Raw genomic sequence first — 72,089 nt, forward strand, 5'->3', positions numbered from 1 at the left:
AATAAACATTTTTATTTATAGTTTGGAGTTACAGTTTTTATCCTTCCTTCCCTCTCTCCTCTACCCCTCTCTGAGGCAGTAAGCAATCAGATATAGGTTATACATGTAAAATTATGTAAAACATTACCATATTAGTCATTTTGTACAAGAAAAACTTGAATAAAAGAAAAAATGAAAGTGAAAAATAGCATGCCTCAGTCTGTGTTCCATCAATATCAGTTCTTTCTTTGGAGGTGGATAGTATACATTAGTCCTTTGGAATTGTCTTGGATCATTGTATTGTTGAAAATAGTTGAGTCATTTACAATTCTTAAAACAATATTGCTGTCTCTGTACACAACATTCTCTTGGTTCTGCTCACTTCATTATACATCATTTCATACAAATCTTTCTGGGCCTTTCTGAAATCATCCTGCTTATCATTTCTTATAACACAATAATATTCCATGACCATCATATACCACAGTTTGTTTAGCCATTCCCCAATTGATGGGCATTCCTTTGATTTTCAATTCTTAGCCACCACAAAAAATAGCTGCTGTAAATATTTTTGTACAAATAGGTCTTTCTCTCTTTTGGGGGATGTCTTTGGGATATAAACCTAGCAGTGTTATTGCTGGATCAAAGGGTATAGAATTGAAAATCAAAGGAAAGATCCCTTTGGGCATAGTTCCTTGTTCTCCAGAATGGTTGGATCTTTTCACAACTCCATCAACAGTGGATCAGTGTCCCAGCTCTCCCACATCCCTTCCAACATCCAATATTTTCCATTTTTGTTATATTTGCCACTCTGATGGGTGTGAGGTGATACCTCAGAGTTGTTTTAATTTGCATTTCTCTGATCAAAAGTGATTTATAGCATTTTTTCATATTACTATAGATAGCTTTGATTTCTTTGTCTGAAAACTGCCTGTTCATATCCTTTGACCAATTATCAATTGGGGAATGACTTGTATTTTCACAATTCATGTATGTAATTAAATATTTCCCAATTACATTTTAATCTTGTTCAGATTGCATGAAGCCTATGGGTTGCTGGTTTGACACCAAGCTGTTCAAAATAGATGCTTATTAAATATTCGTTGAATGAATGAATGAACCAAAATAGGGAAGCTTACTCTTCCACAGAAACCACTATATTGGCCTAATTATAGGAATTTAGAACTCTCCCTTCACAGATGATGAATTAGTGAGAGAAAAAAAAGATAGCATACAGGTGTCTACCATCAAATCATTAGGGAGAAAAGAGAAAAGAAAAAAAATGAAAGGATGAGAGGAGAGGAGAAGAGAAGAGAAGAAAGGAGAGGGAATAATTGTTCAACTGGGATGTATACATAAATGGTGACACTCAGGAATCTTCTAAGACTAAATCTCTAATAAGGAATGGGAGGACACTTTGACTAAAGCATTTAGCCAGAAGACTGCTTGGGTTTTGTTTTTGTTTTTCTGTATACCCCTAGCTTCTAGCACAGTGCCTGGCATTTCATCAATAGTTACTTAATAAATATATGTTGCTTGCCTACTATGTATATCTAGGTGGCATGGTGGATAAAGTGCTGGGCATGGAGTCAGGAAGACCAGAATTAAAATCTAACTCAGACACTATTTGACCCTGATTAAATAATTCTGCTCTTGTTTGCCTTAGTTTCCTCTTCTATAAAATGGGAATAATAATAGCACATACCTTCCAGGGTTTTTGTGAGGATCAAGTAAGAAAATAATTATAAAGTGCTTAATATAGTGCCTGTCATATAATAAGCATTATATAAATGTTAGCTATTATTATCATAGAGTAGGACTTAGTAAATACTTTCTCATTGATAGATTCATTAATTGAATTCCATGGGAATCACTGTCATGCATTTTTTTTTTTAGTGAGGCAATTGGGGTTAAGTGACTTGCCCAGGGTCACACAGTTAGTAAGTGTTAAGTGTCTGAGGCTGGATTTGAACTCAGGTAGTCCTGAATCCAGGGCCGGTGCTCTATCCACTGCGCCACCTAGCTGCCCCACTGTCATGCATTATTAAGGCAGCTATGAGGAACAGTAGAAAAAGTACCAAGCATGGTATCACAAAGATGTGAGTTCAGATCCAGTTTCGGACACTTAATAGCTGTGTGACCCTGGGTGAGTCACTTAACCTCTTTTTGCCTCATAGAGAATATCACCTACCTTGCTGAGTTACTTTGAGGATCAAATGACATAACATTTTTTAAAAGTGCTTAGCACAGTGGCAGGCACATAGTAGGCATTATATAAATGTGTATTCCCTTTCCTATTCTTCTCTCCTCAGATACTACATTCTTATACATTTCTTACTTCAATTAAGTAAGGATTTACTAAATGTTGTGGATATATTATATTGACCTCTGGGAATGCAAGCATAAAAAATGGGGGAAATTGTCTGCATTCAAAGAATCTACATGTTGCTCTTTGAAGTTTCTTTCTTGTTACATTGACCCATTGTCAACAATTGTTTTACATTGTCACCACTACATCTTCACACTCATACTTTCTTTATAATCCTATGATCTCTATAATCAATCTGATGCATTGTCATTCACTCTCCTTCACTACCTTCCAAATTGTAATTACCATATATATATGCATAGAGCTTGGGCCAGATCTGTTGATGCATGCATTCCATACATGAATGGCCACAGCAGATGCAAAACAGGTGAGAAACACATCAAATTTCAATAAATTCCTAGTTCTCTCAAAGGCTGACTGTGCATCTTATTTTGAGTCCTGTTGCTGAATGTGATGATTTCAGATGGGTAGATGGCAACAGTAAAAGAAACCTGAAGCTTGGATTATAGTGTCTCCACCTTGGGAGCAGAACCTAACTTTCACTTAAAGAAAAAAGTCGAGAAATAGTTGGGGGAAAGAAGCAAACAACAACAAAAGAACCCAATCATAAAAAGCTACTATGATGAGAGAGAAGATCAAGACATGAACCAAAAGGAAGGCAATGTCCTCAAAACAGCCATAAGCATATCCTCAAAGAAAAAAAACACAAATTGAACACAATCCCAACAAGAATTCCTGAAAGATCTTTAAAAGTACTTAAATGTCAAATAAGGGAGGTAGAGGAAAAACTGAGGAAAGAAATTATAATAATGCAAGAAAATTATGAATAGAGAGTCAACATTTTGGTAAAAGAGGCACAAAGATAGTGAAGAAAAGGACACCTTAAAAATAGAATTGGCCAATTGTTAAAAGAGACACAAAATTCAATGAAGAAATGAATTCCTTAAAAAGCAAAATCGGTAAAATTGAAAAAGAGGCACATTCACTAAAGAAAATAATTCTTTAAAAAGCAGAATTGGGCAAGTGGAAGCTAATGACTCCATGAAACTTCATGACACAAAAAACAAAGTCAAAAGAATGAAAAATAGAAAAAATGTGAAATATCTCATAAGAAAATAACTGACTTGGAAAATAGATCCAGAAGGGATGATTTAAGAATTATTGGACTAGGGAACAGCTAGGTGATACAGTGGATAGAGCACCAGTCCTAGGGTCAGAAGGACCTGAGTTCAAATCCAGCCTCAGACACTTGACCCTTACTAGCTGTGTGACCCTGGGCAAGTCACTTAACCCCAATTGCATCACTAAAACACCAAAACAAAATTAATGCTGGTTGATTGATTGATGGATGGACAATTCTGTTTGGGGCAGCTAGGTGGCTCAGTGGATAAAGCACTAGCCCTGGATTCAGGAGGACCTGAGTTCAAATATGGCCTCAGACACTTGACATTTACTGGCTGTGTGACCCTGGGCAAGTCACTTAACCCTCATTGCCCCACCAAGAAAAAAAAATATTATTGGACTACAGGAAAACCATGATCAAAGAAAAAAAAACTATAAATCATATTTCAAGAAATTATCAAGGAAAACTGCCTTTACATTTTAGAACCAGAGGGTTAAATAGAAATTTAAAGAATATACTGACCACCTCCTGAAAGAAATCCCCAAATTAAAAGTCCCAGGAATGTTATAGTCAAATTCTAGAACTCTCTAAGTGTAAGCACTAAAATTAGACTCGGGCACCCCAAACAGGCTGTCCCTCCCGTAGCACTATGGGTCTCCCCAAAACTACCCCAGGCATGTAAGACTCGCATACGCCACACCTAGCCCAGAACCCACTCAACAGGGATGTTCATGAAAAACCTCAGGAATGCCCCAGTTTTCTCCACCCAGCCCCCAGCACCGGGCGCACATGCATGGGGCTCTGCCTGCTCTGGGAGTGCCAAAGAATTAGTTTGGTGTGTGTGTGTGTGTGGTCAGCCCAAGTTTGAGGAGGACAAAGAAGGGTTATATAGCCGGAGGGGCAGACAGTGAAGGAGGGGAGACATAGTGAAGCAGAGGAGGCGGCTGACAGTGAAAGTGAAGGAGCTAGCAGGGGTAGTGAGAGAGAGTAATGAAGAAGAGTGGGGCACGGCTGATGGTGAGGAGGAGATGAAAGTGCAAGCAGCGAGAGGAGGGCATCGGAGGCTGCGGCCAGCATACCCCCAGGCGAAAGATGCGCAGACAGCAGGAGAGAAAGTTAAAACACAGTCAGGTCATATATTTCTTGCTTTTATTTCTAAGTTTGTTCCTTATCAATAAACCCTGTATTTGCTTTAATTAAAAGAGTATTTTAATCTTTTTTTTCTTGTTAGGCTGGGAGAGGCAGTGGGGGAAGGGGAGCCTCCCAATTGGCTCTTCCCATATTAAATTAAAAGCAGTCAGATAGCCAGCTAATATAAGATAAAAGATTACAGATTAGCAACCCAATTAATAATATATTTTTTACACAGGTCAATTCAAATATTGTGCAGCCACCATCAGGATCACACTAGATTTAGTTGCTTCCACACTGAAGAAGTGGAGGTTTTGGAATATGAAACTCTGGAGGGCAAAGGAACCAAGATTACAACTAAGAATAATATAACCAGAAAAACTGAGTATAATCCATCTGGCAGGGGGGAAGAATATTTAATGAAATAGAGGGCTTTCAAGCATTTCTGATGAAAAGACCAGAGCTGAATAGAAAATTTGATGTTCAAATATAAGAATCAAGAGAAGTATAAAAAGGTAAACATGAATGAAAAATCATAAGGGACTTAATATGGTTTAACTGCTTATATCCCTATTTGGGAAGATGCTACTTGTAACTCCTAAGAACTTTATTATTTTTAGGGCAGTTAGAAGTATATCTAGACAGAAGCACACAAAATGATAAACTAAGAAAGAGGATCTTAAAAGGGAAAATGAGCAAAACCACAAAGCAAAACAAAAATACAATTGGCAAATACATACTCTATTTATATATAGTATATTTAGAATATATGCTATGTTTAGTGTACTATACTATAGACTAAAATAGCACTTTAAAAAAATTATTTATTTATTTATTTATTTATTTATTTGGGGGGGGGGGCAGGGTGAGGCATTTGGAGTTAAGTGACTTGCCCAGGGTCACACAGCTAGTAAGTGTCAAGTGTCTGAGGCTGGACCTGAACTCAGGTGCTCCTGAATCCAGGCCCAGCGCTCTATCCACTGCGCCACCCAGCTGCTCCAAAATAGCACTTTTTAAACATAAGCTCCTTTGCTTACCATATCACATGAATATCTACAACGTTGGTCCTTTGTTCTAGACTGAGAAATCTATGTAATAGATTAATCGATTAATTAGGATTCAGATATGTTCTTTTTAGTTTCTGAAATGTACTTTCCATATAGAAATATAAGATTTCCTGCTGTAATTATGTATATGTGTAATTTTAAACTACTTTAAACAGGATAAAAATGTCTGCCGGGGCTACTTGTATCCTGCTTAAACTAAAATAGCAAGTATCATAATATGAAAAAAACACACCAATAATTCCTAATGAAAGATAATCTTGTGGATTCCCCAGACATCATAGAACTACAAAAGAGCAACCTCTTAATGTCTCAAAAAGGAAATACATATCATAAAAGAAAAAATTCAGAATTAATTTGGATTAGAATTTAGAGCTCTCAATATGGAAAATCGAGCACCAACAAACAGAATTAAACACATGCCATGTTGTAGATTAGAAAAAAATTAATTTACGATGAAAAACTTCTCTTGAATTCCATATAAACCAAAGAAATTAAATTTGAAGGCACCCTGCTTTTAGATAATATAAGGAGTGCTAGATGAAAACAAGATAGGTAAAAGGTAAGATAGGGTAGCATTATATATTAAAAAGGTACACTCATGTGAGGAATCCATGACTCCAGAAGTGAGAGACATAATGGAGAATATTTGGGTGACAAATCAAAGATGAAAGAGAAGAGTTTGTCTTTGGAGTATACTATAGGGAAACAGGTCATAAATCTGACAGTCATGTTATAGTACTGATGAGAGAATTCAATTATCCAGGTATCTGCTGAAATTATTTCTCTGGCAAAAGCAGAGAAGCTGATTACTTTTTTGATTTGTCTTAATGATAATTTCATCCTTCAGCTAGTGTAGCAACTGACAAGAGGGAAATATATACTGGAATTTCAGTAACATGAAGGAACTGGTTGCTGGTAGGAAAATGAGAGTAACCATGGGGAGAAGAAAATGGTCCATCCAAGAAATTGTGATAGATGAGAAGAAATTTGGCTGTAGTCTGAAATGCATCCTAAATTTGGGGAAAGCAGATTTCAAGTGTTGCATTGTAAATATAGGTAGGATATTATTGGCTGAAATGCTCAAGGAAATCAGTCCAAAAAGGATATAAGATATTCAAGAATTAATTTCTGAAGACAAAGGAAAACTATTTCACTTGAGGTAAATGAAATTTGTGTGAGGAGACCAAGGTAGATAGATACACAGGGAATTTGCCAAATGGTTTAGATTTTTTTTTGGTGGGGCAATGAGGGTTAAGTGACTTGACCAGGGTCATACAGCTAGTAAGTGTCAAGCATCTGAGGATAGATTTGAACTCAGGTCCTCCTGAATCCAGGATTAGATTATTTTTTTAAGTTGCAATCAATTAATTAAAAAACAGATGATTGATTAGGCATCTGCAATGGTGACTTCAACTTCTACACCTGGTTCAATGCTGATAGAAGTGATCTGCTTCACAATTTCAGAAGGACTGCAAATCAATAAGACATTTGTGGATTCTCATCTGGAATTAACCCCAAGTCTTAGAACCTTCACCACAAAGAGTTTTTCTAGCTGTAATTCAAAGTGTCTTGGTGGGCATTCGAACAGGTCCCTTCACTTTCAAGTTCTTTTCTTTGGCTCCTCTAATCAGGTCAGCACACACCTTCTCGAGTGACTTCACATTGCGGCTGATGAGGGTGATCCGGATCCAGTGAATGGCCACTTTGGGCTCCACAAGCATCTTACCGGTGTCCTTGTATGCCATGGCAGTGGAGCGCCTTCCTGACCAACTTATTCCTTGGTGAGAGCGAACAGCGGTGAGTCAGGAGGAGAGGCAGGAACTGCTGACTCCAAGCGGCTTCGGCAATGTTACCTTCACCAAACAGGGGGACTTAGATTTTTAAAAATGGAAATTTACAGAAGATGGAAGTAAGGGCAGCTCAGAGAGAATGAATATAAGAATGAGGCCTGGTCCTTAAAAAAAATACTATGAATTCTAAATCTTAGAAGTAAATAAGACTAGTGAAAGAATCTAAAAACAACAAAATGTTTTGTTTCTTTGGGGGAATTTAGAAATATTAGGAGAAAAAAGAGGATTAGTGATAGAAAAGGCCTTTTCTTAGGGTGGATGGGATGTTGATAACTATAACAGTTCAAGGGAAGGTAGAGCAGTCCAATTCTTACTTCATTTCTATTTTCTCTAAAAAGGAAAAAGGACATTTACACTGGAATTGATAGAACTAAACTGACCAACATGAAGCTGATATTTCAAATTCATAAGAAGATTGTAAGAGAGCATCTAGCTATCTTTATTGAACTCATCCCTCAATTAAGATGCACATTATTAGGCATTGAAAGAACTGTTCTATTTGAATTCAGTTCCATTTGAAAGGTCTTAGAAAATATAAGAGGTACCACAAGATTGGAGAAGGGTAAATGGTGTCTCACTTTTTTAAAAAAAGAGTCTGAAAACCACAGGACAGTGAGATTGAATTTGATTCTTGGAAAAACTAGAATGGATAATTAAAAAGATGATTGCTAGACATAATAGTAATGGAAGCTAGGGTTACAAACAGCCAGCACAGCTTCATCAAGATTAGAACATTCCAGAGCAGCCTCATTACTTTTTTTGATGAGATTACTTAACTAATAGATAAGGGGGAAATTGTGAGAATAGTTTACATACATTTTAGCAAAGCTTTTATTGAAGTATCTCATACTATTGTTCTGGAGAAGATGGATTAGGTGTCAAACACTGACAGTGGGCCAGCATTGTGGCCTACAGCATTCCTCAGTGGGATGAACCAGGTTAAAATGAAATTGGGAAGATTTTTAAAAATAAACAAAAATGTGATAGAACATAGATAATGCTAATGTAAAATTTTATAAGTCAATATGGGACAGCTAGGTGGTGCAGTGGATAGAGCACCAGCCAGGGAATCAGGAGGACCTGAGTTCAAATCTGACCTCAGACACTTAACACTTAGGAGCTGTGTGACCCTGGGCAAGTCACTTAATCCCAATTGCCTCATCAAAAACAAAAAACAAACAAACAAAAAAACCAAAAGACAATATGTAGCCTGCAGGAATTCTCATGTACACTTTAATGACCAGTGTTTCTATTTGAGTTTCACACCAGTGAATCAGATGATAATACAATCAGAAGGATCCAGATCTAATCAGAGGGCCAGAATCAAAGACTAATTATTCACTGTCAATTAGATGGAAGGGTTCTATTGGTGTGCCCCATGAATTTGTGATCATTCCTTCCTTTCTTCTTCTCAATGTAGAATGCTCATTAAATTTGAAGGTGATACAAAGCTGAAAAAGATTATTAATACAGAGAATGATAGAATAAGGCTCCAAAAGGGCCTTGACAGGATAAAGCATCAAGCTAAATCTAATAAGATAAATTCATTTGGAATAAACGTAAAGTTGTACACTTGGATATGAAAATTAATTCCACACATATAAGATGGGGGAGACATGGAAAGATAATAACTGTTCTGAAAAAGACCTTTGAGTTCTGGTGGAGTCAATATTACTCAGCAGTGTGATATAGCAGCCAAAAATACCAATACAATCATCTTGGAATCCATTAAAAGTGTTATAGCTTTGATGAATTAGGAGGCAATAGTCCCACTGAGCTCTCCCTAGACAGACATCATCATGAAATAAAATGAAATAAGCTTTTATTAAGTAACTGCTATGTGTCAGGTATAGTGTTAAGTGCTTTACAAATATTACCTCATTTGATCTTCACAACCCTGGGAGGTAAGTACTATTATTTATCCTTATTTTAGAGTTGATAAAACTGAGGCAGACAGAGGTTAAGTGACTTGTTAAGTGAAATAGCTAGTAAGTGTCTGAGACTAGACTTGAAATCAGGTCTTCCTGATTTCAGGCCTAGTCCTTTATGACCTAGCTGCCATAGTTTAAGCAAGACATTGATAAGCTAGGGAATGTCCAGAGACAGGACAACTAGGATGGTGAGGGGCCTTAGCTCACATCATATGAAGATAAGGTAAAGGAATTGGACATTTGAAGTCTGAAGAAAGGAAGATATGGGGATGGCATGATAGCTGTCTTCAAGTATTAGAAGGGCTGTTACCTCAAGGAGTGATTAGGTTTATCCTATTTGGTACCAGAAGGTAAAAGTCAAAATTATACTTGATAAAAGAAATAAAATCTCCTAATTCTCCTGAGCCTTAAGGTGCCATGAGCCCCCATCAGCAACCATCATCTTGTATGAAGAAGACAAGAAAGAAAACACTGGTTTGAGTGATTAATTAGAGCCTCCCACTCCAGAAGAAAGCTTGGAGTCAAGGACCCTGGGACTCTCTAGGGCCAGTCTGGAGGTCATTTCCCTCAGGGTCTGTAGCTACAATTTAAAATCTCCCTCTTTAGGGATAACAACTGTGGGTCTCAAACAGAAAAAACAAAGAGCAATTGCTGTATCAAGCTGGTGAGTCTTTTCCTCTAATGGTCTCTATCCCTCTGTCCCTCCATCCCTGGAAAATACTGACATGTCAAGACACCTTGTTCTTTATTAATGTATTTTATCTAGATAAGCACATATGGCTGAAGGTGGAATTAGGGCATCGAAAAGGTGGATACAAGATGATGGAAATCAGAAAACTATTTAGCAAATAAAGGACACCAGATGAAAAATTTTCTCCTATGTCTAGGGAAAAAATGCAGTCCTTTGCTGTCAAGTTGAAGACCCTCTGTCTGGATTAGGCCTGGGTTGATATCTTATAAAGAGAAGAATGAAGGGGTTAGCTATGTGAAGATGCTTTTAGCTCTCCTTCATTTCTGCTATTGACTCCTAATTCCATTCTCTACTCTCTTTTTCTTAAGCCTTCTCTCTTTCCTATTATCTCTTCAATCCATGGACATTATGTGTCTTCAGTTGAAAAGTATTTGTCTTTATTCTAAAGCAGTGTCTTGCACATAGAAAGAACTTGATATATGTCTCTTTTTTTTTGAGGGGCAATGAGGGTTAAGTGACTTGCCCAGGGTCACACAGCTAGTAGGTGTCAAGTGTCTGAGTCTGGATTTGAACTCAGGTCCTCGTGAATCCAGGGCCAGTGCTTTATCTGCTGTGCCACCTAGCTGCCCCCTTCATATATGGCTCTTAAAGTGAATTAAATTGAATTGATGTAGCATACCATGCTCTTCTATCATGCCCTTCACTGTCCCTTTCTCTCCTTTATATTTTCTCCCTTTTCAACTTTTATTTCTTGCCTCTTCTCTTTCTTCATGAATTCTCTATTTTTATTTGTTCTCTTCTCTTTCTCTACCATTTTCTTTCCTTTCACTCTTTCTATTCTTCCTCTGCTGACCTATTCTCAACTCAACCAACCCTACCACTTCTCTTCCTATTTTCTCTTTCTTCCTCCCTCCCTCCTTCTCTCTTTCTCTCTCTCCTCTCCACTCCTCTCTCCCTTCTTCCTCTCCCTCTCTCCTTCTTGTTCATTCTTTGACTCTGATTCCACATATCTACATGCCTCTCCAATTCTTATCAATCTCTCCATCTCTATCTCATTTTTTTTTTACAGTTTTACTTTCTTTCTCAGAGACAATCTTCACAATTTAACATATTCTACACTTCTATCATCCTGTGTAGAGGACCAATACAAGGTCTTCAAGCATGTTAAACCTTCAGCCAGATTCCGCCTATAATGAAGAAGACAGAGATCCTTCACTCTATGTAATTTAGTTGGTCTGGTTATGTGGAAATGTCTGAAAATCAGCTATCTAGTTAAATTAATAGGTCAGAAGAATTGTAAGCCAGAGATAATGCAGAGAAGGATAAATGGCATGTAGAAGTATCTTGACTCCATGTGATATGAGAATTAGTTGAAGAAACTAGACATGTTTAGCCTAGAGAAGAGAAATCTCACAAGGGGCACAACAGATGTGTTCAAATATTTGAAAAGCTTTCATGTAGATGATAGCTTGAACTTGTTCTGTTGGGTCCTGATATGTCACAACAAGGAGGAATGGGCAGAAGTTTAATAGAGGCAAATTTAGGCTTCATATAAAAAAATCTCTAAGTTTAGTTATCCAAAAATGAAATAACTTGCCTCAAGGAGTGAACGTTTCATCTTCTTTGATGTCTTTAAGTAGAAGCTGCACAATCACTTGTCATATATATTACAGAGGTAATTCCTTCAGTATATGAGTTGGACTAGATGGCATACTGAAGTCTCTTCCAATTCTTAAATTCAGTAACTCTGAGACTTATAAGCTTACTGGTCCCACTTCTTTTTGGGTTGATGGGCACAACTTGGAGGAAAATCAGAGACATTTATAGAATGGCATACCAGGTCAATATGGTGTACTCATTCCAAAAGAATGTTTGGTCCCCGATAGTGGAAAGAACAAGTGATTTACAGGGTAAATTTCCCAATTGTTTTTGTCAAGTGTAATGGATTTTGGAGTCCATGGACTCAGGTTTGAATATTATTCTATTATTTTATCTCTGTGTGACTCTGTCCAAGTCATTTAATGTCTTTGGTCTTTAGTTTCCTCTTGGTGCCAAGCAGGACTTCTTTCTATTTGCCTCAAAACTCACTTTCAATCTCCAGAAAGTATGTGTGTGTGTGTGTGTGTGTGTGCGTGCATGTGTGTGTGTAGAGGGGCTGAAAGGACAGGGAATAAATCTAGTATTTAAAGTGAATTTGGCAAACAATCAATAATGTACATATATAACCTATATCAGATTACTTGCTGTCTTGGGGAAGGGGGAAGGAGGGGAGGGAGGGAGAAAAATGTGAAACTAGAAATCTTACAAAAACAAATGTTGAAAACTATCTCTACATGTAACTGGAAAATAATAAAATACTTTTATCATTTTAAAAAATCAATCAATAAACTGTTATTAACACCTACTATATGCTCTTTTCTAACTTAATAGACTGTGATCAAAATCCCTCTCAGCCAATATTTTTCTAGTGAAGAGCCATAGTTCATTTAGTCTGTTAACACTGAAGCTACTCGATCTCCATAAGCATTGTAGCTGCCCTCATATCTTAGCTTCTCCATAGATGCAATATATGTCCACTGGTAAAAAATTAAAGCCAAGTTCTTTGACCCTCAGTTTCCTTATGTATAAAATAAAAGCACTGAAAGAGATAATCTCTAAGGTTCCTCCCTCACTATAAATCCTATGACATCTAATTGTACAAAACATTTAAGTCAGGAAGGAAGGGCAATATTTGGGGATTATGACCATGGTTATACTGTAACTAGTTTCAGTATGAGTATTTACATCTTGGTAAATCAGCAGAATCAAAACCTAATTTATGGTTTTGTTGATTGTCTAGAATTAAGAAACTGATGGAGAAAACGTAATAATGCAGATTAAACTTAAAAGTTTGTCATGCATACTTTCTGCCCCTAAAGAGTGGATTGTTAAACACTTGCCAGTACACCCCGATTGGGATCTTGATAATAATAATGATGATAATGTTAAAGACAGTCTTAGGGATATATACATATAATGTCTGCAGAAAACACTTTAATTTATTTCCAGTTTGTAAAAAGGATTATTTTTGCAGCATGATGTTAAGAAAGAAAGACTTAGATTTGAATACATCTTCTGAAACTTATTAGGTTGGTTAAAGGCTCCCTCTCACTTACATTTCAAGCTTACTTATGCTTTATTCCTTCTTACATGTTGGATGTTACAGACAAACTGATCTTGATGTTCCTCACACACAATGATCCATCTCCTGTGTCCTGCTTCCTACCTCCCCTTAAGCTCTCTGGGTTTTATATAATTTGTAAAAATAGTAATAGCAAAACTTAAAATATCTCCCATCACAGGGATATAATGAGGTACTAATCAGATAATAAATGTAAACTATTTTGCAAACTTTAGAACAATATATAGATTTTGGTTGTTTTTCTGGTGGATGTAATCTAATCTTCATCTTACCCCCAAAAGATTTAATAAAGGATTTTTGTAGTACTTTGCAGCTATTAAAATATCATCTGGTTAATGATCTAACTTTCCTGGCATTATTTTGACAAGATCTTGTCATTCTTTTTTTTTCTTTTAAAGTATTTTATTATTTTCCAGTTACATATAAGGATAGTTTTCAACATTTGTTTTCACAGCATTTTTAGTTCCAAATTTTTCTCCCAGCCTCCCTTCCCTCACTCTTCCCCACAACAGAAAGCAGTCTGATATAGGGTGTGTATGTACAATCACATTAAATATATTTCTACTTTAGTCATCTTGTGAAAGAAGAATCAGAGCACAAGAGAAAAACCTCAAAAAAGAAAGGGAAAAAACAGTCCAAAAATAGAAACAGTATGGTTCATGTCAGACTATATTGGATATTACTACAGAACCACAGACTCACTGAAGTGGAGGAAGCCCCAGAGGTAATCAATTTATGCTTAAGTAGGAATCACTCCTTCACAAACACTCTCAAGGCAATCCAATCCACTTTTTAGCATTTTTAAATTGTTAGAAAGCTATTACATATATAGAGTCAAAATCTGTCTCTCTGATTCCATATATTGTCTACATTATTCATTATGAACTATACAATTAAATATTAATTTCCTCCATGGATTCATGTCATTAATACTTTGGCAACTGCTTTTATCCATATTGGAGAGAATCAGGTCCAGTTTCACTATTCTTCCAATTGTTTTTTCTTCCTTATGAAGATTCTTTATCATAGATGTCTAACAATGGATATTTGTGTAGATGAAATTCCATTGGAAATGAACTTAAATTTGACACACTTGGAATTGTAAAAAGTAGTTCTATACATTGCAAGAAATAGTACTCACAACTCTATTTCAAAATAACTTTAGGGGGCAACTAGATGGCACAGTGGATAGAGCACTGGCCCTGGATTCGGGAGAACCTGAGTTCAAATCCAGCCTCAGACACTTGACACTTACTAGCTGTGTGACCCTGGGCAAGTCACTTAACTCTCATTGCCCTGAAAAACAAAACAAAACCAAAACTTTAAAATTCTCAAGTTGGTGTCATCTGGTCCTAATAATGTATTTCTCTCCAGTCTGTCAACCTGACCTAAAACTGCTTGGGTATTCACCACTCTTGGTCTAATATCTCAGACATGTGTAGGTTCAGAAGAATGATTTGCTCAAGAATAGGAAGTATTAGCTGATGTGACAGAAGAAGGACAGGAGACCAAATAATTTAGATTATTATCATGAAGGTAGATAGCAGAATTAATAATTTCTTCTCTCATTTCTCCTAAGGACAAGCAGAGTTAATGCCATGATACTTTCCAATGGGTCTTCCTCCACTGAGGTCTCTGAGTTCCTCCTGAACTGTTTTGTCAAATCTCCAAGTTGGCAGCACTGGCTCTCCCTGCCCTTGAGTCTACTCTTCCTCCTGGCCATGGGTGCTAACGCCACCCTCCTAATCACCATTAGGCTGGAAGCAGCCTTACATGAACCCATGTACTACTTGCTCAGCCTCCTCTCCATACTGGACATGGTGCTCTGTCTCACTGTCATCCCCAAAGTCCTGCTTGTCTTTTGGTTTGACCTCAGACCCATCAGCTTCTCTGCCTGCTTCCTCCAAATGTTTATCATGAACAACTTTCTCCCCATGGAATCTTGCACCTTTTTGGTAATGGCATATGACCGCTATGTGGCCATATGCCATCCCTTGCGCTACCCATCCATCATCACTGATCAATTTGTTGTCAAAGCTAGTATCTTTATTGTGGCACGGAACACCCTGCTTACTGCTCCAATTCCCATCCTCTCTGCCAGGCTCCATTACTGTGGGAATAACATCATTGAGAATTGTATTTGTGCCAACCTGTCAGTCTCCAAACTCTCCTGTGACAATGTTACTCTCAACAAGATCTATCAGTTAATTGTAGCCTGGACACTGTTAGGCTCTGATCTTATACTTATTTTTCTCTCCTATTCCTTCATTCTGCGGGCTGTGATGAAGCTTAAGGCCAAAGGGGCTGCTGCGAAGGCCCTGAGCACATGTGGTTCCCACTTTATCCTGATTCTCTTCTTTAGCACCATCCTCCTGGTTTTCATCTTTACTCACATGGCCAAGAAAAAGGTTTCCCATGATGTCCCTGTCCTACTCAATGTCCTGCACCATGTAATCCCTGCTGCCCTTAACCCAATTGTATATGGGGTGAGGACAAAGGAAATTAAACAGGGAATCTGGAGGTTACTGAGGAAGGGGCAATGAAATGCATCTTACAGCAGGCTTCTACCACCCAATTGGGATTGTCTCAGTATTTGATAGTGAAGTGGGAGTTCTAGTCTCTGTTTTTCCTATGCCTTGTTAATGGCAGTATGAACTGACAGAACCTTCTCTCACTTATAAAAGGGTCATGTCAATTTCATAGGAAAAAATACCATATTTCTCCTTTCCCCAATGATTGTCAACAATGCAGATATTTCAAGGGCCAGCCTTAGATCTAATGTTCTTGTGTCTCCCAAATACTTAGCTTCGAAGATTTAGCTTTTGAGAATGGGGAAAGGATTGAGATGATGACAGAAAGTCCTGAATCCAGCTAAACAAGGCTATATGGCACAGCAATATCTCTGAAAAATCACAGCTCTTAGAGAGGAATTCATCTAGTGACAAATCGCCAAACCTTTCTAGTATTAAACAAATATCCCCAGAGAAAAAAGTTAACAATAGAATTGATTCAAAACTAGTTGTAAACTTTATGTTGCTGTTTGGAAACCATGGGAAGATTTATATTTCTATGTGCTGACTTAGGACATCCTTCTTAGAGACAGAACCTGAAAAATTCAGATAAAGTCAAGACTTTCTATTTTTTTTTATAGTGATCTATTTCATACTTTATTCTCCTACTAGACTGTAAGCTCTTTTTTCATGATTTTCTTGCGTGATTCTCATTTTTCTTTCTTTTTTCCTCTATCTCTCTTACTTTATTTTCAAAGTCTTATTTGAGCCTTCCTATGAACTGAGACCAATTCATATTTTCTTTTGTTGTTGTTGTTGTTTTTTGTGGGGAAATTATGGTTAAGTGACTTGCCCAGGGTCATACAGCTAGTAAGTGTCAAGTGTCTGAGGCTGGATTTAAACTTGGGTCCTCCTAAATCCAGGGCTGGTGCTTTATCCACTGCACCACCTAGCTGCCCCCACCAATTCATATTTTCTTGTAAGCTTTGGATGTAGGAGCTTAAACTTTGTTATCTTCTGAGGGTGTATTTTGACCTTCCTTGTCAACATAGAAACTTTCTAGGGCCAGCATTTTTTTTTCTTTTTGTTCATTTTCCCAGGCTATTTCTTGATTTTTAACTCTTTGTTAAAGTAGGGCACTGCTTCCAAGGTGGAGGCACACTGTCCCAAGCTTCAGGGGGTTTGTGCAGCTGTTTTCAGAGATACTTCTAGGTATTTGTAAGTTTTAGTTCTTCCAAGGTGGTATGATTTAAGGAGAGATGTGTTTACTACTCTCCTAGCCTGTGCTCTGGTCTGCAAGCAAACACAGGTCTGCTTTTCTGCCCTGAAACTATGAACAGAATCCTGCTCCACTGTGGCTGCAAGCTCTTGTGTGCTTGTGTTCTTCCCCAACCTGGCACTGCCACCCAAGACTGTGACTTGGCAAAACAACAGAGTCCTGCCTCAGTACTAGCAAAGAAATCCCTGTAATCTCATTTTGGCCAATTGTTTGACCCTCTTACTGTCTGTGGGCTGTGTTCCAGAAGCAGTTGCTGCCCCTGCTGATTCAGAATCTCCTAAGGTCTGCTCCTGGTTTGCTGTGGCTATGGCTGTGGCTGGGTCTGTGATGAGGCTGTACTGACAAGGCCTGCACTGGGTTGAGCTCCATTCTCATGCTTGTACAACAGACCTTTCCTGCTGACCTTCTAAGTTGTCTTTGACTGGAAAATTATTTCCCCCTGTCTTTTTGTGGGTTCTGCTGCTCCAGGAATTGTTTTATGACATTATTTGAAAGTATTTGAAGGGGTCTTGGGGAGAGCTCAGGCAAGTAAGAGCCTTTCTTCTGCCATATTGGCTCCAATAGACTGTAAGCTCAATGTGGGCAGGAACTTTGTATTATCTAAATTTTACTGTCGTTCCCAGGGGCCTAGCATAGTACTTTGTACATATACCTAACACCTATTATTGAATGAATGAATGAAAAGTGAATGCGTTCCACTGATCCCACCTACTCTTTTCCTATCAGTTGGGATATGGGAATCTCTGAGACATACTAAAACATTATGTCCTTACCCATAAGCCATTAGTTGTAGCATAGTTCTTTTGTCTATATCTGCCAGATATATAAAATCACAGCCGTGTGTCTCTGAGCTAATAACAATATCCTTGTAGTTATTTTTAAAGTATGCATTTTTAAACTACAGCAAAAATGCTCAGGGATTTTTTTAAATAGGAAGAAATATCATTAAAGGCTATATTGCCTTTGAGAAGCTGGTGACTTGTAATTATCAATCTTGCCTTAGAGTCTCAGTTTGAAGTTTGGTAACTATTCCTGACTACAGATATAGAAGAGAGATCATCATTGGATGGCTCCCAATTGAAATATGTTGATTATTTGTCAGGGATATCATACCTCCAACATCTCTTCAAGATCTCAGATTCTGTGAAGCATAACCCCCCAGAAAAATAAGCCTAGAAAGGCAAGAAAAAGAAGTTTCTTGCTCTCCTAGGGGCGAGTAGTTGCAGACTATGTACAAATAGGGAAGAGGTATTAAAAGAATATTTAAGACCCATTAATATAAAGAGAGATTCTCCTCCTTGAGGCCATGGATAGGTATAAGGACTACACTTCCTAGTGTTCAACAGACTTTGATCCTGCAAAGTTACTTTGAAGAATAATGTGGTAAAAATTATTTGTGGTAAAGATTAATATTGCAGTTTTAGCTGATTTATTTGGCAAAGGCCACACCTGGCCCACCCTGAAATTATGTATGCTACTTGAGGTCAGAAGGAGAACTCTCCATAGGCAGCTTTTGAAGGACCTCCCCTTTTGGGGAAGGAAAGATTGAATGCTCCCTGAAGGGAGGCAGAGGGTTCTTCTGGAACACTAGGCTTCTTCCAGAATGATAGCAGTCAGGTGGGCTCTCTCCCCTTCCAGTAACATGGGTGCTCAGTCTTCTGCCCTTGTGGTGGTGGCGCGAGTTCTCTCTCTCTGGTGGCTGCTATTCTGGTGGCACGAGGAACTGTAGACTTTCAGGTGTTGGTGAGTTAATTACAGAAAACCCTAAATTCCTTTGAACTACCTTAATTGGAAATGATCTGAGGATCACATAGGTTAAGTTTAGAGTTAAGAGTATTTATCTGTATTTCTATTTCCCTATTTCCTTATCTTTGATTTGTATTAGTTTCATCTTTGTTGTTTAATTAATTCCCAAGTAATAAGATCTGATCCTTCTGTGAATTAAAGCTGTAAGGCTCCTTTCTGATTGGCCTGGGAGAAATATCTAAGAAGGGCAGTTCAGAGGGGAGGGGGAACCTAAAAGGTCCCTCACATTTCCGGGACCCCAATATTCTGGCGTCACCCAAATAATGCTCCTTATATCAAATTTTGGCCCTCACAATAAGCAAAATGAAGATCGTAGTTTTAAATCATAGGAGAAAGATCCAGAAAGGGCCTTAAGGGTCATTTAATCTATTCTACTTATTTGACCAATGGAGAAGCTGAGATCCATAAATGTTAAGAAATATAGGTCTGGGAAGAAATGAGTAGCAGAGCTAAGGTCAGAACCTAGGTCCTTCATTTTGAGACCAGTCCTTTTTCCATTACATATGAATGGCTTAGATAAAGTATGTATCAAATGCCTCTCTCTATAAGCACATAAATATCACTTTCTTTGGCAAAATAAATGGATAGATGCACTTTGCATTGATTTATCTTTTACTTTCACTTTTTTCACCTTTTCCTCACTCTATTTCTTCCTTCTTGTGCTCTATTCTTTGTTCCCACAGAGGGCACTATGGAATAGGTATTCATCAGGAGACACAGAGGACCCAGAACATTCAAACTCCTCTGCTAGCATAATGACCATTACTCTCTGTGCCTCTCAATTTTTCACCAAGGTAATCAACCTACTAGATATGTTGTGTTCAACCTAGACACTACACTTTTAAGAAAGGCATTGACAAGAAGGGATAAGTCCTAAGCAAAGTGACCAGAAGGTTGAGGCCACTGAAATTGACGTTATAAGAAGATGATCAAAGGAACTTGCAATGTTTACCTTGAGGAAAAGTACACTTAAATGAGAAGGAAAGGAATGGTTATTGTCTTAAAAATATGAAGTGATATCTTCAGGAAAAAAGATTACCTTGCTTGGTCCTCAAGAACAAAACTAAGCCCAATGGGAAGAAGTTATAAGATAGCCAATTAAAGCCAAACATAAATAAAAATCTTCCTAGCAATTAGAGTAATCCAAAGAATATAATGGATTATGCCAGGAGGTAATGAGATTTACATCAAAGGGCTTAAGTGAAATGTTGGATGACTTGTCAGGAATGCTTCATCCTTCATAATTAATCAAATAAATCAACTGCTCAAAAACCTCCAGTGGCTCCCAAATACAAACTCCTTGTTCTGACTTTCTGGACTTTCTGAACATGACTCTATTCTGTTGCTTGACCCTTAATTCATGCATCCCCCTTATATGTTCTAACTACTGAAAAAGTTGACAGTGTTTATGCCATGTAAAAGGCAAAGTACATTATACTCAGAACTGCTCCCATTTTAATATCCATTTCATTATATTCTTCTTTCCCTAGGTCAAATTTCACCCATTTCCAGACACTTTTCCTGATTCTCAGAGACATTAAGAGATATTTTTCTCCTTGAATTTATTGGTCATTCTTTTTTTTTAATTTTTCCAACAAATTCAATCATTTTCTCACTTAAAAATATTGAGTGTCCTCTTCCAGGCTGTGAGTTTAAGGGCTACTCATGGAGTTTGATCACACCACTGACCATCACATATATAATGAATGGCATAGCATCTAAATAGCTAAAGGAATATTTAAACAAGTTATATGTAGAAAAGGACAATAAAACTAAAATAGTGGGAGGATTTAATACACTCTCAGAGAGACAAATCTAAACAAAAACAAAGAATTTAGGTACTTGAGTAGAATTTTAGGAAGGTTAGATATGATAAATCTCTAGCAATTATTGAATGGGCACAGAAAAGAATAGTTCTAAGATGTGCATGGCAACCTTATAAAACCACATATTAGGGCATAAAAGCAACCTATAAATACAGAAAACTAGTAATGTTAGATATTTTATTTACTAATTGCAGTACAATTACAATGATGTTTAATAAAAACATTAATAAAGGATGATATAATTTACTAGAGACTACATAATAATACTAAAGAGACTGTGGTCCAAGAATTATCATAGAAATAGCTGATAACTTCATTAAAGCTAATGAACAATGAGAGAACATACAAAAATTTGGGGGATGTAGGTAAAGCAGTACTTAAGAGAAAGTGTATGTCTCTAAATGCTTTCACTTACAAAAAAAGAGAAAGAACAGATCAACAAATTGGTTATCCAACTAAAAAAGCTCTAGAAAACCAATTGGAATCTTGGAAAATTGGAGATGTTTTATCCAATTAAAAACCATAATAGGAATCCTAAAAATTAAAGAAGGGATTTATAAAATTTAGAATAAAAATTGAATTAATATAACTGGTATCTTTTAAACATAGATAAATCATTAGTTAACATGATTTTTTAAAGGGGGGGGAATCACCAGTATAAAAATATATGAAAGAATTCACAGTTAATGAAGAACAAAGAATATTATTTTAAAATTTTGTCCATTTATATGTTAATAAAACAAAAAAATGGAAATGAAATTAATGTTTTTAAAATGCAAAATGCTCAGATTAATAGAGTAAGAAATAAATAATTTAAACAACCCAATATCATAAAATGTTGGACAAGTCATACATGAAATCCAAAGGGAAAGGGAAAGAATTAAATGGATTTACAAGCAAGTCTATGAAATATTCAAAGAAAAAAATCCAATATGAAAAGAAATTGTTTCTAAGACTAGGAAAAGAAAGGATCATTTCAAATTTCTTCTGTGATACAAATATGGCCTTGAAACCTAAACTAAGGAGAGTCAAAACAGAGAAAAAACCCTAAACTAATATCCATAATAAACATTGATGTAAAACTTTTAAGTAAAATATCAGCAAAGAGGCTACAGCAATACACAAAGATCATATGCTTTGACCAAATTGGATTAATAATGGACTATGGGGGTGTCTCAATATTAGGGAAAATGTCCATATAATAGATCATTTTCAAAAAACAGCCAAAATAAAATATTAGTATATATAAGAAATTTTTTTATTATAGCAGCCATTCTAGTCTAAAACATTAGAGATCATGAGAATAAAGAGATGTTTCCTTAACAGTAAGTAGTAGATAGATAAATCCAAGAACCAGCAGTAAATGTAATAGGAACAAACTAGAATTATTTCCAAAAACAACAGGGAATATCCACTGCCAAAGATTTTTTTTGATAAAGCCATAGAGATGCTTACCATAGAACCCAAAGTAAAAGAAATTAAAGAAATAAGTACAGGAAAAAGAAGGAACAGGATTATCACATTTGGGAGATGACATGTACTTTAAGAACTCTAGAGATTCAATTAAATTTTGATTAAAAATTTATTAACTTCGGGGGCGGCTAGGTGGCACAGTGGATAAAGCACCGGCCTTGGATTCAGGTGTACCTGAGTTCAAATCCAGCCTCAGACACTTGACACTTACTAGCTGTGTGACGCCCCGCCCCCCCAAATTTATTAACTTCAATAAATTTGTAGGATATATAATAGAACCATATAAATCATTCACATTTCTATATATTACCAATAAACCCAGTGAGAAGAGCTAAAAAAAATTTAGATCATTTAAAATAACTATAGAATGTATATAATATGTGGGAATCTACATACTATATATGCATAGGAATTCTATACATAGAACTATAAATCAGCACTTAGGAAAACAAAGACATACTTATTAGAGGAATATTAATTTACCCTGGGTAGGCCTAGCCAATATGATAAAAAATAATGACACTACCTAAGTTAGTTTACTTTTTAATTTTAGTGTCATATCAATGAAAACATGAAAGGATTATTTTATAGAACTATAAAAATAATAATTAAATTCATTTGAAAGAACAAAGGGTCAAGAATCTAAAAGAAATGTCTAATTGTTTCCTGTCTTAGGGAAGGGAGAAGTGACAGAGAGAGAGAGAAAATTTGGAACTCAATTTTTTTTAAATGAATGTGAATGATTACACATATGAAACCTTTATAAAATTGATTACTGTCTTAATGAAGGGGATGATATTTAAGGGAGGTAGAAAATTTGGAACTCAAAATTTTTTAATGAATGTTAAAATTTGTCTTTATATATAACTAGAAAAAATAAAATAATTAAAAATAAATAAAATATGTTACATATAAAATAAAATGAAAATTTAAAATTGTCTTTACATGTAATTGGGAGAAAATAAAATACTATTTTACAAAACAATTTCAATGAAAATAATGGAGGAAGGGGAGAGAAGAGTTCCTTAGCAGTACTACATCTCAAAATATACTAGAAAAAAGTCATCAAAGCAAAAAAAATCATTGAAATCATTTGATACTAATCAACATATAGAGAGGTTCAGTGGAACTAATTCTATACAAAATATGCAGTAGCAAAAGAATCTAATTGCCTAGCATTTGATAAACCCAGACCATAAATATTGGAGCAAGAATCTATTATTTGACCAAAGCACCTGAGAAAACTTGAAAGCAGTCTGGCAGAAATTAGGTTTAGATCAAGTCTCACATCATATACCAAGGTAATCCCCAAATGGATGCATGACCTAAACATAAAAGGTCATATCACAAATAAATTAGATGAAAAAGGAAAAAATTACCTTTCAGATCTATGGAGAGGGAAGAGTTCATGACCAAACATGATATATAATGGATTATAGATTTCAGGAAAAAAAATGGAAAGACTTAAGTGTACTGATGCTGAATGAAATGAACAGAACCAGGAGAACATTGTACACAGTAACAGCAACATTGTTCTATGATCAACTGTGATAGACTTAGTTCTTCTTAGCAATACAATGATACAAGACAATTCCAAAAGACTCACAATGGAAAATACTCTCCACATCCAGAAAAAAAGAACTGTGAAATCTGAATGCATATTCAATCATACTATTTCTACTTTTTTTTTTGAGGTTTTCCCCTTTTGTTCTGATTTTTCTTTCACAACATAACTAATATGGAAATATAGTTAATGTGATTGTACATATATAACCTATATCAGAGGGAGGGAGGGAGAAGAACTTGGAACTCAAAATGTTATAAAAAGAAATGTTGAAAACTATTTTTACATGTAACTGGCAAAAAATAAAATACTATTAAGATTGATGAAAAAATGTTCCAAATTACATAAGAGAAAAGCAAATCAAAAGAACCTTGAGTCTTCACATCAAACCCAGCTAATTGTTAACAATGACCAAAGATGACAATAGTCATTGTTGGAGAGGTCGAGGGGAAGATATATATACAATGTCATTGTTGGTGGAACTGTGGATAAGTACAACTCTTTTGGATAGCAATTTGGAATTTTGCAAATAAAATAGCATAAATGTTCATACAATTTGAACCAGAGAATCCTCTATTAGGCATATATCCCAGACCGTTATTGATAAGAAGGTCCCCATATACACCAAAATAATTATGAGCAGCAATTTTCATGGTAGCAAAGTAATCAAAACAAAGTAAGTGTCCATAGAATGATATACGAACATTATGGAATATTACTGAACTATAAGAAATGATTAATGTGATAAATACAGAAAACCATGATTCAGGATGAAGTAAAAAGAGCCAAAAGAATATCAATAATTTTATAAAAATAAAAACTCAGGTTACACAAGATACATACATAATTGCATAAATGGGCAATTAACAAATTTTCAAAGTATTTGAATCATTTAAAAAAGTTTTGCAAACCACAAATATACTCATGAAAACATGGTCAAAGTCACCATTAGTGATATTTGAAATATTCATTTGAAATATTTATTTGAACATCTCCAAAGTGTTACCTCACTCCATGTAAATTGTCAAAGATTTTTTAAAAGATAAGAACAATCTTAAAGGAGAGGAGGGAAGAAAGACTTACTAATATACTTTTGGTAGATCTATGAAATGATCCAACCATTCTGGACTTGAGTTTAAAATTATAAAGGAAGACTAGCTAAACTTCCGTAGTCTTTGACCTGGTAGTACTACTATAGGACACATACAACAGGGTAGTCAAAGCCAGAAGACAAAATAAAAGTCAAATACATACCTGTGCAGCAAACATTACAGGAGTCCAGGGTCAACCAATCTCAATTTAGGTTACTCCTTAGCCTTCTATTTGACTCATTTCCATATTTAAATGTAGTGGCCTAAACTCTAAGATAATCTAGTTATGTATTAAAGTATTCATTAGTAACATTTCAAAATATCACTGATTCAACTAACCTCAGAGCCTCCACTTCAGCTCATTAAATATTATTTGTTCAATGCACTACAAAAGCCTTTGTCACCAAAAGTCCACTAATATCCTTTCCTATAACAAATATCTTAATTGTATAGAATTAAATAATTATTATTACTACATATACAACATATTACCAATTAAATCAATGAAAAAATATATAGACAATTATTTTTAGTATTTTAGCTGTGAAAATGATTACCACCAGTTACCACATCACTCAGATTTCAAATTTGACTCTTCATTTCTGAGAACATAGTCCCACTTGGCCTGTTAGGTAATTGAAGATAACAAATAATATCTCTTCCTGAGAATCTCCATCTTTTTCTCAAGATAAAGGCTACAATTGATTCACACGTAAAGAAAATTCCTCTATCTTCTTTCACTGTCTTCTCAAATTTATCTCTGCTCATATATTTTATAAGCTTCTCTCAAGTTATCACTTTTGACAGTTTCTTATAAAACCATCTTTAAAAATTTTATTCATAAGCAGTGCTTAAGACATTTCTAACAAAATACTTTTTTTTCTCACCTTCCTCCATGACTTCTGCACAAATTCTTCATTCAGTCCCATAGATCAAAGGTAAACTCACCAATTCCCTGACTCCATAAGGAAAGCACTTCATAAAATAATGTTTAAAACTGCAATTCCTGACTTCTTTGCTCCTATGTAAATAGTAACAGTTTCTTTAGTATCCATAAGAGAGGCTTATGAAACAAAGGTTACATCTGAAAATTCATAGCAGCACTCAATGTGGAACTAAAGAATTAACAAAGAGGATGTCAATCAATTGAGAAATGGTAGGGGAAAAAATATTGTAGTGTTAAGGGCTAAAATTCTAGCTAGTCTGTCTAAAATATCTAATGAGTGGTTGCCAATAAATTATAAGCTTTAGCAAGAGTTAGACTTTTAAGCATTTATTAAGGAGAATAAGAATTTGGTAAAGAGAGAGAAAGGCCTATATTCCTATCTATTAAAGGGAGAGCACATTTCTAGCTCCCTTCTCCGCCAGCGTCCCCAGGAAAGAGAGCGAGACTGAGCGCCAGTCTCTTCCTTCCTCCTCCCACTAGCCCGCGTCACTTCCTGACTCCTGGTCTTGCCCTCAAAGACCTTCCCTTCATGGGCAGAACTCCTCTACAGTAAGTATCCAGCAGGTGGCGTTATTCCAATCGTTACAGTCCCCCCTGTTGTTCCTCAAGAAACAAAATGTTTCCTTGACGGAACAGTAAGCTAACTAATAATATGTGAACGACAATATAGAAAAGGAAGAGAGGAAAGTTTTGTCCAGAGGGGCGATTTTTTTTTTGTCCTCATGAACCGACGCTTTGACATTAGTCTTGCAAAGGGAGGGCCTCTGCAGAGAATACATGTTACAGATGGTGTATATTATAACAGAAAGAGAAAAAAAACAACAAAAACAACAAATCAAAACTGTTCATTTAAAGTCTCTGAAAGTCTTTTCTCAGATGTCCTCTAGGTGTAGTCGTAGAATGGAAGTCTCTTCAGGGGTTGATGTGTGGATGCTGGTAATCAGCCAGGAAAATTTCCTACAAAATTGAGCTTAACACAACTTTAAAATAGCTTTGTCAATAATCAAATCAAACAATGAAAGTTCTCAAAAACATGTCTAAGGGAATTCAGAATCTTAGTTGTTACACATGAAACATATAATAAAACAAAAATTGAACCATTCTTTAAAATTATAATATTACTATAGTCCCCCCCTTATGGAGGGTAATTGAGAAGACAATTGCTGTGATATTAATTATTAAAAATAATTTTTTATCTTTGTTTCATCACTTTTTGCATCATCTGCCTAATTATCCTCATGCCATTATGAGAAATTAAAAAATCTAATATAATTGGTAACAGGTGTCAAGGCCAAATTCAACACTGTATTTATCATGACACCTGAGATAATTATGGGGGTTACCATAAAAGAACAGAGAAATGATGGGATATGAGCATTCCCACACTTGAGCAATATGTACTGCCCATACAGTATGCCAGGCTTAAAATAGGTGGATGGAATATATGTCCATGCCACCGAACATATTGGAGGAAACTGAGTCAGACTTAATCAGATGCATGCGATTGAGATGTCCATGGCATCAGGCATATAGGAGGGAGCATAGAAGCCAGGTGTAGAAGTGAGATGGGTGGGATCTGTGGTAAAATATGAAAGTTTTTAACAGTCGGTTAGGATAACTGAAAGACGCCAGTTTTTCAAGGACCACCCTTTTGGGGAGGAGATGAACAGTCCGCCTGCTGCGCATGTCAGACTGCCTGCCGGGTACAGTCCGCCTGCTGCGCATGTCAGACTGCCTGCCAGGTACAGTGCGCCTGCTGCGCATGTCAGACTGCCTGCCGGTTTTTTTTTTGACTTCCGGGGTGGAGAAAAGGAGAGAGGCCTTTTTGCCTGCTTGGCGGGACTCCTGACGGCGCGGCACGGACTCTCTCTCCAAAGGTGGCCTTGTCGGTTGGTGGCCTTGTCGGTTGGTGGCCTTGTCGGTTTGGTGAGTTGTTATAAGGAATATAGACTAAGCTTAGACTTAAGACGATTTGTATTGTGTTTCTACTTTCCTATCCTTCTAACCAACATCACCTTGTGACTATCATAACTATAAATAAAAAGGTCTATCTAGAAAACCAAAACCTGCTTCCATTTACTAGTTTGGGAGATAAATTAAGGGAAAGGTTAAGTAGGGGAGATTTATGATCTAATATCCAATTTTAAATCTCACAGTTTTGGCGACCCCGAAGGGACCTTAAGGACCCTCCCACCCTCCCTAGTTTGGCCATAAGCCGGCCAATTCGGTGGATTTTCCAAATTACCCCCCCCCCACGGACTTTCCCTTTGTCTAATCTCCCTTAAAGACTTTAAGCCTCTAAGAGTCTTGCTTTAAACAGAAAAGCCAGCCCAGTTTAAAGGGCAAGATGCTCGAATATTCTACTATCCCTTTGATTTTTCTCATCGGAATGTATTGGGACAGCATAACATCCCGACTTAGAGGAATAGTTTACTCAATGGTCCTTCATAACATTATTGGTTTTTTCCTCATTCAGGCAGCAAAAAGTTTTTTGTATAATAGTATACGTGAGAATCTTTGGGAAAATACGTTTAATATAAGTAGAAATTTTATGCCTGCAATTGAAATACCTTTTAATACCACATCCATAGTTCATACGACTAAGGATTTTATTTTTTTTTGGTTTTTTTTTGTTTTTGTTATTATCATTGTTTTTGTTATTATCATTGTTATGATATGGGGGAAATTCTCACATATGGAGAGAGACCTCGAAATGAAATTCTCACATATGGAGAGAGACCTCAAAATGGCTGTTTCTACTAGAGATGATCCAAGTTCAGAATCAGATCAGCAGAAACTACTCCCTCTGCAGGAAGCTATAGAACATAGTAAGAAGGGAGTGCCAATTCAAGTCAGAAAATATAGCCCCTTTAGACCAAGTGACTTGAGCGCATGGAAATCAATCATCCCTAGTTTTGAGAAAAATCCTAACACTGTAATTTCACAGTTAAGGACTATATTTAATGCATATCAACCCAGTTGGGCTGATGTTACTTGCCTTTTGGAAACTTTACTGTCCCCAACTGAGATTACAGATGTTATCTCAGCAGGAAATGCCCTTGTTGCGAAAGGTAAGGCCGATGTGGAATGGCCTCTAAAGGATCCAGAGTGGAATTATAATGATGATAGGGATTTCCAAAGATTAAAAGATGCTAGAGAAACACTTCTGAAGGGAATGGAATCTTGCTCTAGAAAACCAGAAAACTGGCAGAAATTTTTAAGCCTACCTCAGGAGGCTAATGAAAGACCAAACAGATTTTATGATAGACTTTGTGAGGCCGCTAGACAGTACACCAGATTGGATCCAGTAGATTTAAGAGATTCCTGTATCATTCTCAACACATTTGTTTATAATTCACTGCCAGAAATACGCAGATACTTTCTGAAACAATGTCCAGACTGGAGAAATCTCTCAGTAGATAGAATTAAGGAACTTGCAAATTATGTCTTTGACTCACGTGAGGAAGATCCAGATCACCCTAAACAGAGCATTCTGGCACCAGCGATTACTAGTCAGCCATGTGGATACCGGAGCAAGGACACTAAGGTGTGTTGTTACTGTCGTAAGGAGGGGCATGAATTGAGAGAATGTAGGACTTGGAGAAGAAATTCTAATTCTAATTACAGGCGAAATCAAAATAGAAATAGATCTTTTTGGAGGAATACAGAAAGGCAGTACCAGAATAATGGTAACCAAGACCCCCCTCAGAAGAGGACACAGGAATGATGGTGTCTTGGGGAGGAATGGAACATAGATAATGAAAGCCATATATTCCCAGATCCGGATTTTTTGAATGCACTTGTGCCAGTCCATTCACCTCCCCAGAGTAATGAACCACATGTCACCTTAAAAGTGGGGGAGACTTATTATGATTGTCTGCTAGACACAGGAGCCTCTAAATCAGTATTAGTAAGCAAACCAGATGCTGGGTGTAGACCTGTAGGATATTTGAATGTAGTGGGAGTCTCAGGAAAGAGCCAGAGAGTGGCAAAATTGAATCCTCGCATGGTATCTATGGGGCCCTTAACAGTAGAACATTCATTTTTACTCATGCCTGATGCCCCTGTAAATTTATTAGGTCGTGATCTCCTTTGCAAGCTTAGAGCAACCATATCTTGTGCTCCAGATGGGGCTGTCTCCTTACAATTGCCAGAGGATACTGTTCATTTATTACCAATTTTACTTACAGAAGCTCAAGGAACAGCAGGGGAGGTATCCAAAATCCCCTCTGACATTCCTGAGTCTTTATGGGCCTCATCCCCTAATGAGGTGGGGCTCCTTAAGTCTGCCATGCCTGTTACCTTTAAAGTTAAGGGGGGACCACCCCCCTCCATTCCACAGTATCCATTGTCTAGGGAAGCAATAGAAGGGATCACCCCTATAATTGAGGCTTTGAAAAGCCAGGGTATTATTATTCCATGTCATCACTCTCCATGCAATACTCCCATTTTGCCAGTTAAAAAACCCAAGCCTGGGCCAGATGGTAAACCTGTTTATCGCTTTGTGCAAGATCTTAGAGCGATTAATAATTATGTTATTCCTAGACATTCTATAGTCGCAAATCCGGCTATGATAATTTCCTCAATTCCCTATGAATCTACATGTTTCACAGTGGTAGACCTTTGCTCTGCCTTTTTCTCCATACCAGTACATGAGGACTTCCAATATTTATTTGCTTTTACCTGGAAAAATAGACAGTGGACCTGGACTAGACTCCCACAGGGATTTGTAGACAGTCCCACATTATTTTCCCAAATTTTACAGCAGGATCTGGCCTCTATTACCTTTAAAGCCTCCACACTAGTACAATATGTTGATGACTTACTTTTGGCCTCTCCTAATGCTGAAATTTGTCAGGAAGATAGCCGTCACTTACTGCTGGAGCTGCACAAGAGAGGACACAAGGTTTCTAAGACAAAGGTACAATGGTGTTTGCCCCAGGTAGAATATTTAGGATTTATTTTGGCTGCTGGAACTCGCTCTGTCTCTTCTAAGCGAGTCCAGGCCATTCAACAACTCTCTGCCCCCACTACTAAGAGGCAGTTGAGAGCCATTCTGGGAGCAGCTGGGTACTGTAGACAATGGATACCCTCTTTTGGTGAAATTACTAAACCCCTCATAGCTCTTACAAAAAGTTCTGTTCCAGACATTTTACAGTTGGATCCCCAGCATCTCTCAGCCATAAAAGAATTAAAACGGGCCTTGTTATCAGCACCTGCCCTAGGACTGCCAGATTATAGTAAGCCTTTCACTCTCTTTGTGCATGAACAAAGGGGGGTGGCTTCTGGAGTCCTGACTCAGTCACTGGGGCCTAACCAGCGTCCTATAGCCTACTATTCAATTCAGCTGGACCCTGTAGCGGCTGGAGTGCCACCTTGCCTTAGAGCAGTGGCGGCCACAGCGCTTTTGGTAGAAAAAGCCTCTGATTTGGTCCTAGGTAACCCTCTAACTGTGCAATGCCCTCACGAAGTGGAGGCTCTCTTACTACGTCACAGGACACAAGCCTTTTCAGATCAAAGGCTGGCTAAGTATGAAATAACCCTGTTAGGTAATGAGAATATCACTTTAAAACGCTGCACAGTTCTTAATCCAGCAACACTACTCCCTAATTTACCATTCTCGGGGGAACCGTTGCATGACTGTGCTTCTTTAGTTGATATGGCTGAAAAACCCCGTGATGATCTTTTTGATACACCTTTAGAAAATCCTGATCTTGTCCTCTATACAGATGGTTCCTCATTTATGAGAGAGGGAACCCGTTTTACTGGAGCTGCTGTAGTTTCTGATTATGACACCCTCTGGGCAGCTTCTCTGCCTTCCCATTTTAGTGCACAGGCTGCTGAACTTGTGGCTCTTACACAGGCCTGTAATATAGCTAAAGATAAGAGTGCCACCATTTTTACTGACTCGAAATATGGCTTTGGCATATGCCACTTTATTGGTATGATTTGGCGTCAACGAGGCTTTCTAACATCCTCGGGCAAGGCTATTGCCAATGGGGACCTTATCAAGGACCTCTTAGATGCCCTAAAACTGCCTTCTTCCCTAGCCGTTGTACATTGCCCTGCCCACACAGGGAATAGTGACCCTGTTTCAAAGGGAAATGCACGAGCCGATTCTGCAGCCAAGCTTGCTGCATTAGAAGCTCCTGAACATGTATTTAACCTTTCACCTTCTGAGGATATTCCTTCCAACCTAACCTATGACGATTCTGAAGTAGAAAAGTGGAAAAAGAAATTTAAGGCGAAACAGATCAATGGCATCTGGGTGTCTCCGGAAGGTAAGCCATTTCTTCCCCGGAAATTCTACCACCAGGTATGCCTCTCTGTTCACAGAAAAGGCCATTTTGGTACACAAGGCATTGTAGACTCTATTAAGAGAACCTGGATAGCACCAGGTGTGACTAATACAGCATCTCGAATCTGCTCGGGCTGCTCCACATGTCAGTCTTATAATCAGTATGCTTTTAAGGCCAAAGCTTATGGAGGGCGTCCTCTAGCATATACACCTTTTGAGCACTTACAAATTGATTATATTACTATGCCAAAAGCAGGACATTATAAATTTTGCCTTGTTATAGTTGATCAGCTCACTCGGTGGGTGGAGGCCTTTCCCAGCCCCCGAGCCACAGCTGCCTTTGTTGCCAAAATTCTTCTTAAAGAGATAGTACCTCGTTTTGGCCCACCAGCCCGCATCGATTCTGACAAAGGCACACATTTCACTGATTCGATTTTATCCCAAATCTACTCTTTCTTGGGAGTGACTCCAAAATTCCACACGCCCTACCATCCACAAAGTTCAGGCCAAGTCGAACGTATGAATAAAGAGCTTAAGAGTATGATTGGCAAATTATGTACTGAAACCCATTTGAAATGGCCTGATGTTCTACCATTGGCATTATTCTATCTACGAAGTAGACCAAGAGGAGAACTTCATATATCTCCTTATGAAATGCTTTTTGGTCACCCTCCTATCCAAGCTAAAACTTTTTCCCCAGTTTATACATCACTGGTGGGAGGTGATACTTCTGTTGCTTCCTATATACAGGAATTACAGACCAGGCTACGTGAACTCCATGAGGCAGGAGCTGTGGTCCAGGCAGGACCATTAGACTTTTCATTGCATAACTTCAACCCAGGAGATAAAATATATGTAAAGAATTTTCAGAGAACCAGTGGAACTCAACCTGCCTGGGAAGGACCTTTTCAGGTATTATTGACAACTCCTACCGCCATTAAAATTGGTGAAAAAGACTCATGGATTCATTGCTCTCATATAAAGCCTGCACCATTCATAGGTGAAGAGATTTCAGATAGACCTGAGGTAGACGCTAAAGAGGTAAAAACCCTAACGATAGCAACTGTTAAAGAGCAAAGAAAGTTCAGAGGAAACAGGAAGTTCCCATTTAAGAATCCCACTGATCAGTTAAATGCTTTGGGACTCAGTCTTCGTAAAGTATCAGGAGACGGAAATTGCCTTTTTAGGGCTTTAGCAGACCAGCTAGAAGGTCACTGTAGAAATCATCTCAGACACAGACAAGAAGCTGCTTCTTATATGATTAACCATAGACAAGAGTTTGAGTCTTTTATAGTAAATGACTCCCCTTTTGAAGAATATGTTGATGAATTAAAGAAATTTGGAAAGTGGGGAGGAAATGATACAATTGTAGCATTTGCTAAGCAGCATCAGCTGAATGTTGTGGTTCATCAATTAAATCAGCCTTTATTGAAAATCAGTGGCACAGACAAAACTGATGCTACAGAACTCCACATTTTCTACCATAAAGAACATTATGACAGCATTAGAAAGATCAATGACAATTCAGAAACCCCTGCCATTTTGGCATGCAGAGAATTGGGGAACCAGTTAAAACAATGTGGCATACCCCAAACTCTAGCAGCTTAAATACCTTATAATTTAACAAGCATTTCCTTCTACAGGCAAAAGCACTGAAGTACATGGCCTAGTTTTCTGGCCTACCTCAACTATTTTTTTTTTTTATTAATTTTTGGGTTTTTTTGTTTTTGTTTTGACTTTTGAAAGGCACTGAAAAGACCTGGAATTGACTGCACCTTTAAGTTCTTTAAGAGCACAAAAGGGTGCTTAGCGAATCTTTTGCTTTTTATTTTTTATTTTTGGTTTTGCTTTGGTTTTTTTTTTACTTTTGTTTCTTTTGCTTTTCTTTAAAACTAAATTTTGTAAACTAAGTGATTATTCAAAGACATTTTAAGTATATGCTGTGGGTGAGGCTATCGGGCCTCAGAAGCTACCAGAATTCTTCTTTTTTTTTATTTACTCTTTCTTTTTGAGAGAACCATGAGTTCTAATGAGTTTTGTTTTATTTATTTATTTTTCTCCTTTCTCTTGTATGTTGTTCTGTTTAACTAAAAAGTACCAGAAATTGCTTGATACCTCACTGAAAACATTGAATATTGAATCTTGCTAATTGAAGTCTTATTTCTTTTTGATGAATTAATCACCACTTTAAGTATCTGCTACTGTTATACCAGAGAATTCATGTATAAGATGATGTGGTCTACTTGCTAAAAGAAGATTATGTAATAATGTCTAAAAGAAGATTATGTAACAATGTCTAATATAATCAGCTATTTACATTCGTTTATTATTTATATGTCATTATACTCTGGGTATGGTTTGGAATTATTGTATATATCACTAATATATTCTCAGTTATGCAGCATAGCACACATTTTTACCATCATATTGTCTTTGGTGAAATTAATGAGATTTCAGAAATATGGAAACTTATCATTTCAGAGACTAACTTGCTGTGAACTCTGACGCAGGCCCTGGAGAGAATATATGTGCAACAAAAGGAGAGACAGGTATACGTAAGTCCATGGTTTGCTTATGATGGTGACTATGTAGAGCACAATTACTAGGCACAGTCCAGTATTCATCCTCTCTCCCTCCTAATTTAACCTAATTTAACTGAACTTATTTATCTTTTTATCTCACTCAGTTGAATTCACCTGTGGCCTAGCACAATCACTGGCTGTCTCAGAACCATGAGATATGGTATGATAACCTTTCCATAACATTTTCAGGTGTCATGAACACATACTAAATTTGGCTTTGATCCAGACACATGGTGGTAAAAAGTGTTACACATTGCATAACTACCTCAACCCTCTATTACAAGTCTAACCATATAAAGGAGGGAATGTAATGGAATTTATTAATTTGATCATTGACAATGCTATGCTAAGGTTTTAAAAATACAGCAATTCAAACAGTTAAAGAAGATAATCCAGCTTTCCAGACCAGAGTCCAGAATCCAGTTTTCCAGACCAGAATCCAGTTTCCTCCTGATGACATCTTACCACTTCAAGAAGACAAGAGAACTCAGAGACTTTATATGAACTGTTTTGCTTTATTAGCTTTTACTATCTCCTTTCTGTTATATACTATCTGTAACATGTACTCTCTGCAGAGGCTCTCCCTTTGCAAGACTAATGTCAAAGCGTCGGTTCATGAGGAAAAAAAAAAAATCGCCCCTCTGGACAAAACTTTCCTCTCTTCCTTTTCTGTATTGTTGTTCGCATATTATTAGTCAGCAAAAGTTATTATATTCTTTTTACTGTTCCATCAAGGAAACATTCCGTTTCTTGAGGAAGCAAAGGGGGGAAATGTGGTAAAATATGAAAGTTTTTAACAGTCGGTTAGGATAACTGAAAGACGCCAGTTTTTCAAGGACCACCCTTTTGGGGAGGAGATGAACAGTCCGCCTGCTGCGCATGTCAGACTGCCTGCCGGGTACAGTCCGCCTGCTGCGCATGTCAGACTGCCTGCCAGGTACAGTGCGCCTGCTGCGCATGTCAGACTGCCTGCCGGTTTTTTTTTTTGACTTCCGGGGTGGAGAAAAGGAGAGAGGCCTTTTTGCCTGCTTGGCGGGACTCCTGACGGCGCGGCACGGACTCTCTCTCCAAAGGTGGCCTTGTCGGTTGGTGGCCTTGTCGGTTGGTGGCCTTGTCGGTTTGGTGAGTTGTTATAAGGAATATAGACTAAGCTTAGACTTAAGACGATTTGTATTGTGTTTCTACTTTCCTATCCTTCTAACCAACATCACCTTGTGACTATCATAACTATAAATAAAAAGGTCTATCTAGAAAACCAAAACCTGCTTCCATTTACTAGTTTGGGAGATAAATTAAGGGAAAGGTTAAGTAGGGGAGATTTATGATCTAATATCCAATTTTAAATCTCACAGATCAATACTTCCAGCCATCCGTACAATATTGTGGGGAAAAATAAAATAAAATATTAAACCAAGAGAATCCAACCTCAACATTTGTCAAAAGCCGTTCCCTCGGCCATACCTTAACTTCGTGCATGTCTCCCCTCATGTAACAGTTCAGTGTCTGCTCTTTGCATGTATTCCTCTTGTGATTGGATGGCATCTTGGCCAACTGGCATCTGATAACTCAGAATAAAGGCAATTAATGTCTTAAATGATAAGTTCCCATAATCCAAGTTTCATATGGATTTAAAATTGAGGATAATAAATGATTGCAAAAAATGTGAATACATCTTGACTGAGAATATAATATATAATTATGCAACAATTTCAAATAATACCCCTTTTTTTTACTTAGCATACTATTACTTTTGTGAAAAATCAGAACATATTTAAATAGAAGTTAAAGCACAACACAATCTCAATGAAAACTTTTTTTTTTGAAAAAAGAACTTTTACAAATGTTCCCCTCTCTTTTTTTTTTTTTTGGAATATGCTTATCAAAAATAATACTTCTAGAATCAATTTACACTTGCCATGGCAAACAATTTGCCAGGGAAATGCTTTAAAGAGTTTGATCAAATAATCAGTTGAGAAAAAATAGCAAAAACAAATAACTCAATATGGGAGCACAATACTCCTAGAATTAACATTGTATTATGAAATCAAAACCATGTTTCAAAATTAGATAGATGAATGAATAGAAGAAAATACACGTGGAATAATAAAAGACAATGAAATTCAAACTAGGGAAATCTAAATGAATATGAACTTAATATTAATAAGAGTATTACAAAATATAAACTTGATCGCATGACTATAAAAAGCTTTTACAAATATTCTCCTTGTTTTAGAAACCAAGTATAAGACACAATCTCAAAAGCATTAAAATCTCTATGAAAATAAACCTATACCATTAATTCCAAAATGTATATGTAATAGCATAGAAATCCTATGTAACCTCTGAACTGACATTAATAATCTGAGTGAATTCAGAACACTCTTGATTCCGATATCTAAAATCCCCAATACTCATATCAATACCTTGCTGCTTACTTCTACATTTCTGTAAAATATATACCCTTCCATGGCAAAAGCAGAGTCTTGAACTATGTTGATGATTGTCATTCTTATTCAGCTTAAGTTTTTCTTCTTTAACCCCTCTATATTGTCTGTCAGTCTTTTCACCAAACAAATGCTTTATAAGATTACTAATGAAAGACAAAAGCAGGTTAGCAAAATTATGAACAAAACGAGCATATCTGGAATTTAAAGAGTTTTCTAAGATTGTCTCAAAAGCACAGCCAGGGCGGGGAAGGGCTGAGCCTGAAGCTGCAAATGCAGGTAGAAAAAGTTGAGCATGTGCACCAGATCTCTGGACTTCCCAGGCAGGGGAAGCTATGGGCTTGGCCATAGGAGGAGTAGAGGGTGGGGTCTGGAGAGGAGGGGAGGGACCAGAGCAATTTGAATCAGACTTGATTTTGAACTCAGGCCTGGATTCCTCTTCCCCCACTTTGCCTCCAGGTGCTAGGGGATTAAAAGCTTCTAGAGGGTGGGTCATTGCCTCCAGGCATGCAAAATTAAAGCAACAATTACTGTTAGAACTGGGAAAAGCTGCGGGAATCTCTTCAGGTTTCTCTGAAAAAGCATGGTTGGGAGAGGGAGAGATATTTCCTTGTGTGAGTAAGTTGCTGGCTCTTTTAACAAAAAGAAAAAGAAAAATAGAAAATCCACAAAAACAAAGCATTAACATGATCTTATCTCCCATTTGTCTGGTTAAACAGACTAAAATCAAAAATAGGATAATTAGGGAGTTTAAAAGGTCCATTCGAAAAAATTTAAAGGAAAACACAGCCAGTACACCAGTACTTAGCAGTTAAAGGGAGAGGGAGGGGAAATTTCTTACCCAACCAGAAGATCAGAAGAAGACTGAGGGTTAGCTTTCCTCTTCGTGGTCAGCCATCTGTTAAGGGCTAAAATTCTAGCTAGTCTGTCTAAAATATCTAATGAGTGGTTGCCAATAAATTATAAGCTTTAGCAAGAGTTAGACTTTTAAGCATTTATTAAGGAGAATAAGAATTTGGTAAAGAGAGAGAAAGGCCTATATTCCTATCTATTAAAGGGAGAGCACATTTCTAGCTCCCTTCTCCGCCAGCGTCCCCAGGAAAGAGAGCGAGACTGAGCGCCAGTCTCTTCCTTCCTCCTCCCACTAGCCCGCGTCACTTCCTGACTCCTGGTCTTGCCCTCAAAGACCTTCCCTTCATGGGCAGAACTCCTCTACAGTAAGTATCCAGCAGGTGGCGTTATTCCAATCGTTACAGTAGCTTGGTCCTAATTGTGAGAATAATGAATTCTCCAAAGTTATTGCTTAGATTTTTGTTGTTGTTTTTCAGTTGTCTTAGTCATAGCTGATTCTTTTTTACTTCATCTGGGATTTTCTTGGCAAAGGTATTGGAATGGTTTTTGACATTTTCTGCCCCATCTCATCCTATGGATGAGAAAACTGAAGCAAACAGGATTAAGTGACTTCCCCATGGTCACACCCCTACTAAGTGTCAGAGAACAGATTTGAACTTGAGAAGATGAATCTTCCTGCTTCCAGGCTCTGCATTCTATCCACTACGCAACCTAGCTGCCCCATAGGTATTTAAATATATATATGTATTTAAATTTATACTATTCAAAGTTGTAATTATTTAAAATATGGTAAATAATTTTAAACTCTTGTAGGATCAATGATGGAACAAAATGAAGCACTTACAAGTCACTAAACATTAAAAAAAAAGGAGGCTTACTTTGTCCTAACACAACAAGAACATGCAATAAGGAGATAATGGAATATGGCTTCTCTGGATGCGAAATGCATCTAGTTTCAATCATCAGGTGCCTCATAAGGCACCCATCTCTAGTAGTTTCAGGTACCCATCAAGTCTGAGAGGTACCAAATACATAAAGCTGGGACCTTTTATGACCCTAGGCCAGGAAGCTGAGTCCAGCCAGGTTGCATGAGGGGTGGAAGCTGTGTCAGGTAAAAGGAAGTTGAATCAGGAAATTGTTGCTGCTAACACATAGCCTAATAGAAATATGCAATGTGAATTTCAATAATATGATCACTTAGGGGATTCATTATACATATTAATCAGAACCTAGTTGGATATGAATATAATAGAACATTATGGTGCGATAAAAATGACAAAACTGAGCAATACAGGAAAAAAATGAGAAAATTTGAATGAACTGATGCAGAGTGAAAAAATAGATTTAAGACAACAACATATGCATAATGACTACGAGAATGTGGATTTAAAATCATGAAAAGGAAGTTAAGATTTCTGGTGCTAAGATGGCGGAGTAAGGAAGGAACCCTCTGGAGTTCTCCCAAATTTCTCCTCCAAAATAATAGAAAACTACTTCTGAATCATTCCAGGAGCAGGGAAGCAGCATACCATCCCAGCAAGAAAAGTCTGTCTTACCTGGGTGGGAGGAAAGTTAAGGTCTAAGAGCAGCAACCACAACAGCAACAGCTTCTGGACTCACAGCAGGGAGCCTGAAGTAGGGTTCTGAGCCTGGAGAAAATCAACAGTGAGGCCCTACCCTCCAGCAAGCCAGAAGCCCCCGAGGCAAGTAAGCAACCTGGGCAGGATAGCAGGGACCCATGCCAGCCACCCCACCATCAGTGCAGACCAACAGGGAGACCTTGACCCCACTGCTGACCAGTAATGATGTTTGTTGCACAAGGCACGGCAGCAGCAACTTCCCATGCCTGAGGCCTACCAGCAGAGAGACTTTTTTCCCATGGGAAACCAGCAGCAGAGGGCTCCAACCCTTTGGCAGATATGCAATAAAATTACTCCTCCAGGGCCTACTAAAAGAGAGGCCCTACTAACAGACCAACCCAGCAGCAGGGCACCACACCTGAGGCCAACTAGGAACAAGATGCCTTCTCCAGGGCCAGCCACCAGAAAGACTCCATTAACTTTAGCAACCCAACACCAGGACACCACCCCTGGAGAAGGCCAGCCTACACCAAGGGGAGAACCAACCCCCAATATCAGTCAGAAGGGAAGTTTACTCTACAGAGAAAATAAGTGGCTAAGCCATGAAGTTCAGTGAAAGCTACCAGTAAGAACCAGAGCCTCAAGAAAAGAAATGAGAGTAATGGGAAATCAGCAAATACTGGGGTAAAGTCAAGATGGCAGAGGAAAGGCAATGACTTGCCTAAGTTCTCCTCAAGATCCCTCCAAATACCTTCAAATGATGCCATAAGGCAATCCCTGGAGCAGCAGAATCCACAAAATGACAGGTGGAAATAATTTTCCAGCCAAAGACAACTTAGAAGGTTAGCAGGAAAGGTCTGTTGTACCAGTGTGAGAGTGGAGCTCAACCCAGTGCAGACTCAGCCACAGTCACAGCAAACCAGGAGCAGGCCTTGGGAGCCTCTGAATCAGCAGTGACAGCAACTGCTTCTGGAACTCAGCCCACAGACATTAAGAGGGTCAAACAATTGAGCAGAAGGAGATTACAGGGATTTCTTTGCTAGCACTGAGGCAGGACTCTGTTGTTTTGCCCATACTCAGATCCAGGTCACACTCTGGAGTGGCAGTCCCAGGTAGGGGAGGAGCACAAGCACACAAGAGCTTGCAGCCACAGTGGAGGAGGGTTCTGTTTGTAGTTCCAGGGCAGAAAAGCAGACCTGTGTTTGCTTGCAGACCAGAGCACAGGCTAGAAGAGTAGTAAACATATCTCTCCTTAAATCATACCACCTTGGAAGAACTAAAACTTACAAATACCTAGAAGTATCTCTGAAAACAGCTGCACAAACCCCCTGAAGCTTGGGACAGTGTGCCTCCACCTTGGAAGCAGTGCCCTACTTTAACAAAGAATTAAAAATCAAGAAATAGGCTGTGAAAATGAGCAAACAGAAAAAAAAATGCTGACCATAGACAGTTTCTATGTTGACAAGGAAGATCAAAATACACCCTCAAAAGAAGATAACAAAGTCAAAGCTCCTACATCCAAAGCTTCCAAGAAAATATGAATTAGTCTCAGTCCATAGAAGCACTCGAAAAAGACTTTGAAGACAAATAAAGAGAGGTAGAGGGAAAAAATGGAAAGAGAAATGAGAGTGATACAAGAAAAGCAAGAAAAAAGTCAAGAGCTTGTTAAAAGAGACAGAAAAAATACTGAAAAAAATAATACCTTAAAAAACAGACTGGGCCAAATGGCAAAAGAGGTGCAAAAAGCCAATGAGGAAAAGAATGGCTTGAAAAGATGAATTGGACAAATGGAAAAGAAGGTACAAAAGCTATCTGAAGAAAATAACTCCTTGAAATTAGGATTGAGCAAATGGAGACTAATGGCTTTATGAGAAATATAGAAACAATGAAGCAAGAGCAAAAGAATGAAAAAATAGAAGGCAATGTGAAATATCTCATTGAAAAAACAACTAACTTGGAAAATAGATCTAGGACAAATAATTTGAAAATTATTGGACTATCTGAAAACCATGATCAAAAAAAAGAGCCTAGACATCATCTTCTAATAAATTGTCAGGGAAAATTGCCTTGATATTCTAGAACCAGAAGTTAAAATAGAAATTGAAAGAGTCCACCAATCACTTCCTGAAAGAAATCCTAAAATGAAAACTTCTTGGAATATTAGAGCCAAAATTCCAGAAGTCAAGGAGAAAATATCTGTTGTTGGAATTGTAAAAAGACGCAACCCATTCTGGAGAGTAATTTGGAACTAGATCTAAAGGGCCATAGAACTGTGCATACCACAGAAGAGTTCCAGGGAACTCGTGATGGAAGAGGATCTCCAAATCCAGGAAAAAAAAAAAAAAGAACTGCGGAGTATAGATGCTGAATGAACCATACTATTTCTTTTGTTTTTGATGCTGTTTTTTTCTATTTTGAGGTTTTTCATCATTGCTCTGATTTTTTTCTCTTATAACATGACTAATGCAGAAATAGGATTAATGTTATTATGTGTATATATATATATGTATATATATGTGTGTGTGTGTGTATATATATATATATATATATATATATATGTATATATATGTATAAAACCTATATCAGATTACCTGCTGTCTAGGGGAGAGGGGAGGGAGGGGAGGGGAGGAGAAAAATCCGAAATTGTAAAGCTTGTATAAACAAAAGTTGAGAACTATCTTTACATGTAACGGAAAAAAATAAAATACTTTATTAATTAAAAAAAAAAAGAACTGTGCATACCCTTTGATCTGGCAATTCCACTACAAGGTTTATATCCCTCAACAAAAGTTCTATTTGTACAGAAATACTTATAGAGCAATTTTTCTAGTGGCTAAGAATTGGAAATCAAAGGAATGCCAATCAGTTGAGGAATGGCTAAATAAGTCATGGTATATGATTGTGATGACTATTAATGTGCTATGAGAAATGAAAAGTAGGATGATTCAGAAAGGCCTGGAAATAGTTGTATAAGCTGATATATGGTGAACCAGGAGGATGTTGTGCACAGTGACAGTAATATTTTATATGAAGAAATATGAATGACAACTGTTCTTAGCAATACAGTGTTCCAAGGCAACCTCAAAGGACTATTGATGAAGCATACTATCCACCTTCAAAAAAAAAAATTGCTATTGATGGAACAGACTGAAGCATGGTATTTTTCACTTTCATTTTTTCTCTTATTCAAATTTTTTATACAAAATGACTAATATCTTAATATTTTACATAATTTCACATGCACAGCCTGTATCTGATTGCTTACCACCTCAGGGAGGGGGGTGGTAAAGGAGGGAAGAAGAGAGAGAATTTGGAATGCAAACCTTTAAATTAAAATGTTTATTATTTTTTTAAAAAGGAAGTGAACCTTTCTTGCTTCCCGGCCATCTTGGTGGCAGGTCTCTGGCTGAGGGTCCTCCCGAACCGCAAGCAGTAAGATGGTGGCCGCAAAGAAGATGAAAAAAGTCATTGGAGTCCATCAGCTCGAGGCTCCAGCTGGTGATGAAAAGCAGCAAATACATACTAGGCTACAAACAGACCCTGAAAATGATCAGACCAGGCAAAGCGAAATTGGTCATCTTAGCCAACAACTGCCCGGCCTTGAGGAAATCAGAGATTGCATATTACGCTATGTTGGCTAAAACTGGCATACATCACCACAGTGGCAACAACATTGAATTGGGTACAGCATGTGGGAAGTACTACAGAGTTTGTACACTGGCTATCATTGATCCAGGTGATTCTGATATCATTAGAAGCCTGCCAGAACAGACCAGCGAAAAGTAAACTGTACAAAAGTATTCTTTAATAAACTGGCCGAGGCCTGTTTTTTTTTTTAATGGAAATGAAAGTCTGCATAATGGAAAAATCAGCAAAGGTCCTAGAGAAAAGATAAAAAACCACACTTCCTTCTTCATGGAACCATTTTTTTTTTAATGGCCCCTGTACCTTAAATTAATACCATTATAGATTCAAGGAAATTTCTCTGGGACCTTATTCCAAAGAATATGCAAAATGTCCCCCAATAGATTCCTGCCACAATAAGAATAATCAAATAGAAATACAAACTCACTAAAGGGGAAAATTAGGCCCAGTTAGAGAAATGGCCAAGTAAGCCCGATACTTAGGGATTCTAAGTACACAGACCATCCTGACCTTTTCCTACCATTGCATTGAAGTTATTGAGTATGTTGATTTAATTTGGAAGGCTTTATCAGTTCTTCATAGAATTTCTCTTTTTGTACACTTATCATATATAATTATTTATGAAGACTGGAGGGAATTCAGAATCTCCCAGGTCTTCAAGGTTATAAATGTCAATAGTAATCATTGTATAAAAGATTTAGTAGGTGCAGCTAGGTGGCAAAGTGGATAAAGCACCGGCCCTGGATTTAGGAGGACCTGAGTTCAAATCCGGCCTCAGACACTTGACACTTACTAGCTATGTGACCCTGGGCAAATAACTTAACCTTCACTGCCCTGAAAAAAAAAAGATTTAGTATTGGAAGTAGGCTTAACAATCATCTATTCCAACTTCCTCCTTTTTTTCTAGATGGGGAGACTAAGGCCCAGAGAGAAAATAATTGATTTCCCTAAGGTCATTGAGGTAGAAGAGCAAGAAGTTCTTTGATTTCAAGTCTAATGTTCTTTCCAGTATATAAAGTATATTAAGCCATCTATAAAAAAATCACTACAAAGGCAGCTAGATGGCACAGTGGATAGAACACTGGCCCTGGATTCAGGAGGACCTGAGTTTAAATCTGGCCTCAGACACTTAACACTTACTAACTATGTGACCCTAGGCAACTTACTTAACCCCAATTGCCTCACACACACAAAAAAATCATTACAGAATAAAATGACTAGAAAAGAAATTTAGTCAATTAAGTCAGAAGGATAACAGATGAATAAGTCACATATTGCATTAGTACCCATGTAATATCAAGAGACATAAATGAAGGTCCAGAGGATATTGTGTTGACCAAGATTGAGGGCTTATGTGGGGTTTTGCAATCTGAAACACAGGAGAAGGTAATCACATTGATGAGATCAAAGATTCATTAAAGTATACTTATTTGGGTAGATGGATACAATAACTATTTGATTATAAATTGGATGAGAATCAAAGCTGTCTTATGTATGTGCGTCCTATGGTACTTTGTATCTTCCCAGTTGCCAAACACAGTGCTCTGCATACAGTAGGCACCTAATATATCTTTTCTGAACTGAAGTGGAGGTGGACAATAAGAATGAGATAGGGATGTAGATAATGCAAATATTTCCCCAGGGAAGCTGAAGTGTGTAGGGAAGAGAGTATGTAGCTGGGTCTATCCCAAGATTAGTGAAAAGGACAAGACCTGGCTGAACTTTGGATGGGTAGACACTGTCAAGAGTTCCATTTAGCGTTTTTTGTTTGTTTTTGGTTTTGGGGTTTTTTTTTTGGTGGAGCAATGAGGGTTAAGTGACTTGCCCAGGGTCACACAGCTAGTAAGTATCAAGTGTCTGAGGCCGGATTTGAACTCAGGTCCTCCTGAATCCAGGGCTGGTGCTTTATCCACTGCGCCACCTAGCTGTCCCTTCTGCTTAGCTTTAATTATCAATTTAACTGCCCCAGGATCAGTGTGGCATAGTGGATAGTGAACAGTCCTCAAACACAAGAATATCTAGATATAATTTAATTACAGTCTTAATGTCACAGACAATGCTCAAAGACTGTAAGTTGCAAAGATTTTACTGATATGCACTAACAGTAGGAACTTCCTCACCAGTAGTGCCCTTTAGCAAAGAAACTACGGTTAGAGAAATACATATGTATGTATATATTATGAAAATATGCATGAAAAATAAAACAAAAAAAATAGATAATTAATGAAAAGCCTGTAGATTCTATTGCTACCAGGCATGTGTAGGCTGACGAAATACAGGACACTAATAGTTCTGATACTGGTAAAATATGAGCTCTGTGGTAAGATTATTGGAACTTGGCTGACGGATTGGGATGAGCCACACCTGGCCTGCCCTGAGTGACATGTGCTGCTGATTTCGGCAGGAGAAACCACTCTCCACAGGCAGTTTTGAAGGACCTCCCCTTTTGGGGGAGGAAGAGTAAACGCTCACTGAGGGGTGCTCAGTCACTTCCGGAGTGACTTTCTCTTCTGGTGGTGTGAGCAGCAGGAGCAGTCCTGAGGGCCCTGGCTGAAAAGCTGGTTTTCCATTGAAGCTACGGACCCCAGGTGTTTAGTTAACATACGAACCCTGCTCTTTTGAATTAGCTGAATTGGAAGTGAGTTTGGGGAGTGTATAGACTTGGGATGATTATCCGTATTCCTTTTTCCCTATTTCCTTGTCTTTGATTTTATTAATTTCACCTTTGCTGTTTATTTCATTCCCATTAATAAAAACTGATTCATTGGAGGAAAAGAGGCTGTTAGGCTCCTTTTTTATTGGCCTGGGAGAAATATCTAAAAAGGCAGTTTGGAGGAGAGGGAGCTTTGGACCTAGAGGTCCCTCATTATTTCTGGGACCCCAATATTACAGTAAGCCACTCAATTAACTCTCCATTTATTAAATTTGGCCCTCACAGCCCCATGGTATATGTGTTAGTGAAGCTCAGTCTTATTTGAATAAGTTTGAGAAAGGCCTAATTCTGATAGAGTATGTGTATGAGGAGCCTAGGCAGCAATGAGAAAATGCTAGAATACAAGGGCTCTGAAGATTGTGGAAGATTCTAGATCCTGCAAGGCACACCTTTCTCCCTTCCTCCATTGTATATGAATTGTACAGTATGTGAAAAGCCCAGCACCCATTAAGTATGCACAGGAGGGACTCACTTTTCAGTTACAAGATACATATGAAAGCCAATAAGACTGTTAACTAACCCAAGAATAAGAGGCTGTGCTTGTGTATGCCATGGTATATGTAGATATGCAATGACAGATTATTAATAATTTTTTCCTGATTGATTGACATATACTGAGGATAGATAAACCTGGTCACTGACTTGTAGCCAGGTGGGCATTAAGTCCTAAAAGCCAGCTCTCCTTGAAAGCCATATTTCTTTTACCTAGTGTCTCACAGGAAGATCCTTTGAGTGTCTCTATTGTTCAAATTTCAGTTCCTGGCACCTGAGAGATTCTCTGAGTCTCCATCCTTGCCCTAGGTATCAGAATGGGAGAATACCCATGGGACTTAATTCTTCAGCTTATATAAACCGTCTTTGCTTCTGAATCCTGAGGGAGGGAATAAGCAAATAAAAGAGCTAGACCAAAAACCAAAGATCAGAGAGCATCATCACAGCTGCAAGTAACAGGGAGGTACCAAAAGAGTCTCACCTAGAAGAGCCCCTGCTAAGAGTCTCATGGAGGAAAAAGAACCAGGTTTGCAGGAAAGCTAATGAGGAGAGGGGAGGGATTTGCTAGGGTTTATTTCATTTATTACTTGGACCTGTCTTCTCTTCTAAATATTCAGTTATAGAACTACCGCAGTCATAATAATGGGCTTTACAATATGTATCACTTTATTAAGGTTTTTCAAGCATTTTCATCACAGCTTGGGCATCAGTTTCCTCCTCTGTAAGAGATATACTTGTGGTGATAAGTTGTGATGTAAATGCATACTACGTTCAGTTTTAGAAACAACAATTGAGATGAAACATTGGAGGAGCTGGGGAAGTTTCATTCTAGTAAAGAAGAGACTTGTAAAGAGGAGATATTTAAAGGACCTTCATGTAGAAGAAGGAGTATACTTGCTCTACATAGTTCCAAAGTTCAGAATAAGAACAAATAGAAGAAATTTTGTGTAGCCAAATTCTGGCTCAAAAAGAGTAAGAAATTTCTGCCATTATTGTCCAACGATGGAATAGGCTACCTCATGAGGTAGTGAAATTCCTTATCACTAAAAGTATTTTGATGTTGCTGTCTTTTTTGGTCATGTCCAGCTCTCCGTGGTCCCATTTGGAGTTTTCTTGGCAAAGACACTAGAGTGGCTTGCCATTTCCTTCTCCAGCTCATTTCATAGATGAGGAAACTGAGACAAACTGGGTTGAATAACTCATCCAGAGTCACACAGCTAGTAAGTGTCTGAGGCTGGATTTAATCTCAGGTCCTCCTGACTCCAGGGGTGGCACTCTATCCACTGTGCTATTTAGCTGCCCTGAAGTATTTAAGTGGAAGTCAAATATTTGTCTGGGATATTGTAGAGGGGATTTCTATAATTGGGAAAAGGGAAATTGAATTAGCAGTTGTTAGGGTCTCTCATCTCTGAGATTCTGTGTTTCTATTATGCAGAGTAGAGATATTATGCATGCTTAAGTCTAGTTTTCTACTTCATCCTCCTAGTTAGGCTGGAAGAATCCTGAGGAAACAAAGTTGCCCATGTTCTAGAACTGAAAAAAATATGTAGTTATGGGGGCTTAGTTGTGTTTCTGTCAGTTCTTCTGATTCTCAAGCCAAAATGAAGAGGAAGAAAAATGGAAAATAGAGTAGTAGTAGTAGTAGTAGTAGTAGTAGTAGTAGTAGTAGTAGTAGTAGTAGTAGTAGAAACATTTCTATTGTGCTTTAGAGTTTACAAAAGTGTGTCACTCACAAAAAACAAAAACAATACCCTATGTCATGTTAGTATTATAATCCCCATTTTAATGACAAAAAAGCTGAATTTCAGATAGGTTAAGTAATTTGCTCAAAGTTACATAGCTAATAAGTGGCAGGGCACAGGTTCAGATTCTGATCTTCTGACTGTAATTCCAATCCTGGGACAGGAAAGAGAAGGAGGAAGTAAAGAGGCAGGACAGCAAAGTAGGTTATTATCTCCTTAGAGCATTACCAGTGATTATGGGAATGACTCAAAGCCCTTATCTTTTTTTTTTTATCCTAGGTCCCTAAGAAGTCTTTATCCTTTTTTTTTTCTTCAGGTCAATGAGGGTTAATGATTTGCCCAAGGTCATACAGCTAGTAAGTGTCAAGTCCTTCAAGTCCTTGTGGATCCAGGGCCAGTGTTTTATCCACTGTGCCACCTAGCTGCCCCCATCTTCATCCTTTTTTAGTTTTATTCACTTAAATCTGTTTGCCTCCATTTCCCCCGCTGAAAAATGAGCTGGAGAAAAAAAATGACAAACCACTTCAGTATTTTTGTCAAGAAAACCTGCACAGTGATCACAAAGAGTCAGACATTACTGAAAACAACTAAACAAAAACATGTAAGCATTTTTGCTAGTGGACAGCTAGGTGGCACAGTGGTTAGAGTGTTGACCCTAGAGTCAGGAGGACTCATCTTCATAAGTTCAAATTTGGTCTCAGACACTAGTTTGTGACCCTGGGCAAGTTGTTTAACCCTGTTTGCCTCAGTTTCTTCATCTATAAAACTAGCTGGAGAAGGAAATGGCAAACCATTCTACTATCTTTGCCAAGAAAACCCTAAGCAGCATTACAAAGAGTTAACCACAACAGAACAACAAAAGCACAAAGATTTTATTTCAGTTCAAAGCATTTCACAAAGTGAGTTTGTAGGTTTCTTTTCTGAAAGACGAGATCACTGGGAACAGAGAATACTTCTTTTTTTAAAGTTTGAGTTTTTTTCATTTTAGAGCTTAATAAACTAGTACATGTTTTTTGCCCTCTAGTTTCTGGCAAAAGTCTGCTAGGTCGAGTTCATCACAAGTACTCTTAAAGTGAAAGAAGTATTGGATTGGGTTCTGGCACCCCACTACCAACATGGTCTTAAGATTCAGCTACCTGATCCTTTATATTGTCTTCTTCAGTTAGGTTCTTTTTTTTTTTTGGTGGGGCAATGGGGGTTAAGTGACTTGCCCAGGGTCACCTAGCTAGTAAGTATCAAGTGTCTGAGGTCAGATTTGAACTCAGGTCCTCCTGAATCCAGGGCCAATGCTTTATCCACTGTGCCACCTAGCTACCCCCTAGGTTCATTTTTTTTTAATTATGAAAGTATTTTATTATTTTCTAGTTACATGTAGAGATACTTCTCAACATTTGTTTTTATAAGATTTCTAGTTTCAAATTTTTTCCCTCCCTACCCTCCCTCTCCCCTCCCCAAGACAGCAAGTAATCTGATATAGGTTATATATGTACAATAACATTAAACATATTTTTGCATTAGTCATGTTATAAGAGAAGAATCAGAGCAAAAAGGAAAAACCTCAAAAAAGAAAAACAACCACACCAAAAACTAAAGAAATAGTATGGTTCAATCTGCATCCATATTCCACAGTTCTTTTTTTTTTTTCCTGGATTTGGATAGCCTTTTTCCATCATGAGTCCTTTGGAACTATCTTGTTAGGTTCATTTTGAAAGACAGTAAAGGACTCAGTTCAAGTCCTTGATTCACACTTCTTTATCCCCTATAGCAGACACTACAGAGCACTGCAGAGGGTAAATTCATTTCCTCTTTTTATCTCCAGGGCCAGAGATTTGTCTGACTCATCATGAGCTAGATCATAACAACAGAGAATTTGAGGACTGGGAAGTATCCTGAGACATTATTGAGTCCTTCTTCCTTTTTTGGGTAAGATTCAATTAACATCAACTCCATAACCATTTATTAAGGATCATGTAACAGACATATGCTAGGCTTTAGAGGGTTATAAAGACAAAATTGAATCTCTGCTCTTGAGAAAACTGCATCTCATGAGATGAAAAGTCAGGAAGGAAATGGTAAATATTTTGAAATACTCAAAGTACTGTTCCCAAGAAGGGGCCTAAACTTGTTCTGCTTAGCAACAGAGGACAAAATTAGACAAAATGAGTAGAAGTTACAGAGAAACTGGTTTCATATTGATGTAAGGGAAAGCTTCCTAAAAATTGGAAGGAAGTAATGATTTCACATCATTGGTCAAGAATGGAATAAACTACTGCGTCACTTCCTGACACCAAAGAAAAGACTCCTGGTCCTGTCCTCAAAGACCTTCACTTCATGGGGAGCTTTTCTACAGTAAGTCTCCAGGAGGTGGCGCCATTCCAATTGTTACACTACCACTTGTCAGAGATGCTATAGAGAACATTCCTAGGATTTTCGGATTTTTGAGTTTAAGGGACCTTGGAGGGATCCATTCTTATTTTCCAGATAAGAAAATGGATATGCAGAAAAGTAAAGTTACCTCCTCAAAGTCACACAGTGAGAAAATCTGGATTTGACACAAAATTCTCTGACTCTTAGATGCACCATGTTTTGTACCTACAGTACCCTACCAAATCTTCAGTTTCCCCTTTCCCATAAGGAAGTCAAGAAAAATTGATAAAGTGCCTACCATGAACCAGACACTAAGTGTTGGATCTTAACCCAACCCACCCACAGACTCAAATGAGTTCACTATCAAAATTGGACTAAATGGCCTTAGAGGTGCTCTCAAACCCTAATATCCTGTCACTTAGTATTGTCTAAAATCCAGCTTCCCAGACTAATCATGTTCTATTTTTTAAAAATTTTTTTTTTTGTGGGGCAATGGAGGTTAAGTGACTTGCCCGGGGTCACACAGCTAGTAAGTGTCAAGTGTCTGAGATCAAATTTGAACTCAGGTCCTCCTGAATCCAGAGCTGGTGCTTTATCCACTGTGCCACCTAGCTGCCCCCTCAACATGTTCTAAATTGAATACATCTTATTACTCTTGAAACCTGGCTCTTTAATGCTTAATAGTAGCAGTGAAAGGAAGAAGAGAAAAAGTAAAAGCTTAATGAGATAATATGGCCAAGAAAAAAAATTTTTTTCAGTTTCTCCTTGCTTTGTTTTGATTTTTTTTTATGGGAAGTATGAGGAGGAGAGAGGAGAGACAGAGAGACAGAAACAGAGAGAGACAGAGAGAGAGACAGAAAATGATAGCAGTCATAGAGAAGATGCAATCATGTGGTGTAAGAGAACAGATGTAAGAGTGAGGTTTGACTCTGAAAAATACCTTCTTTTCCTCTGAGATTAAAGTAGAGAATGAACAAGTACAGAGAAGAAGAAAGTGGAATGGGCTCCCTATTCCACTAAAATATTGTGTTTTCTCATTCCAGATTTCAAATGCTAAGACCCACAGGAAATTTACATTCTTGGAATGTATACTATGGCACTGACCAGCAATAACTCCTCCATGATCGAGGTCTCTGAATTCCTCCTGGACTGTTTCGTCAGATCTCCAAATTTACAACGCTGGCTCTCACTACCCCTAAGCCTGCTCTTCCTCTTGGCCATGGGGGGCAAATGCCATACTTCTAACCACCATCTGGGTAGAGTCATCTCTGCATGAGCCTATGTACTACTTTCTTAGCCTACTCTCCCTGCTGGACATTGTGCTCTGCCTCACTGTTATCCCTAAGGTTATACTCATCTTCTGGTTTGACCTAAGATCTATTAGCTTTTCTGCTTGCTTCCTCCAAATGTATGTCATGAACTGCTTCCTGGCTATGGAGTCTTGTACCTTTTTAATAATGGCATATGATAGATATGTGGCCATCTGTCATCCACTGCGATACCCATCCATAATTACTGATCAATTTGTTGCCAAGGCTGCCATTTTCATAGTGGCCCGAAATGCCCTCCTCACTGTTCTTGTTCCTGTCCTCTCAGCTAGGCTGCACTACTGTCACTCCAATGTCATTGACAATTGTATTTGTGCCAACTTATCTGTATCCAAGCTTTCCTCTGATGATATTACAGTGAACCGCCTTCTTCAGTTTGCTGGGGGATGGACAGTGCTTGGTTCTGATCTCATCTTCATCTTCCTCTCCTGCTCCTTCATTCTTAGAGCTGTGCTGAAGCTTAGGACTAAAGGGGCTGCAACCAAGGCCTTAAGCCCATGTGGCTCCCACTTCATCCTCATCCTTTTCTTCAGTACCATTCTGCTGGTCTTTGTTCTCACTCATGTGGCCAAGAAGATGGTCTCTCCTGATGTGCCCATCCTGCTCAATGTCCTACACCACGTCATCCCTGCAGCTCTCAACCCATTGTCTATGGAGTTCGGACCCAGGAAATCAAGCAGGGCATTCTAAAGTTACTGAGGAAGGGTCTGTGAAGTAGGAATGAGGAAAAACTTCCTGCTTTCTTGGGGTAGGATGGCTCATGGATTGGCAATAGGGAGGGGACTTCCAAGCTTAAAATACAAACCCCAGGCCTTGACCAAGGTTGAACAGCATTATCTAGCCAATGGCCTTTCCTATAGTTCCTTTAGCCTTTTCTCCTTACTCCTTTTCATCCCTCTGAACAGATAGAGTCTATACAAAGCCTGGTATCCTTTAGGAGCGCAATAGGAATTCATTCTCTGATTAGCATTTCTTTGCATTTCACTTTAGTGAAATGTGACCTTATTGCTCCTGGGATAAGTGGACTTAGTGAAGTCCTTGCCATTATTCCAGTAATGACTTGGTTTCCATGTGTTCCATCCCATACAAATTTTCCATCCTACTTGTGCTAATATACAACAGAGGTGGGAATGGAAGGCATGTGAATGATTAGCTAAAAGGGCATGAAACCTTCAAGGAACACAAAAGGGAAGGGGAAAGTGGAGCTTAGAAACAAAGAGGCCAATAGCAGAGTAATTGAGAAGGAAGGAAGTAGGAGGAGGAAAAAAAGAAAAAAAGAATTAGAAGACTGTTATGTGCAATTTGAGATGAAATACACACCAAAATTCTACCAGCTTTTGTTGATTGTTTCCTTCTTTTGTACTATCTTTTCTTCATTTTAAAAAGTGTAGCTTTAGTCAATTTCAATACACTTTTGTTTTTGCTGATTTCCCTCTGCATCATCTTTATAAGCCCTTATCTATTTCTTTGTATGCTTCATACCCATTATTCGTATAGTCCTGTAATTTTTCCACCACTACACACACACACACACACATACACACACACACACACACACACACACACACACACACAATTGCCTATTCTTCACTGACAGGACATAAATGTTTTTCATTTTAGAGCACATTAGAATGTTTTTGTACTGATGGGTTCACTTTCATATATACACTGTATTTATATATGTATATATATATATATATACATACACATATATACATATGCATACATTTATATTATATAGAGTCTCACCAGTGGAATTACTGAATTGAAAGATATAGGAGGTTTTTTTTTTTACCCTTATTTTGTATTGCTATAATACTCTCTCTAATAGTAGTATCCATCTGCAATTCCACCAACAGTGTATTAGAGTACTTGTTTCCCCACAGCTTTTACAACATTGGTTCTTATAAATTTTTACTTTTTAAAAATATTCTAGAGGGTATGACGAGTATCTGAATATTGTTCTGATTTGCATTTCTTGATGTTTAGGAAATTTGAATGTAGCTTCCTAGGATCATAGATTTAAAGTTAAAAGTTCCTTAGAGGCCAGCTAATCCAGTCTCTTCATTTTACAGAAACATTTTTTCAGGTGATTATTAGCAGTTTGTATCTCTCTTTTGTAAATTGTCTATTCATGTTCTTTGACCATTGCTCTCTTGTGCAGTCTGTATTATTAATCTTGTAGATATGTTTCAGTTCCTTTTAGGTCTTGGATGCCAGTCATTATCTGATGTATTTACTGCAAAATTTTTCACACATGCGATTTTAAAATATGTTTGGACGCTTATAAGAAATTGTTTGAAAAGTTTAGTTTTCATATATAAAGTCATGCTCCTTTTAAAAAGTAATTCTGTTAGACTGCTATGAAAGTGAATTTTATAGGAACAACTAGGGAAGAATATACATACAAACACACAGAGAGTGTTGGATACAGGAATACATTTCACAAAAAAAGAGAAATAAAAGGAAAAGGGAAGAAGAGAGATGGGGAAATAAGAGAGGCTAGACTAAGGAAAATTGATCCTAAGCAAAGGGACCTATCTAAATATGTACAATAATATTGAAGACAGCTCTTTTTTTTTGTGGTGGCAAAGAATTGGATTCTGAAGGAGTGCTCATTAATTGGGGAATGGGCAGATAAGTTATGGTAAATAAATGTGATGGAACAATGTTCTGCTATAAGAAATGATGGAGATGATGGTTTCAGGGGAAACTGTGAAGTCTTCTATGAACTGATGCAGTCTAATGGACTGAAGGGGGGGAGGGGGTGAGCAGCGAGCCAGCTTTATTCTTTATTGTGGGCCCCATTGGCCCTCTCCTGGGGCTGCTCCTCCTAGTCGGGCTTCGGGCTCATCCTCTCCAGCAGGTATTCTCCCAGCCCGGGCTAGGGGTCTGCCTGCACGTGTCGCAATGTGACCCAGGCACCCATGTAGTGGCTCTCCAGGAAGTCACAGAGGTGTGGATCCCCTTGGGTGGAGCCCAGGGTGTGCAGCTTCAGGAGGGCCTGCTTCAGGCCCTTCTCCAAGCTCAGGGCAGCCTCCATGGCATCCAAGTTGCGGCCCCACTCATCTTGGACAGGTTTCTGCACAGCTTGGAGGAGGACCCGGCCCCCACGTTGGTTCTAGAGCCGCATAAAGCGCTCTCTGAACGGCGCCCTCGCGTTTGTCCTTCGCCAGGTCGCTCGGCAGAGCGATATCGTCCCGGTCGAAATAGAAACCCAGGGACAGGTAGGAGTAGGAGTCCTGCAGGTGGAGGTTGGCCAGACGATTGAACGCGGCCTCTGCCTTGGCGGATAAGTTTTGGCGGATCTGGGACGTAGAGCTCATAGCAACGACAGCAACGAGAGGAGGTGGCTGGTCGCGGAGCTGTTTGGTCTCGGAGGCCAAGGGCGGATGGTCCCGGAGGCGGATGGTCTCCAAAGCAGGGGTCGGGTGGTCCGAGGGGCTGGCGGGCTTCAGAAGGGCAAAGATCTAGCGTGAGGCGAGCTGGGAAAACCCAGGGTCTGTTCAGTCCAAACACAGTTGAAGCAAGAACCAGGGCCGGGCGACGAGGTCTGAGAGAACAAGATTTTAAAGACAAACAACTATGAAAGATTTAGGACTCTGATCATCTTAATGACTGACCATGATTCCAGGGGAAACATGCCGCCCCACATCTTTATAGAAAGATGAAGGACTCAGAGGGTAGAGACATTTTTTTTTGGATGTGTCCAATGAAGAAATTTATTTTATTTTATTATATATGGTTTGTAAGAGGAATTTTGTTTTTCTTTCTTTTTCAACACGGAAGGTGGTGGGAAAGAAGGACTTTTGCTCTTTGAAAAAGTATGTATTTTTTTGAAAGGATGGAAGGTAGGATAGAGACAGAGACAAACACAGAAGCATTACTAGTCAGGAAAAGAAGGGTGGAGAAAAAAAGACAGGAACAAACAATATATTTCTCAGGAAGGAGAAAAATAAGAGAACAAGGTAATAAATCAATAAGGAAGAAGGGGTGATGAATAATTAGAAGGGATGATGAATAACAAGACATTTTTGTTGTTTTCCTCTTGTTTCAATTTTGTCTGACTTTTTGTGACCCCATTTAGAGTTTTCTTGACAAAAATACTAGAGTGGTTTAACATTTCCTTCTCCAGCTCATTTTGCAAATAAGGAACTGAAGCAAATAGGGTTAAGTGACTTGCCCGGAGTCACAGAACTAGTAAGTGTCTGAGGCTAGATTTGGGCTCAGGAAGATGAGCTTTCCTGACTTCAGGGTCAGAACTCTATTCATTGCACCACATAGCCAGTGATGATAAATATCTCTACATAGATATTGCAAGAAAGTTTAACCAACACTGATGAAAAAGAGACCCCAGTGTATTCTCAAGAGATCATGGGACCACAGGAGGCTTTCCTCAAACAATTCAAGAAAGAAATCAGAAGCTTGAAAAAAGTTGTATGGGAGCAAATGGCAGATTTTATGACATGCATTGACTTCTATTACTGGTCATTTCTAGCCTTACAAATAAATAGATTATGTTTGGACTTCTGTGACTCAGTTTCCTTTAATTACTGATTTATTATGATCATATGAACATTTTGCTTTTCTCTTGACATGATAATGATGTTTCCAGTAAGGGTTGGATAAATGCACAACTCTAAATCTAATGATGAGAAAATAATTTGAGATAACAATGACAAGATCAAGCCAACAAGCAAGGATTAAAATACTAAATGATTTGCTTATGTAGTTCAGGTTCAATTGTCTGCTCTTCTGATAAACTAGATTCAGAGGATGAAATAAGCTGCTATTTTACCTTAGTCATTTTAACAAAACATTCATCCTTCTCTTTGTCTAAGTTAATTTCTTTAATTTTAGAAAAAAACACTCTCTTTCTAATGAGAGTTCAGGATTACTGGTTCGATAAACAGTCCAATTTCCAAAAATTTGACTTTTGGCAGAGTCTGGAGTCCTTGTTCCATACATACACTAATAACAGATTACAATCAAAGTTAGCAAAATAACAATAACTGGTAGTATCAGAACACATATATGAGAAGGGCACTCCTTCCAATTGCCTACAAACAGACAAAATTATAAATAAAAACTATTATTTGTAGGTAATGAAGGAGTCAGATTTATTAGGTATTCAATGGTTGGATTTATCAGAGCTGCAAAAGTTAAATTCATCAAAGCTGTAGTAGTCATATTAACTAAGGTGGATTGATTTTCATAAGAAGTAGCAGCACTAACAAAGCTCTGTTGATATGGGAGAAAGGGCATCAGGAGCAAAAGACTTAAGGAGAGACATCTGCCAGATGCAATAGAAGTATTTCCTCCAAGAAATGATGTATACACTAGAGAAAAAGTTGTGCTTTTATGGGAGGATGTCCAAAAAGCATTTCATAAGTAGATACATGTAATTAACCCTTGGTCTATCTAATAGATGAAACAAGGCAAGGGGAAGGACATTAGGCCATTTAAGATTGGATTTTGATCACAGTTTATCAATAAGGGATTTCAACTCTTTATTCATGTGCCTATCTGGACCAGAGTTCTGGGAATGAGAAGATGCATTAAATTTAGGAGAAATCCCTAAAGGCAGAATAGATTTGAGAGAGGACAGAATCTGTAAAATGAGAATCTATTTGAGCAGGGGGACCAGACCTGGGTATTATCCGTTAAAGAAACATTTTGGCTACAAAGGCAGCTATGGCGTTAAAGACAGGAAATGCCTTCACCCAGCAAATAAGTTAATCAACAATCACAGGACAAACTCAATAATGGCCTGCTTTAGGCATATTAATAAAGTCAATCTGTAAATGTTCCAAGAGAGTATAAGCTAAGGGGAAACTACCAAAAGCCATATTTCTAGAGGATTGTCAGTTAAAAGATAGACAGGTGGGGTGTGCTGCACAAATTTGGGATGCAACAGAAGTGATTCCTAGAGCAACATCCCCTTTTCACTGTGTCTACAATTCCTTGAATAGCATAATGGCTTCCTTTTTGTACAAAAAGACACACCTGGTGACAGAAACTCCTGGGGAGATATGGTTTACCATGCTAAATCACCCATACCCCAGAGACCTGTCTTGTTTTACATGGCTCTTTCAATTTTTCCACTTCAGAATTATCAGTGAAGAGGATGCCACTATTCAGGTGTCAAAGGAAACACAATAGTCCTTTCAAAGTAGCCAACTTTGGAGCTTCATCTGCTCAATTATTGCCACAAGAAACAATGTCAGTATCTTTAGTGTGTGCAGAAGAGTGCACAATAGCTAAATCCTTAGGTAGACAAATGTTTGAAAGATCTTTAATAAATTTGGCATTACCATTGACTTTTCCCAATGAAGGAAGAAAACTTCTCTGCAGCCACAGCTTTCCAATTGCATGGCAGACCCCAAAATCATAGTAGGAGTCAATGTGAATAGTAACACTTTTACTGGCAGCAAAGTGGCATGCCTGCGATTAAGGGAAACTGAGGCACAAAAGTCCAAGCATAATCTATTTATTGGTAAGGCTAGCAACTACCTATAATAGAGGTCAATGATCCTGAAGTGTTCAAAGACCCATCCATATAATCAGAGCATCCTTTAATACATAATGTCAACTGATGCCAACTAAACTAAAACTGTGATTGGAACTGGCACTGCTAAACCTCTATCCCTTGCATTTTTCATTAGTTCCTTTGATATTTTTTGCCTTTTGTTCTTCCAAATGAATTTTATTATTATTTTTCTAATTCAGTAAAATAATTTTTGGTAATTAAATTGGGATGACATTGAATATATAAATTAGTTTAGATAAATTTTTCATTTTTATTATATTACCCTGCCTAACTTTAATAATATTTCTCCAATTATTTAAATCTGATATTATTTGTGTAAAAATGTCTGTTTTTTATAATTTTGTTCATATAGTTATTGGACTTGTTTTTGCATAGGTATTCCCAGGTATTTTGTACTTCCTAGAGTTGTTGGGTTTTTGGGGCTTTGGGGTTTTTTTGCAGGGCAATGGGGGTTAAGTGACTTGCCCAGGGTCACACAGCTAGAAAGTGTCAAGTGTCTGAGGCCAGATTTGAACTCAGGTCCTCCTGAATCCAGGGCCAGTGTTTTATCCACTGTGCCACCTAGCTGCCACAACATCAACATTTTATTGATGAGAAAACCAATCACTTAGCCAGGGAGGCTAAGTTTTACATAGGTAAAATGTCTCAGAGCTGAGGCTTGAACCTACGTCCTCTGACTCCAGAGCCACCAGAGTTCTTTCTGCAGTATCATGCTGCTTCCCAAGTCTGGTGTTCATTCAGTCACACAATACATATAATTAAGTAGGAAATATGTACACAAAGTGGACTAAAAGATGTCAGTGAGGTGTATGATGGGAAAAGATTGAGGACAGTTGAGAATGAGGGATAGGAGATAAATATCCTTGGTGTTCTGTTGGCTGTGTAGGGGCAGCTAGATGAGACAGTGGATACAGTGCCAGGCATGCTGTTAAGAACACCTGATTTCAGATGTGACCTCAGACAATTACATTAACTGTATGACTATGGGCAAGTTACTTAACCTCTGTTTCTCCAGTTTCCTCATCTGTAAAATGGGGTAATAATAACACCTATATCCCAGTGTTGTAGTGATGACCAAATGAGATAATGATTGTAAAGCATTTATCACAGTGCTTGGCAGATACTATGAAGTATATAAATGTTAGCTATCATCATCATTATTCATGTAATTCCAAGCAAGAGATATGGGCAGAAGGTCCCCCAAAAAGCAGGCAGACCACTGTGAAGCTTTATAGGAAGACAAAGATAATAGTTTCCCAGGATGAGAAGGCAATGCAATGAGTTTGGATCTACATCATTGAGATACCCCTTAAATGAAATCCTGGAAGCACAGACATGTAGTTATATAGAGCAGGGCTTCTTAAACTTTTTCTACTCACAATCCCTTTCCACCCAATAAATTTTTACGTGACCCTGGGTACATAGGTATAAAAAATAGGTATGAATAAACTTTTAGTGTTGCCAAATTTTTCATGACCCCTACATTCAATTAGGTGATTCCATATGGAGTCACAACATAGAGTTTAAGAAGCTTTGATATAGAGCGCTAAGCTTGGAATCAGGAAGGCTCATGTTCATAAATTCAAATCTGGCCTCAGACACTTAATGTGTGACACTGGGCAAGTCACTTAACCCTGTTTGCCTCAGTTTCCTCCTCTGTACAATGAGTTAGAGAAAGAAATGGCAAACCACTCCAGTATCTTTGCAGAGAAAACCCCAGATAGGGTCACAAAGAGTTAGATACAACTAAACAATAACAAAATTTATTCCCCTCTCTTCTTGTGGGTTCCATGAAGGCCTCTTTCCTTCCTTCAGTTTTCCTTGAATATATGTGGGAGTCTCAAGACCAGAATTGTCCTGTTAAATATTTAACAACCAGCTCTCCAGAAGAAAATTATGCTCATCATATTTTTAAGTTTAACCTTCATCATCAACATTTTCTCCATCACTTTCTTAAACCCAGACAATTAAAAAATAATAAATTAGATACTAATTGGTAGCATTTATAGATTTCTCAGGTGTAAGTGCTCACACTGAACGGTTAATAATCAGCTCTTGCAAAGGAAAGTTTGAGGTAGCTGTAGCACAGTTCTGCTCAAGACCCACTAAGCATAGCCAGGAAGTATCCAGTGGTCATGCACAGAAGAGGTGCAAAAACTGAACTGAGCCTATTCATAGATCCATGTGTGAGAGATCATGTTTGTCTGTGCTGAAGCCTATGTGGCTATCTATGTGCATAGCAGATACTGATGAAGCCTCACCCTGTCCCTAACATACAAAGCACATGCATTCACTCTAATAGACCAAATTGATCTGAGAGCCAAGGACTTCTTTTCTAGTCTGTGCCAGTAAGATCTCTTGGGATTGTCCCATATTCAGATTTAGACTCCTTAGACCTAAGTAATTCTCTGTCTCTCCAGTCCTGCCCTAGAGATTAGGATGGGAAGATGCCCACAGGGCTCTGTCCTTTAGGTTGCAGCCCAAGCTGCACAAATTGCCTTTGCAATTTGGAGAGATTGGGGAGATAAAAACCAATTGGGGCCTGTATCACAAAGCAAAGCACAGGGAGCATCCTCAGGACAAGTTCCTAGTTTCAAAGAACTGGGAGGACCATAAAGAAGACCAGGCAGAATCACCATTACCATGAGTACCAGGAAGAAAAGAGTCCTAAGTTTGCAACGAGTCTGGTAAAGATGTAGGATGGTTTGATATGACTTATTTCATTTAGGACCTTGGCTCTGTTTTCTCTTCTAACCCTAGTGTCAGTCATAAAATCCATTTACTCACACTATAGCTCCCTTTCCTATATTTAAAGACTGCAAAGCTCTTTCCAACAGGAAGGTAAGTAATGTAAATATTTTTGTCGCCATTTTAAAAAGAATGGAACTGTTGCCCAGAGAAGTTAAATGACTTATCAAATACTAAAATATTTTTAAGTTCCAGATCTGAGACATCTAACCTAGACCTTTGGGATCTAAGAGTTGGACATAACTTTGCTATCCCATCTCTCTATCGTGGATGAATAATACCAAGAACAAATGAGGTCAAAAATGGTCTCCACTGGAAAATTAAAAAGTAACAAATTTTTGCCTAATATGAGCAAGAACTTTCTAATGACATTGTACAATCCTGTATATTTGAGTTCACAGAGAGCTCAAGGTCATGTGAATAAGTGACACAGAGACTAAGTACCTCTTAGAAATGGCGTAATACAGCAACTAGGTGGTACAGTTGATAGAGTACTAGGTCTAGAGTCAGGAAGATCTGAGTTTAAATCTGGCCTCAGACATTTACTAGCTGTACAACCCCGAGCAAGTCATTTAAACCCTATTAGCCAAGAAGAGTCATGTACAGTCTGACATTACTAAACGACAGAATGAGTGGTATAGTAGGGCTCCCCATTTGGAGGGTTAAGGTGAGAGGAGGTTTTTGGTTTTGGTTTTGGTTTGTTGTTGTTTTGTTTTTGTTTTTTTTGCTGAGCAATTGGGGTTAAGTGACTTGCCCAGGGTCACAAAGCTAGTAAGTGTTAAATGTCTGAGGCCAGATTTGAACTCAGGTCCTCCTGAATCCAGGGCCAGTGCTTTATCCACTGCACCACCTAGCTGCCCCGTGAGAGGAGTTTAACTGGATGATGTTAGGTGTTCTTCCAACTGTGAGATTTGATAACCTGGGACAGACAAAACAGCTACACATTAATGGGGTGAAGCCCCTTGATTCCAGGCAACCAAGGAAGTTAAGAGAATCTTGAGGGTTCCTCCTTCCACAGAGTCTAGAAATGAGAAGCCACTGAGAACTAGTTCTCTTTTAGCTATTGCTCCTCTGTTTCCCAAATGAAAAATGAAGAGTAATAGAAAGGGAAGGATAAAAGAGGGAAATAATAATAAATACTTAAAATAACACTAATTTTTCTCTTTCTATATCGTATTTTTTCCATTTCTTTTATTATTTACAGGAAATTGTTTACAACAGCCCTAGGAGGTAGGTAGTGTGTTTCAGTCATCATTTAAAAAAATAAATGAAGAAACTGGAGCTCAGAAACATTTAATGATCAGCTCAAAATTATACAACTAAATGAGAGGAAGGATATAGATTCAAATTCAGATCTTCTGACTCTAATTCCAGTGAAAGAAAAAGTAGAAAGGGAGGAAGGAATGAGAAAGGAGAACACAGAATATTGGTGTCTTCTCATACTCTCACAATAGATTGTGCTGGTGACCCAGAGCCTCCAACTTCTTTACCCACTTACCCTGAGAAGCCTTCATTCTTTTAAATGCAATTGCCTTGGTATTCAAACCAGGGCTAATTCAAAGGGACACTGAAGCACTCTGACAGAGTCAGAGGGGTGGGTTCTGCTTTTTATCTATGGCTCTTCTTCTCTTATGGACCTGGCTTTAGGGATTTTGCTCCTTATTACACTATATAAATGGTAGTTGTTTTCATGAATATTGTTGTTATTGTTATAATTATTAATATTATCATTTTTAAGTCTTTCTTATCTCCAAACCTCCTTTGTGTAATCAATAGCAAAAGCCACACACTCTTGGGCTGGCTATCCTAGGGAAAACTGGAGTTCCTTTTCTCCAGACATGAGGGCTCTACTTCATGAAGCATCACAGAGAAAGAGAAGGTCTAGCTGTATCTTGACCATGGGATATGTCTCTTCAAAAGACTCTTTTGTTTGTTTAGCTGTGTCCCCCCCCCATCCCCATGCCTAGTCCATTGCTGCCCTTCCATAACTCTTAATAATTCTATATCTTTTTTCTAATGCTATCTGCTTTGATACTCAAGTTAAATTTGATTCCTTTCCTACTTCTACATTAGATAGTCAACTAGCATTTATCAAGTGCCTATTATGTGCCAGGCACTGTGCTAAGCAGTTTAGAATGTTTTCTCATTTGATCTTTACAACATTTGAAGGTAGGTGCTATTATTATCCTCATTTTATAATTAAGGAACCTGAAGCAAACAGAGCTGAAGTACTTGCTAGGGTCACACAAATATTTCAGAATAGATTTCACTGTGGTCTCAGTCCTCTGTTCACTCTACCACCTAGCTGCCTTTGCAGAATGGTTGAATGTCCCAGATCTTGTGCTCTCCTGGAGTAGTTGCCATTTGGACTGAGGGTCACACTTCAGTGACATGTTGAAGCACTGGAGTAGTAACTTTTTATGGGGTTCATTTATGTACAAAAATAATACAAAATACTTAAGAAAAGAGGAGAAATGAGTAACTGATGGGGAAGTATATGTAAAAGTCTTATATTGAAGGTGGTAATTGAGCTGAGTTTTCTAGAGGAAGGAAGTGAGCACATTACAGGTATGGGGAACAGCCAGGGTAAAGTCAGTAATAATGCAAACCAGTGCTGTGGGAAACAGATAGTCCAGCGTAACTGGATAATAGAGGGCATGAAGGGGAATAAAGTTGAAGAAGACTGGAAAGTTATGAGGGGAGAAATGGTAAATAGTTTTAATTTCCAAACAAAGAATTTTATTTGATCCAGAGAGATAGTAATAAAGAGTCATTGGAGTTTTTTGAATATGGAAGGGACATGGTCAGACTTACACTTTAGGAACATTACTTTGGCAGCTGAGTAAAGAATGAATTAGAGTTGGGAGAGAGATGTGGCTGAGAGTACAATTAAAAGGTTATTACATTATAGCCCATTTGAGAGGTGGTAAAAATGTGTACTCGGGTGGTGACTGTAAGTGAAGAGAAGAGAACATATATGAGATGTTAGGAAGTTAGAAATAATGAAATGTAACAACAGATTGGATATGTAGCATGAATGAGTATGAAGAGTTTGGGATGATTTTGTTTTGGGGATGTTTTGTTTTTGACTTGTTGAGTCTGAAATGTTAACAAGATATTTATTTTAAGATGTCAAAAAAGTGCTGTTCTTTGCAGGGACAGGGAAAATCTAAACAAGGATTGGTTTGTTTGGAAAGAAAATAAAATTCACATTAGGGACCTGAGGCAGTAAGTATCTGAAATAGGATTTGAACTGACTCCAGATCCGATATTCTGTCCATGGTACTACCTAGCTCTTTGTAACTTGACTCTTTATGACCCCAGTAACCACTACACATCAGGCCCGTTTATCCTCCATTGTCTCCTGAAATCTGTTTAAGCTTATGTTCACTGCTTTAATGACACCATCTGTCCATCTCACCCTCTTCCATTACCTTCAATCTTTTCCAACATCAGTGCCTTTTTCCAGTGAGTCCTGTCTTCTCCTTATGTGACCAACGTTTTTAAGCTTCAACTTCAGGTTTTTTATCTTCCAATTAATAATCTGAATTAACTTCTTTAAGTATTGACTGATTTGATCTCCTTGCTGACCAAGAGACTCTCAAAAGTCTTCTCCAACATGACAATGTTTTAAATTAAATTTTAAAAGAAAATGCTTTTAAAGCATTGATAATGTAGCACTCAGCTTTCCTTACATCTCAACTCACACAGCCATACATTACTACTGAAAAAGAACCCCTATTTTTGGCAAGGAGATAGCTCTGCTTTTTAGCATGCTATCCTGATTTGCCATATCTTTCCTTCCAAGAAAAAGGAGTCTTTTATCTTTGACCCAAGAATATAAAATCTGATGCTTCTTCAATTTCTTCACTTTCTATTTGCCAGAAAATGAAGGGACAAGTTACCATGATCTCATGATCTTAGGGGTTTTTTTGTTTTGTTTTGTTTTGTTTTGTCTTGTTTTACTATTGAGCTTCAGGCCAGCTTTTACATTCTCCTCTTTCACCCACATCAAGAGGCTTCTTCTTCTTCTTCTTCTTTTTTTTTTTTTTTGGTGAGGCAATTGGGGTTAAGTGACTTGCCCAGAGCCCATAGTCACACAACTAGTAAGTGTCAAGTGTCTGAGGCCAGGTTTGAACTCAGGTCCTCCTGAATCCAGGGTGGGTGCTTTATCCACTGTACCACCTAGCTGCCCCTGAGGCTTCTTAATTCTTCTTCACTTTCTGCATATCTACATTATAGTACTGAAATTGCTCTCTTACATGACAAGAATGCCCTCCTTAATTGCCACATTTAATAACCTATTTTCCTACCCTCTTCTATAAACATTCTTTTACACTTGCCGCTGTGGACTATCCTTTCTTGTTATATTTTTATCTTTTCAGCTTCCGGATCAATGTCCTTTCATTTTTATCCTGCTATTTTTCTGATCGCTCTTATGTCCCTTTTTCTTATACCATGGTGTCCTTCTGTCACTTAAATATGTGTGTACCCTAGTGTTAGTTCTCTTTTCTTTCTCTTTACTCTCCATTGCTGATCTCATATTCAATTTCAAACCATCATCTTTATGGAAATAATTTTCGGTTCAATTTCCACCCTAAATCTATCCCATACACTCACCTCCCATATTTACAACTTTTTCTTGGAGATCTTCAATTAGATGGCCTGCCAGCACCTCAAATTGAATGTCCCAAACTGAACTCTCCTTTACTTCCCCAAAACCTTCCTTTTCCCTAAGAATGAAGAAGGGAGAACAAGTCTCAAAATGTATAGGGTCAAGAAAAAAAAGGGTTTTTTCTATTTTTTATTTTAGGATTGGAAACAACTAAAATTAAGGAATTTATGCAGCAGGAGATAGTAAAATATTGTGTAAGAAATGGGCTATTCAGGCAAGGTTTTGGATAAGTTTTGGATTGTAATACTCGAGGGTAGAGATGGAGTAGACAGCTTGAGTAATGAAGAAAATCAGATCTTCCTCTAATATCGAAGGAGATGGGAAAAAATGGGAGGAATGAAAGAGAGGAGTTGAGTGATTTCTTGATTCTAACAGAATGTTGTGTATTCCTATTTCTAGGCTCAGATGCTAAGATCCAAGGGAAATCTGAACCCTCAGAATCCACAACATGATATTGCCCAGCAATAGCTCTTCAAGAACTGAGGTCTCTGAGTTCCTCCTGAACTGTTTTGTCAGATCTCCAAGCTGGCAGCGATGGCTCTCCCTTCCCCTGAGCCTGCTCTTCCTTCTGGCCATGGGGGCCAATGCCACCCTCCTAATCACCATTCGGCTGGAGGCCTCTCTGCATGAGCCCATGTATTATCTTCTCAGCCTACTCTCCTTGCTGGACATTGTGCTCTGCTTCACTGTCATCCCCAAGGTACTGCTCATCTTTTGGTTTGACCTCAGACCCATAAGTTTCTCTGCCTGCTTCCTCCAGATGTATATCATGAACTGCTTCCTGGCCATGGAGTCTTGTACCTTTTTAATTATGGCATATGATAGATATGTTGCCATTTGCCACCCACTTCGATATCCATCCATTATCACAGATGAGTTTGTTGCCAAAGCTGCCATGTTCATATTGGCACGAAATTCTCTCCTCACTGTGCCCATACCCATTCTCTCAGCTCGGCTGCACTACTGCCATTCGAATGTCATTGAGAATTGTATCTGTGCCAACTTATCTGTATCCAAGCTCTCTTGTAATGATGTTACAATCAACCGCCTTTACCAGTTTGCAGGAGGATGGACACTGCTTGGTTCTGATCTCATCCTCATCTTCCTCTCCTACTCCTTCATTCTTAGAGCTGTGCTGAGGCTTAAGGCTAAGGGGGCTGCAGCCAAGGCCCTGAGTACGTGTGGCTCCCACTTCATCCTCATCCTCTTCTTCAGCACCATCTTGCTAGTCTTTGTTCTCACTCATGTGGCCAAGAGGATGGTCTCTCCTGATGTACCCATCCTGCTCAATGTCCTACACCATGTCATCCCAGCAGCTCTCAATCCCATTGTCTATGGAGTCCGGACACAGGAGATCAAGCAGGGCATTTTGAAGTTACTGAGGAAAGGTCTGTGAAGTGGAAATGAACCTTCTGTACACTTAGGCCCTCCACCTCATCTCCTCCTCTTTCTACTCTTTTTTTCACCTTTTTCACTTTCATAATTGTGATCTGTTATAGTCTTGGTGATTTTACATCATGCCATATAGGTCTTTTATTGTTGCTTATATGTTTCATATTGATTGTTTTAGGATAGTATAATATTCCATACATGAAAACATAATTTATTTAGCCTTTTTCAATTGCTGGAATGAAGGTTATTTCTAATTGTTTTGCTACTGAAAATCTCTTTGAAATAGATTTAAAATGTTTTTGTAAACTTTTGGAAAATTTCAAAGTATGGAAAATTATTCTCTTTACTTGAATCATTTTATCAGATTTTCCCCCTTTTCTGCCTTGTTTAATGCTTTTTAACTGTCTTACAATTGATGGATTCACAAGGTTAAAAGATATAATCAATTTTGTTACTGATATGTTACACTGGCATACTGTCATCCAAAATCTTTGGACTAATCCACTAATCTTTGGACTAATTCACAAGGTTAAAAGATATAATCAGTTTTGTTACTGATATGTTACACTGGCATACTGTCATCCAAAATCTTTGGACTAATCCATTCTCACTAACATATATTAATGGACCTATTTTCCCATAGATCCTACATAGATTGGGTTTTATATTTTACTTTTAAAATATTCTAATGAATATTAGTTGTGTCTAAAAATTAAGTTTGCTTGTATTTCTGATAATGTGATTATTTATAGATGAGTTTTCTAATTTTTAAACTGTTTGTTGATGTGTTAATGTCCTTTATTACTCTTTTATGTGTGCATACATATATTTATTATGTATGTACATATGCATACATTTATCATCTAAATATTATATATATATGTATATATGTATGTGACTAATGTACAGTTTTAGTGATAGTAGCTCATAAAGTTATACAAGTATAAATGTACACGCATATATGTGTGTATGTATATAGATATATGCACACATATATCTGTATAGATAAACACATATATTATATATACATACATATGTGTGTATATATATATATATAGGTGAGTATGTCTAGTTAGGCTTAAACATTAAAATCAGAGAGAAAAAATGCAGGGATTTTTAATGTTTAAGGACTGAGTAGGTCCCTAGATGCCTGTATTTGCTGAAATGTTTCACATTTTAAATAGTTTCATATAAGAGCATGTTTTTTTTCATAGTCATTCTAATTGTTTGTACCTGAAAAGACTCTGATTTAATCTGTATGAGCTTGCCCTTCACTGATATAAATTATTAGTATGATTTCATGAGCCACTATCACCAAAACATCTCTTAATTGGAGGTCAGACTTCTGATGATGAACCTCTACACTGAATTAGACTGATATTTAACCAACAGAAACACAAAGCAACACTAGAAATTTGCTCAAAGCCTTTTTACTTGATCAAGGATTCATAAGTGCTTATAGTTCACTGACATAGACATATATTGGGTTTGCTCTTTTTTTTAACTGATAGGGTTGTTCATCAAAAAAGTTTGGAAATTATCGATTTCTGTAGTTGAATTTCAAGATATATGACTAAGTGAACACACGAGAAGATATTTGGGGGACAGAGAAACATTCTATTAACCTTTTTAGAAAGGTAGTAATCCAACTATTTAAGTGGTTTGGGAGCTTCCAGAGGTTCCAATAATGTCCTTCCCCACTTACCCCCCCTTTCATTCCACCTAATTGACCCTCAAATGTTCTTATTATATTTTAAAGACTTTGATTCATTTCAAACTTGGTTACTTCCCCTTCTAGTCATTTTTTTCTTCTTCTGAAGTTTGTGCCTTATGCTCAATATATGTTAAGTAAAGGTTTAGTGGAGATGAGTGACCTTCTATCCAGTCTCAGACCTACCCTGAGTTTCCTTCATTTGCCTACAGGGAAATGGGCTGTCAGAACTGTGGGCTTCTACCTTGGACCATTGACCACGTTAGAGGCTACAGCTTCACTAATATGTCTGAGTCATGAGGAGAGTAGCCTGAGACTCGTGTAATATGGAAGCACAGAGACAGTACTGAATAAAGGCAATGATGCTCTGGAACTAGTCAAAACAATCAATTGATACTTATTTTGGCCTGGACCAATGATTCAAGAGAGCAAACCCTTTATGTTTCTGAGTTGGGGGAACATGAAATTGTTAATATGAATAGAATATTACTCCCTTCTCCCTATCATGAGAGCATCATTTGGCTGTTGCTTCATGATCCAGTCATCATATGGGACTCATTGATGGCTGAACTGTCAGACATATTACTGACAAGAGTTCTAGCCCCTAATTCTACAACTAGAATTCATACAAAACCTCAGTCAACAGATTATTATTTTCTTCAAGGAAGTGTTACAAAGGCTCTCTGTGGCTTTCCACTAACTGTATCTGCATATGAAAAGTTAGGATTCCATTAAGACAGGTAGAAGTAAAAATGATCTTCTCCCCTGGACTCAGCTCATCTCTGTCACTTTTCCTTGTCCATCCATTCTTCTAGATGGGGAACATTACATACAAACATACAGGGTTTAAAATTGGGAAACCTCAGTGAAGTGTGTTAGTTATTAAACAAGCAACTGTTATGGCTAGTTTATAGTATAGCCTTCAGGGATTAAAATTGGAAGGTTTATATAATGCCCCCCATAAATTAGGGTTAGGTATATAACAAGAGGACCCCTTGACCAGGAAGAAGAATGCAAAGAATAGACTAAGTTTGAGGACTTTAACTAGTTGGAAAGACACTGCTCTTTGTTCTAAAGGGCCTGTTGTCTACAACTAAGAAACTCCATTACAGCAATGAAAGGCTTCAGTACCCCCAAGTGCTAAAGGAACGAATTAGAAGAAAATGTAGGGGGCAGCTAGGTGGCACAGTGGATAAAGCACTGGCCCTGGATTCAGGAGGACCGGAGTTCAAATCCGACCTCAAACATTTGACACTTACTAGCTGTGTGACCCTGGACAAGTCACTTAATACTCATTGCCCCACAAAAAAAAAAGAAGAAAGAAGAAAGTATAGAGAAGGTTTTATTTTCTGGTTTCAGGCAAAGATTTTTGCCTTTTCAAGAAAGGAATGCCAATAAAGACATAGACTTAATGCAAATAAACTTGCAGTATCCAACCTTCTCTTGAGGAAGAGATAGCCATGCATTATTGAACATATCAACATAATTTGATAAGCACTTATTAAGGACCTACTATGTGCCAGGCACTGTGCGAGGTACTAGGAAGACAACATGTGTGTAATTTTGTGCATATATTACAAATTCCAGAAGCAGGCTCAAAATTCATTCATGTGTTCTTATGACCAGGCTTGCATTGACCAGTTTGCTATTATACATAAAACAAATACTTATATGTGGAATTTTATTTTCCCACTGACTTCCATTATAACCTCAATAATTCATTCCCATTGGAAATTTGAAAAAAAAAAACAAACCCTGTAATCATATCATATAATCATACAACTTTTACACATTGACCTATACACTCCTCACAAACATATATTCTTTGGAACATCATATGTTTATCACTCTTTTTGATGAATGTTCTCCCCAATTTCCTAAGCTTTGGATATGCTAAGTACATTGGAATTTCCAGATATACAACACACTTCAACATACCTTATAAGTATTTAATTGTGATGTCAGGCCACTGATCTGTTACAAGAATGCCAGGTCACTGATGTCTCACTGCCTGAATAATTGATCAATGATCATTAGGTGCCTCCTCTGTCTTGGGCATCATGCCAAGTACCAAGACTACAAAGACAGAAGTGAGAATAATCCCTGCCCTCACTAAGCTTACATTCTAATAGTATATATAGCATGTACATACATCAGTATACACATGATATATTAAAAATTAAAATGAGATTTTCGAGGGGATGAAATACACTAAGAGCTTGGGAAATCAGGAAAGGCTTCATGGGGAAGGTGACAATTGAACCAAACTTTGAAGGAAACCAGTTATTCTAAGAAATCAAAGTGAGAAGAGTGCACATTCTAGGAATGGGAGACAACCAATACAAAGACACTAATCTTGTTTGAGGAATAATAAGTATACCAGTAGTTATAATTCTCTGTACATAACTCATGCTTAAAATGTTTATTGAATGGAATTAAATTTAAATTCTCATCTAAAACTCCTGTCAGAATACTATTTCTTAAATAATATATTTCTGCCCTCTTTCTTCCAATCTTGTTGCAACTTGTCTCTCTTTTTTTCCTTAATAATCTCCTCTCCTAGATGAGTTTGTCCTTACATTTCACCCAATGTTTAACTTCCATTCAATCTCTTTCCTGACTGACAGTTTTCTCATTAGAATGAATATCTATAAACATCTTGATATCCCAGATCTCCTGTCCACAGAACATCCATGCAACAATGGATAATGAGGGAGACAATTTTTTAAAGTCATTATAAAGTTTGATGTGGGGTATTGGCACATGACTATTTATATAGTGGTTGAGTGAGTAACTGAGGATCAATGGTAACAGCAAAAAAGAAGCTATGGGCAGAAGTGGGGTTTGGAGGTCAAGGTACAGAATGAATGAGGGTTCAAAGGTTCCAGAGTTAGACTGTGGTTCAGAACACTCCATCAGCTTCCATAAGCTTTGAAGGAGATGAACTATAATAGCATGGCTTTTCACTTCTTAACTCTGAGCAATTTCAAAGTACCATGCTTGATTTCCTGAGTTCAAACCCCATAGATACTGGTATTGATGGCTGGTGGGATGAGTTGGTGCAGGACATTGAGAAGAATGGGGACATCTAGAGTGATTTGTTTTCTGTCCACATTAGCAATGACCAGAACCACAAGTAGTGTGGAGAAGAGGATGAGCATGAAATGAGAGACACAAATGCATAGGGCTTTTG

The 72,089-nt window shown here is 37.9% G+C and overlaps 2 protein-coding genes and 3 pseudogenes across 2 annotated transcripts; 3 read left to right on the forward strand and 2 right to left on the reverse strand.

The window, feature by feature from the left end:
• Positions 1–7,016: 7,016 nt before the first annotated feature.
• LOC122750466 lies at positions 7,017–7,374 on the reverse strand (annotated as a pseudogene).
• A 7,506-nt stretch (positions 7,375–14,880) lies between these two features.
• On the forward strand, positions 14,881–15,825 carry LOC122750591 (olfactory receptor 56A3-like). The gene has a single exon (XM_043997341.1). The coding sequence runs from the start codon at positions 14,881–14,883 to the stop codon at positions 15,823–15,825; it is 945 nt and encodes a 314-aa protein (XP_043853276.1).
• Positions 15,826–51,585: 35,760 nt separating this feature from the next.
• LOC122750484 lies at positions 51,586–52,533 on the forward strand (annotated as a pseudogene).
• Positions 52,534–54,704: 2,171 nt separating this feature from the next.
• Positions 54,705–59,107, reverse strand: LOC122748095 (annotated as a pseudogene).
• A 7,134-nt stretch (positions 59,108–66,241) lies between these two features.
• On the forward strand, positions 66,242–67,189 carry LOC122750502 (olfactory receptor 56A3). Its single transcript, XM_043997242.1, has one exon. The coding sequence runs from the start codon at positions 66,242–66,244 to the stop codon at positions 67,187–67,189; it is 948 nt and encodes a 315-aa protein (XP_043853177.1).
• The last annotated feature ends 4,900 nt before the right edge of the window (positions 67,190–72,089 follow it).

This window comes from Dromiciops gliroides, chromosome 3 (assembly GCF_019393635.1).
Source record: "Dromiciops gliroides isolate mDroGli1 chromosome 3, mDroGli1.pri, whole genome shotgun sequence".
Lineage (NCBI taxonomy): Eukaryota > Metazoa > Chordata > Mammalia > Microbiotheria > Microbiotheriidae > Dromiciops > Dromiciops gliroides.

What these genes read in the sequence shown, in the direction of transcription:
- LOC122750502 (XM_043997242.1), top strand. Translation starts at nt 66,242, where the DNA reads ATGATATTGCCCAGCAATAGCTCTTCAAGAACTGAGGTCTCTGAGTTC.
- LOC122750591 (XM_043997341.1), top strand. Translation starts at nt 14,881, where the DNA reads ATGATACTTTCCAATGGGTCTTCCTCCACTGAGGTCTCTGAGTTCCTC.